This window comes from Gobio gobio (genome assembly GCF_949357685.1).
Source record: "Gobio gobio genome assembly, chromosome: 21".
Classification (NCBI taxonomy): Eukaryota; Metazoa; Chordata; class Actinopteri; order Cypriniformes; family Gobionidae; genus Gobio; species Gobio gobio.
Window position 1 is genome coordinate 475978 of NC_137117.1, and position 72089 is coordinate 548066.

A 72089-nucleotide genomic window follows, 5' to 3' on the forward strand; every position below is an offset into this window, starting at 1 on the left:
AAGAAATGGGACACCACTACTATACCATTACACGTCATCATACCACGTTTCTTTTATTAGTGTCCTGTGACATTTAAAACATCAATGAAGTGCATAGGCTATATCTAACAGAAATCAGGTGCGAGCACGTTTAACAAATTACTCAATCCCAACGTAGTTTTGTGCTGTATTTGGACTTTTCAGTTCAAAAACGTGAGCCTTCGAGTTTCCTAAGACGATACAGAATGATACAGAACATACAATACTGGTGGAGCCGCTTTTCCATCGGGCCAAACTGTTCTTTGTTTATTAACCGGCCCATTCCGTGCTGATCCGAGCCGGCCGGTACGGATATGGTTTCGTTTTCTACTGTGGTGCTGCGATAACGGATATCTTTGCTACGTAATAGTTGCCTTGGTAACATAAGAGTTTACAAACGAAACGTGATGTAAATATCGACTGCATTATGAAGGACGACCAGATAGCCTATATATTTTTAACTATTATTCACCAGTGCCGCCGCTCCCACCACGCGCATGACGATCTGCGCATAGGGCACCAACTACTCAGGGGGGCACCACAACAAAATGCTCTCTCTACTCCCCGCAGCAGCGGGACTGCACATCACTCAAATAGTGTGCTTAGCAACAGTACCACCGCTGGCCGTTTTGATGCCCTAAGCGCGATCACTTTATGATGCCCGTGGTTGCGGGCTTTCGTGAATTAAAGGTCCCGTTTTTCCCGTTTTTTTTAAGCTTTGATTGTGTTTACAGTGTGCAAAATAACATGTGTTCATGTTTCGCGTGTAAAAAAACACAGTATTTTTCACACAATTTACTGATCTGTATACCGCTGTTTTCACTGTCCTAAAAACGGCTTGAGGATTTCCTTGTTCTATTAAGTCCCTCCTTCAGAAATACGTAACGAGTTCTGATTGTGCTAGCAGTTCCCGTGTTGTGATTCGACAGCAGCTTAGCGCACGTTGCCCGGAAAGGTCACGCCTCTTACCATAACGGGGAGAAGCATGTGCTCAAAGTACAGCGTCCCTGATGGCCAAACAAAGGTGATTTGACTCCGGGATGAAAATAACAGCGTCTCGAAGACATGGCGACAAACACACTCTACAAACGCAACACTTCCTCTTCTCCACGTGGGAGAGCAACAAGACCACGCCCCTTTTTTATAAAATAAAAATATCTCGCTTGGCATTGAACTTTGAGCTTCATAATTTTACAGGTATTATTTATGCTCTAACAGCAACATTACACACTAACTAAAGTTTGAAAAATGGGATCACGAACAACAGGACTTTTAAGGCCCGTGTATACTTCAGCCGTCCGCATTCGTGCACTGTCCGCATGACGTAAATTTTCGTCATGCGGAGGGCTCGCGGCCGGCTGCACACCCCGTCCGCGCGCAGCCCAAATTTCGAGACCGCGTGGACGGTTCGCGTGCAACAGCGCATGCGCCAGCAGTACAGAAGAGTCCACTAGGTGGCAATATACACACCGTATTGAGGACAGTGTTCAGCCGTCGAAGAAGAGTGTGCAAAGACCGGATAAAAACAACACGCTTGAAAAAAAGAGAGAATTTTTGATTCTTCAGTGTTTCTTCCAAACTAGGTTGCAATGGTGGATGCACTACAGTTCTTCTCCGATCATGCCCAGCGAATGTCCCGTTGATGACAGGACTCAGTGCTGCCCTCCGATGTCTGGTAGAGCATAGAAAAAAAATCTACTGCGCATGTGTCGAACGCGATCATCCGCGCGCATCCGTGGTGTAGTATACTTTGAAAGACGCGCGGACAGGGCTGAAAAATCTTCGTTTGAAGGGCTATCTGGCCCTTCCCCTTAACCCTAGCCAAAAGAGAATCAAGACACCCCTTCACGTGAACGCGCAACATGAAGGGGTAGGGGAAAGGGAAGGGCTAAGGGGTAGAAATGTGATTGGGCCTTATTTTAATAGTTTTGTCCTATTGTTTCTGTTTATTTTCTAGTTTTATTTATTTTCCATTTGAGATTATCAATATTGTGTGTATATATAGCCCTTTATTTCAGTCTGTTGTTGGTCAATGTTGTATCATGCTTTTGAGTTTATTAATTTTTTTCTCCCTACCTGTTATGTTCTTTTTGTTCCCTTTTTTTTACAAAATCAACATATAGAGCCCTGCCTCACCATTTTCCCCTTCTTTACCGGAATGTTACATGCATAGTATTAAAAATAAAAAGATAATTTATAAATAATATCTTATGAATATCTTTTCTGTCTCCCAGATAGACCAGATAGACATGTACAGATATGAACAAATATTCTGTTACAGTGGATTTTAGTGTTTAATAATTTATTATTTATAGCAAACAAATTTAGATAATAACATTAAGCGATTGATTTCTCATCATCATCATCATCATCATCATCATCATCATCATCGTTACTAATAGCATCATCAAAATCATTTATTTTACTATCATCATTACTATAATAATTACTATCATCATATTCATTTTTAATATTTGTATCATTGTACTGATCATCCTCTTCATCACTATAGTTAGGTCTTTCACTTTCTTGTCCCACTGATGCATTATCTATCAGGACCTCATTTAGACTGTCCTCATCTGCTGAAGGAGGAATCCCGTCACTCATCTCGAAAGAATCACCTGTAGCCTGTTCACCTGTAGCCAGTTCACCTGTAGCCAGTTCACCTGTAGCCTGTTCACCTGTAGCCAGTTCACCTGTAGCCTGTTCACCTGTAGCCTGTCCACCTGTAGCCTGTTCACCTGTAGCCTGTCCACCTGTAGCCAGTTCACCTGTAGCCAGTTCACCTGTAGCCAGTTCACCTGTAGCCAGTTCACCTGTAGCCTGTTCACCTGTAGCCAGTTCACCTGTAGCCTGTTCACCTGTAGCCTGTCCACCTGTAGCCTGTTCACCTGTAGCCTGTCCACCTGTAGCCAGTTCACCTGTAGCCAGTTCACCTGTAGCCAGTTCACCTGTAGCCAGTTCACCTGTAGCCAGTTCACCTGTAGCCAGTTCACCTGCTAGTTGTAAGAAAAGAAGTTGTGCATCATTAGTAATTGTGCCAGTCAACTGACCCTCATTATTTGTGCAGTGCTCTTATGATCAACAATATGGAAATAAATTAAAATTATTAAATTTGTGGGTGTCCGAGAACTATTGTGTGATTGGTCAGAGATTTAAAGAGGGCAGGGTTAACACAGTGTATTTTTATAAACAAATTTTGTATTTTGATGGCTGCAACTCACTCCAAAAAAAGTCACATGTCAAATCCCCTTTCCTTTTAATTACACTTTTTAAATATTTAGGAATTGAGGATATTAATTGTTGCAGTTTTGCAAGTGGATTTTTTCCCTGATCTCGCCTGATATGAGACATCTGCTCAACAGTCTGTGGTCATCGTTGTCTGATTCTCCTTTTCATGATGGGCCATACATTTTCAATAGGAGACAGATCTGAGTCAAGCAAATTCACTCTATGGTGTAGAGCAGGGGGCTCCAAACTCGGTCCTGGAGGGCCGCTGTCCTGCAGAGTTTAGCTCCAACCCCAATTAAACACACCTGAACCAGCTAATCAGGGTCTAACTAGGCCCAAGTAAGACACTGGCCACGTTTACATGCACACTTTTTTGTCATTCCGATTAAAATCATTCTGATTGAAAGATTCGGTGGACTGTTTACATGAGACGTTATCTAAACCGATCTGGTGTTTACATGTGCTGACTTTCAGTAGGAATAATTTTGTGATATGCGCACACAGTTTGTCTGCCGCATCAGATTCGTAACGTTAGTATCGTGGATCAATAGTGTTGGTCATTTTTATATTTATTTATTTTTCTGTGGGCGGACATGCAGTAGTTTAACCTAATTTATGTCCAATACAATGGCTATTTCAACAGCTGTGAATGATGAATGCGGAATCAAAATTAATTCAATTCATTTATTTTGAAAAACACAAAATGTAACTATAAATGCACTCAAATTATTAATAAAAACATAGGATAGCCTATACGGTGAAACAAGAATGAAAGCATTCAAGACGTGCTCCGCATACTAGAGCATAGATATTTCAGATGATTAAGGAAAGATACCATAATCACAATGGTATAAATATTAACAAAAATAATTAAAGTAGTGGGTAATGTTACTTAACCAATTTGAAGCAGTTTAACTTTGTTTTTATATCTAACTTACGAGAAACTAAATATCGACACGTCCACTCCAGCAGCTTGAATGTTCTCCGTTGCAATGGCAGCTCTCAACGGCCACCAGGACTTGTACAGTTTTATAAAAGCTATTCATTATTTGTTGTAAAGTGTAAGAATAACCTCAGAAAAATTAATTATTCTGTCAGGCGCAGTTGAAGCCTCGGACAAACGCTGGAGATGAGATGGTGTAGCCAGGCTATGTCTGTGTCATTATTCAAACATCATGTTCATAACATGTTACGAAATAAAACGTTTAATACCTCAGAAAAATGAACTTTCCTAACTTGTCAGCATTAGCCTGGTGTGAGCGTGGCGCGCGCTCTTCAGTTGTGGAGGCGCGCAAGCGCTTTATATCACGTCACAGAAAGACGTGCACTCAAAGTAATCGGATCAGATCGTTTACATGGTGGAATTTTTCGTTTGATCGGTTCATGAAAAGGTTTATCCCACCCCTCTCAAACCGATTACAATTTCATTTGGTTTGGCCATTTTTATTCCGATTGAGGTGTTTATATGGAGTATTTTCATTCGGATTGGACTTTTAAACCGATTACAGTGATCCATGTAAACGCACCTATTGATTAGCCTGTTCAGATGTGATTATTTGGGATTGGAGCTAAACTATGCAGGACAGTGGCCATCCAGGACAGAGTTTGGAGACCCCTGGTGTAGAGTGCCTATGAAACCACTCTGTTGCAGCATGTGCAGAATATGAGGCCTGATATTGCCCATATTTGAGTGTAAAAGAAGCATCTAAGTCTTTGCAATCAGATCACCTACTTATTGTGGACTGTCTTAAAAGAGTTGAACTTGGATATTCTATAGTTTTAGGTAAAATGTAGTTATGGGTAAAATGTCAAATCCCTAAGAAACTTGGGGCCAGATTTACTAAACAGGCAAATTAGTGCGAGAGCACAATCCCTTAAAAGTGCAGATGGTAGTGTAAAGTTCTGCAAGTGATCTTCTGATGAAGCACATTTAAGAACACATGCACAGCCGGATCATTTCTATAATGGCCAACACAATCTACCAAGAGCAATGCAATTTACCGTCTGGCTTAAGAGACGTGCTATTTTGGGGCGGTAAATGATGGCGCAAACACCAGTAAATTGACGAGTGCAAACCTTAGTAAATCACCTCGCATGATTCATTTAAATACTCCCATAAGTTTTGCGTCTTAAATTTTGCGGTCAGCCGCAAAAATAACCCTGTCCATGCCTTTTCAGCGCTAATTTATAACTGTACATCTTTATTAAATCCTGACAGCAGTTTTTAACGCCAAAAGAGGGTTTGCACTGGCACAAGCTGTTGTTAAATCTGGCCCTAAATGATATTTCTTCATGATACAAAACCCAGGGTTATCTCGTGAACTCACCTCCACTAATGATTCCTCTTAGAGAAACGGTCTCCTCTGAATCAACTGTATCGCCACCAGACTTCTTGTGCTTGTTCTGTATGAAGATAAGAAGATTTCAAGAAGATTTAATCGCAATCACTCAATACCAAATGTAATACCAAAGTAAACAGAATAAGCTTCTTAGACCAGTCAATGTAAATAATGACTTTAAATCAAAATATGAATACAAAAACAAAAGTGTTGCTTAATTTTCCCGTGATAATACTTGCCTTTTTACGTTTGCGTTTAATGAAAAAAATGACCCCTGTGATGACCCCTGCGATGACCCCTGCGATGACCCCTCCGATGACCCCTCTGCGGTCCCCTCCATCATCCCCTCTGCGGTCCCTTCTGCCGCCATCTGTCTCGGGTGACTCTGTGCCTTTGGTGGAATAGGATTCAGCAGACACTAATGGAGGATCTGGGCTGACGGTACTGAGCTGTTGATCTAAATAGGACAAAATTAACAAAAACATCTAGAGATATAAAGTTCTTCAAGAAGCTGCTAGAGAGTTTTAGAAAGATGCTAGACAGTTAAAGGGGGCTGAGCGCAATGACAAGTATACAAGTAATTTTTTATGAGTTATATTTTATGTCCAGCATCAAAAAGTAAAGATCAAAGATTAGATGGTGGTTTTAAGATTTGTGAGGTAAAAAAAAACATTGGTTTGTTATAATAATGATTTATAATTACAAATGAGCAAAAGGGTATGTCTGTGCCGAACGGCTCTGAGAGGTGTGTGTACCCGTATTCTCCAGAGCAGGTAATGTTCAGAGCGTACTATAGCTACTTACATACCCTAAAAGTAGGACTGGAACGATTTGACCTAAAATCAAAATCTCGATTCATTGAACATTTTACCTTGATTACGATTAATGAACGATTATTTTGTTCTCTATTTATTTTTCACTGATTCACTGATAAGGTTTGTGATGTAAATATGCTCAACTATTAAAAGGTGGGATCTTTTTTTTCTAACGAAAGTGCATTTCTTTGTGATTTTAAAATACTTGGAAGAAAACAGCTCACTTTCAGCAGTTATTGTCTATGGGTTATAACATTTCTTACAGATTTCTGTTTGTTGTACATCAGATACAGACAAATAACATTTATTTGAATGCATTAATGAGAGTGATTGTGTGTGAATTAGTCATACCGTCTCTATTCATTATGAAGCTGTGGTTTGTAGTTACTTCAAAGCTAGACAAACCTATGCTATAACGGTTGAGTTTCTGAGCTACTTTAGGGATAAATCACAGGACGGCGTTGACAATGAGTTTCTGCGCTGCTCTCTGCGCGCGATCTTCACGTGATGTGCGAGGTATTGTCTATATGAGTGTTTGTGTGTCACAATGCATTAGCGCAGCAGCTCAATATAATGATACACATCCGATGGTCTAAAATCACTTCACTGTTCAAACGGGCAGGCCTTAAAACACATACAAAATGACATTAAAGCTTTGTGAGGACGCAGTGAAAGTGATCAGGTTTCAGGGCATGCACGTTGTCAGAGATGCGACACAACTCGGCTTTCTGTCACAGAAAAAAGCTCATGAGCACTGAAAGATGTTTACCACTGGAGATTGCCAATCTTCCGGGTTTCTGTTATCACGGTTATACGCTAGGGGGCGCTATTACACATCTTCTGAATGAGGACAGAATCTCCTGATCAAAAGCCATGTAAGCCAATGCATATATAAAATAATGCGATCATCAACATTAAACATCATACAAATCTAAACCATCTAATGCCCCAGGACGAGCTCTAGGACTGTGAAGCTTTGGGGTGTTGATGGTTGATCTACTCTAGGGGTCTCCAACCTTTTTTCATTTGAGAGCTACTTTTTAAAAATGTCAATGTAAAAAGTCACCGAGAGCTACTCATGTTATATAATACTTAAAACTCTTAAATAATGCATCATAATTCTCATATTAACAACTATCCAAACTGTTTTACACCTGAAAGAGTATAGCAGTAGTTTCAGTAGTCGGTACCATAAAAATATTACGGTACTCTGTACCAATTTTGGTACCACAGCAAAATGTTTTTTATTTTTATTTTATTTAACTATTTTTTTAAAATCAATGTTTATTATTTATGATGATAATCATAAGTAAATAATACATAAATATGTAAAGGCTGTATGCTGGTTAAAAGTAAACATTGTTTATAAATGAAAGATCAAGTGAAAAATAAGCTAACATTAATAATTATTTATTATATTATTATTCATAATTATTATTAGTAGTAGAGATGTATTTTTATTACATAGAGACATAGCTAAATTTACTGTACGCTACAATCTGTAGTCAATTTCTTCACGTTAAACCGAACTTTTATTTTGACGGGTTGCCGTGATTAGCTTTGAGTGTCTGTGTTCATGATATGACAGTGGGTGTGCGTCTCAATCAGCTCTAGTTCAGTCAGGGCACTGATCAGGGATCAGCCCATTGACTCGTGTCCTGATCAGTGCCCTGACTTCTGAACCAGGAGCTGATTGAGACGCACCCAGTTTTCTCAAATGAAATGGTAAATTCTCAGGAAGTGACGGTTTATGCGTTTGTGTCGATAAGTAGTACAGGAGCTCATTTGTGCGTGATTTCGTATTAGCGGTTCGTATTGTTGCCATGGCGGCGGAGTCTCGAGAACACGAGCTGTGCCGTATGCTGTAAACTTGCGCGTTTTCTTATAAACATGTATTTCTGTGTCTCAGACTAACTGACTTAAAGCAGCAGTGCTGACAGACCGGTCTATGTGACAGACACATCCCTGCTTATAAAGGTAACGTTAGGCCTATGGTCTAGTTTTTTTTTAAATGGATAATATATTAATATAATATTCCATACATTATCAGAGCTTGGCAGACAGAATTATCATTTTTTAGACAGGTTAATTAATAGATTATAGTCTAATAAATGTTATTATTAATATAATTTAGCTAGGCTTAATCATACATAATAAATAATACTGTCATATCAAGTTTGACATTTAATACAAATATTTAGATAAAAATGGGACAAATAATTACATGATAATATAGTCATAATTTAAGTAAATGAATAAAAATTATAAACATTTTTGAAATTCAAAAAAGTGATTACTGGTTCAGAATGGCTGCTTAAAGGGACAGTTCACCCAAAAATGAAAAATCTATCATCATTTTTTCACCCTCAAGTTGTTCCAAACATGTTTACATTTCTTTGTTATGTTGATGACATTGGAAGATTATCATTCCTACTATGGAAGTCAATGGTGCCCCTAAAGCAGCCTGGGTACAAACTTTCTTCAAAAATATCTTCTTTTGTGTTCAGCAGAACAAAGAAACTCATACAGGTTTGGAACAACATTAGGGAGAGTAAATGATGACAGAATGTTTTAGTTTTGGGTGAACTATCCCTTTAAAGTGCACCAAATAGGCTACTAAAGAGTTCTTTAGAAATAAATTAAATAATCAAATGTAAATTAATATAAAATGTGTTCTGTTGCAAGTTCACATACTTGATCTCATGTTTTCTTATGGTTTATTATTGAGCTGTCAAGTTGTCAATGTTGAAATAATCATTTCATGACGTATTCTTTATTTCTATCCTTTATGCAATAATTTTTTGTGGTTGGTGTGGGTCGTGAATGGGTGTCCCTTATTTTGCCACCCTGAAGGTGGCAACCCTAGCGAGTGCGCGCGCGCCCGTCATCCACACAGACGCAGAACATGCAGGAGTAATATTTAAATAGTATTTTGCAGTTTAATATTTACAGACACTAGTATATATTCGGCTTCAGTCTGGAGCCCTGCGCTTCGATAAACACGGAAGCGACTGAACGCAGCTGCTTTGGTGAAACATTTTTAGAACAGACCCGCGGGCAACTCATGTGGTCTTTGTGGGCGACCTGGCACCAGGTTGGTGACCCTGATCTACTCCATCTGTGTTCGATCATCGCTCTGAATCTGATCTGGATGTAGTCTTTGACAAACATTTATTTTTCTCAGCTTTTTGCTCAAAATGTTGCCTTTTTTAATGAAAGTTACCCACATTTAAGTTTTGATAAAAGTTTTTTTTTGTTGTTTTTTTTAAGCAGAGGATCTACTCTTTCTTTTGATAACTTGCATGCTCAGATATTCATACAACATTTTTACATTTTTGTGAAAATGATCAAAAACCCTGGCAGTGGCTGGCAACTTTATTTTAAAAACGCTGGCGGGGAAAGAGTTAAATATCCCTAAGGCAAGGCGAGTTAATTTGTATAGCACATTTCATACACAATGGCAATTCAAAGTGCTTTACATAAGAAATAAGAATACCATGTGTAAGAACTAAAAATAAAAACAAGGATAATTACAACAGTTGTCAAGAGAATTTAAAAAGATAAAAATAAAATGGTGACAGATGCATAAGAAATAGAAATATAGAGAACTAAAAAAATAATAAAATAATGAACAAAGGAAACTAAAACAGTTATAATATAAATAATAAAAAGATGATACATAGATAAGATCCAAATCCAAGTTTTTAACAGTGTAAAAAAAAAACTCAGAATGCATGAAACAGCATTTCGCCCCACGACATAAAACTCCAGAAGAAGAAGAAGAATACTAACCGGTGACTACAAGCGTAAACTTTTCTTTTTTCACTGTGTTCGCGATGACTTCGACCATATACTCTCCGGCGTCTGTGGCGTTGACATGAGGAAGGGTTACCGAGACCTGTCCGAGCTGGACGGAGATTCTCTCGGGCTGGACGGCGCCGCACATTCTCTTCTCCTCTTCGGGGGAACAGTAGCGGAAGAGAAGCTGTGTTTCCCCGTTTTCGTAATGTCTCCAAAGTGTAACTCGCTTTACATCCCTGATTTCAGGTGTTTTGAAGACTAGGTAGCCGATTTCTCCCACGTTTACCTCCACTCTCTGGCTGTCACTCGCAGCACCTGATAAAATGAATATTTGTACGGTAAATTAACAGTCACGCTAAAATAGGCCTACATATTATGTGTGACTATCAGATCGACATGACTCAAACGTTTGAATGCTTTACTTACCTGTTAGGACAAGATGTGTTATGAAAGCGAAGAGGACATACATTTTTTAATTTTAGTTCTGTAGTACGGTTTTAGCGGCTCCACCCCCATGACGTACGTACAGGTATGGCCATAGATGTGTATACATAGATTCCAGCTCATTGTAAACCTCACCCATTAGGAGACTCATTTCAAGGATGTTTTTGTTCACTTTTGAGAAGCAATAAGAAAATGTATATTTCCTTTGTCATTTAAATATTTCGCTTGCAAAATATTTTATCCACAAATATAAGACTACAAAAGTTATCCCCCATTTGCTCACGTTTAAAAAGATATTAAGATTTATATTAAATCTTTATCGTCTAACAAAAAAAGCTATCAAAACTATGAATGTATGCTCACATCTTGGTGTTTTTGTGTAATTTATTTATTTATTTATTTTGAGGAGGAGGAGGATTGTTATATGTGAGTGTTCTATATAATCTTTATTTCATTTATTATTATTATTATTATTATTATTATTATTATTATTATTATTATTAATATCCCTTTTTTCTGTATTCAAACACTCTAAAAAAAAAAAAGTTCTATATGGCACCGAAAATGGTTCTTGGCTCGTAATCATAGGGGAACCTTTTTTAGTGCTTTATAGCACCAATTTTGGTGCTTAAGTGGTTCTTCAGCGGTTCTTCAGCGGTTCTATATAGCACCTTAGTCAAAGAACCAGTGAAGAACCGCTGAAGAACTGCTGAAGCATCAAAATTTGTGCTATATAGCACTATAAAAGGTTCCACGAGCCAAGAATCATTTTTGGTGCCATATAGAACTTTTTTTTTTTTTTTTTTTGAGTGAATGCTATGTAATGTTTAGCCATTTCTGAACCCCTGGCTTTATATATGTCAGCTTTCTTTCGAATGTTCGAATGGTGTAGGCCTATTGACAGACTCTCTTTAGCGCCTCATTACAATTCCAACAAAATCATGTGATAAATGCTGTTTCAATTAAGTTATAATGGCCATTTATGCCTGTATTAGTTAGCTTATATACTAGCATAGCAAACACATAAGCTATTAGCCTGATAGCTTAGTTTATACACATATTTGCACTACCCTACATATATTCTCAATCATCTTTTATGTAATTATGTGTTAAATTCAGTGGTGGTAAGTAACGAAGAAAAAATACTTTGTTACTTTACTTAAGTATTTTTTTCGGGGATCTGTACTTTACTTGAGTATTTTTTATTTGCATTTACTTTCACTCTTACTCCACTACAATATTAAAGACAAAGTTTACTTTTTACTCTGATACATTTCCCCATGCCCGCTCCAAGTATTTATTACATTTACTTCCCAAACCAATGAAAAACGTGGTTTTCTTTTGAATAAATATGTGCGAGGCTCCGCGACTTCCACAAACTCTTTACCAGAATACGCTCACATAGCAGTCAGTTCGCCATTGCGCAGTGGAAGATGTCCGCAGAAACAGGTGAAGGGGCAGCAATGATCCCGAGATTCCCGACAGAGATCACCCATGGCCATATCTCAACGATATGTTCAAATTCACTTAAGTCAAGGGAGATTCTTATCGGCTGAAATGTCTTCTTTGCCTGCCACGGGTGAATGAAATTTCAGCATTCAAAACTTTACCCTCAAATCTAAGAAAACATATTGAGGAGAGTTGACGTTAATGTTACTATTGTTAGCCAAGTGATTTCATATTGAAACGTCAAACCTGGCTTGTAAACAGCTAGCTAACGTTGATAGCTAACGGTGGCGATAATACACTAATATGCATTCATGCTTAACTAATGCACAGATAATCATGTGTTAATGTATGACCATGGGCGTCGGAACCATTGTATGTGGGTGGGACAAGACCCACCCACTTTTTACGATCAATGATATTGGACCCACTCACTTTTATCGATTCAGAGTGCATGTGTCTACCTAGCCATAACCAATAAACACTTATTGTTTGTTCAACCCCTATACTGTGTTAAGGTGCTTCATTATCTCTTTAAAAATTAACAAATTCTTAATTGCAGTATGTAATCTTATCATTTGTTCAATTAAAGCATTGCATATCACTCCCAAAACAATTGATCTGCTTAATTAAGTCAATTTGAATATTTACTTTTTACTTTCAGTACTTGAGTATGTTTTAAATCGGATACTTTTGTACTTTTACTCAAGTGAATTTTGAATGGAGGACTTTCTACTTTTACTGGAGTCATTTTTTATTTAGGTATATATACTTTTACTTGAGTATAACTTTTGAGTACTTTTACCACCCCTTAATTGTCGAAATATTTCAGTTGCATATGCACTAATGTGTTTTCGTACGCTTACTAGCCTATGCGTATTTTAAATTATACTTAGGGATAATCATGAACTGACAGTTTAGGGAGAGCCGATTTCGAGGGGGGGCTTGGTTTGTCATGACACCGGCTTTGACCGTTCCAATATAGCGGACGGCCCATTGAAACAGCCGCTAATAAGGCATCTATGTATATATATCTATGTGCATGGCTCCTTCACTCCGTCTCCGCTCATTTAGATTTTTGGGGGTTAGAAAGTTCGAGAAAGTTTTATGACAGGTTTAAAACGCTTTTTGTCTGTAGGCTATACAGTTTTTCATCTCAGTGATGCTACCTCGTTATCTATCTGTTATTCTAACTTGTCTTTATGTGTTCATGGACAGCATAGCGCTAGTCTAATTTTGTCTAATGGTGTAGGCCTACTCACAATGAACATATCTTAGTTTATTTATAGTGTATTATTTTATAAATGTTTAATCTTTTCATTCATTTATAGGCTACTCCATTTGTATTATAATAAAACGACCAAAGGAGGACTGCTTTAACAGGCCAGTGGCAAAAACACCTGTTACGTGCATTCACTCTAAATAATGCTGGGTTGTTTCAACCCAAATTTGGGTCAAATATGGACAAACCCAACCGTTGGGTAAAAAATTTAATTAAAAAATGTAACCCAACGGCTGGGTTTGTCCGTACTTGACCCAAATTTGGGTTGAAACAACCCAGCATTATTTAGAGTGTATAAAGTGAGCATCATTATGATATTTATTGTTTTGTAATTATAAAATATTAGATTATATATAATTAATTTGGCACTACTATTTATTAAATAATATTTAAATGCAAACACACATATATTTGACTGTCTAGGCCAGGGGTCTCCAAACTCGGTCCTGGAGGGCCACTGTCCTGCAGAGTTTAGTTCCAACCCCAAATAATCACACCTTAACCAGCTAATCAGTGTCTAACTAGTGCTGCGTTCCAGTTCGTTTTTATTTATTATGTGCGTCATCGTTTATGTTGCATGAGTGCCACTACTGGAGGAACATTTGCAATGGGCTGAACTGGAGCCCTTGATCACTTGGAATCCACTATGGAGTTGATTTATTATTTATTTTTTTCCTTTACGAAATTGTTTAATGCAGCATTCTATATGTATATAGGTGTGTTTGGGTTGTTTTAAATGTTTTTAAAAAGAGTTGTTTGTGGTGGGGTAAATTAAACGCGATATGCGGTGACGTCACATTCGTGTTGCATTGTGGTACATGAAGCTGCCTGAAGTGTACATATAGTCAAAATCGAGTGAGCGAGGGTCTGTCCATATAAACTTCCCTCGTCCACTTCACTAAGAGCTATGGCTAACTTAGCTTAAAATGTTCCACCCAGTTAGATTCCACCCTGTTAGGTCTATAAACCTAAATGAGAAAACTCATCCACTGTTATGGTCTTCCACCCTGTTAGGAGAGTCATTTTTAAATAATAATTTGACAGCAACGTTAAATGTTTTGCATACTTATGTCTTATTTTGGGAGGTGAGGATTATTAACAGCATATACAGTATATGTTTTTGAACACATCTTTTTATTATTTACCATCCTGTTGGCAAAAATGGGTACAAAAAGTACCTGTTCTTAATAATCAAGACATTCTATTCATCAATAATAGTTTTGTTATTGTTTCAAGAATAGAAAACAATACCATGAAGGCATAAGGGACATATACTATCCAAGAAAAGCTCATTATTGTTTAACATTTACATTATTAACATTTTGTGATAACTATCTGTATGTCCCTAACAGGGCGGAACACCTTCACGGCCAGTGTCTGAACAATGAATCTACCCATAATTATTATTTTTTGAAGTCCCTGAGCTTGACCAATGTGTATTCCTGATAGTTAAATGTGTCACTATTTTGGTACAATGCTAAAAACATGAAAATTATGTACTTTTTTTCTCCAACATTTATGAAGCCAAAATGTTACCGCATACCAGGAATCGAATGACCCATTTGACAAATAAATACAAACCATCCAAATTGCATGTAACCTTTGAACAAATACCAAATCTAGTCCATACAAATACCTGTCTATTACAATCTCTCAGCTTAAGTTTATCACAAATGCAGTTGAGTAACTTCCTCTTGCAAAACAGCAGATGGCGCTTTGGGTCAATTTACGCTAGCCCAAGAAGCCCAGAAACACTGAAACATGAGCGGTGTACAGCTGAGTTTCTGTCTTACTGTATCTATTATTCATCGTTTTGAGATTTTCACTATGCATTCACTATGCAGTGCAAAATAAGTTACATAGTAAATTAGCTAGGGCTATATTTTTCTCATTAAAAATGCATCCATCCTCCATACCATTTATCCACTGTAGTGTAACGGGATATAAAAAATAATTTACTTTTATGTAATTTGTACATATGATATAACATTTTTTGTCGCAGAGAACATTCAAAATAATGTAAGGGTCTATCGCGTCACAATATATTGCAATACAAAAATGCAACAATGTATTGTGGATTAAAGTTTAGACAGATTAGTTTTGTATGAGATATTTTAATGTCACATCAAATATGATAAATCCTGACGGGCACACATTTGAGCTTTCATTTTTTATTAAATATTTTTAATAAATTAAAAATAAAATATATTTTAAGTAGGGCTGTCAAAAGATTAACCACGATTAATCTCATCCAAAATAAAAGATATATTTGTGTGTACTGTGTATAATTATTATTTATATATAAAAACACACACAAGCATGTATATATTTAAGAAAATTTTATTATATTTATATATAAAATATTTATATATAATATAAATTATATAAATGTATATACATGCAAATATTTCTTACATATATACATGTATGTGTTTGTATTTATATATACATAATAATTATACACAGTACACACAAATATATTATGTAAACATAAACTTTTATTTTGGATGTGATTAATCGCGATTCATCTTTTGACAGCCCTAGTTTTAAGCAGAGTAGGCTATATTATAAGCAGAATTATGAATATTTATTTTCTGTTGTCACCATTTCCCCGGGGAGAAGGACCAAGCCCAGTGTTAAAAGTAATAATTAAAAACTATAGCCTACCATTTGAACTATTTTGGATTTGTTCAAAGTATTGAGGGTGTATTGTACTGTATTGCAAGATCACTATTGTGTATCAAACTCAATTTTGAGATGAATTAATTATTACATGCCTGAAATCTGCTGTTTTGGAAGAGGACGTTGCTCAACTGCATTTGTGAGAAAATCTGCACGAACTGCATTTGTGAGAAAATCTGCGAAAACTGCATTTGTGAGAAAATCTGTGCGAACTGCATTTGTGAGAAAATCTGTGCGAAAACTGCATTTGTGAGAAAATCTGCGCAAACTGCATTTGTGAGAAAATCTGCGCGAACTGCATTTGTGAGAAAATCTGCGCAAACTGCATTTGTGAGAAAATCTGCGCAAACTGCATTTGTGAGAAAATCTGCGCAAACTGCATTTGTAAGAAAATCTGCGTGAACTGCATTTCAGTCAGGACCACTTTGAGAATGAAATTTATTGACAATCTTTGATTTGGCGAAAGGCTTAGGCTCAAAGATGCTCGAGCTGCCCTACTAGACAGCTTGAGATACATCCTTGAAACAATCCCCCAGCCTTCATAATAAACAAAAGTTTCTTAGCACATATTACAGAAAGAGATACAATGATAACAATAGAGATCTACACAGAATCCGATACTCGATAATGAAGATACTAGGAGGTGAAGGGGTGGAGGTGGGTGTAAATGTCTGTGCGACAGACTGAGGAACATGAGTTTGAATGAGCTTAAAGGTGAACTATGTAGGATTTTTGCAGTAAAATATCCAGAAACCACTAGGCCAGTGTTATATATTTTGTTCAGTTGAGTACTTAGAATATCCCAAATGTTTTCAACTATTTGTAAATCGTGAGAAATTGCTATTTTAACCAAGGAACCGGGATGTGTGAGCTATGCGTTTGATGGAGTCGCCTGTCGATTGCGTCATATCTGCGTCACCCTCGGTTTCCGGTTAAGTGTCATAGCAGCCGCCGAGCGAACGTCATAACTTCCTTTTCAACACACTCAGATGTATCTAATACGATAAACAGAGTTGCGTTACCTCATACTCATGACTGGAAAAGAGGAAGTGGCGCCGGCAACCGTGTCATAATAAAAGTCCCGCCGGTGACTATGCCATAATAACAGTCCCGCTCTTCAATCGCTCCTGCGGCCTTGCTCAGCTCCACAACACTCGGCCCTGCTCTGCTTCAGACTACAGTAATGTTAATAATCGCATACATGAACATGATTTCTGCCCGAGTCCTATCCCGATTCTTTCCCACCGGCTGAGGTGAAGACCACATGTCCCAAGATTCTGCGCTCAAACGTGCCGTCATCAAACTACGCCTTTGTTTTGAACAGGCGACCTCTAGTGGACGGAAAATTTACATAGTGTAGCTTTAAATACTATAGTTGATTAGAGTAGGAGTAACATATCAGCTGAGCGTCAGCTGACATCATTTAGTGATCTGTGGTCTGCCTGAACTACGCTTGAATTCCATTCAATCACTCAAGCTCCATTTGTGAGATGTGCTTTCACTTTGATCACTGCTAATTTCTTTGGAAGTTTCATGGCAAACATTAGATATTTTACTAATCCAGCATGCTTTATGGGGGATCCAGCAGAAGTTAGAAACTGTCTACTTTGCCAAATGACACCAAAATCATGTATTACCCCAAAAGCATACCTGGAATCAGTGTAGATATTTGCAACCGATCCTGACGCTAGCGTGCATGCTCTAGTTAAGGCTACTAGTTCTGCAGCTTGAGCTGAAAAATGATCTGGAAGACGACCTGAAGCCACATAACCTGCTCGTCTGTTACCTTCAATTACTTTAGCTGAACCATCAACAAACAATTCTGCATTCTCAATGGGAGTTTCTGCTATTTCACTCGTAGCTGCGTATGTAAGCGTAACACAATCATTTCATCCTCTAACAAAACTTCAGTCATTGCTGACATCATACATGAGGATGGGTTTGTGACTGGTGCACGCTGTAGAACAATGTTCGGGGCTGTGAGGGTCGTTAACCAATTTCCCCAACGAGAGGAAGTGACACAAGTGACTTTTGCTTGATTCATTAGTGCGGACACTTCGTGCGGGCATCTTACATTTATCGTCTGTCCTAACACCATTCCTGATGAAGCCTGAAGGGCTAGATGAACTGCCTGCACTGCTCTAAGACAAGGGCCCATCCCTTGAGCGACTATGTCAAGTTTACCAGAATAGTAATGAATTGTGTGTAAACTGCCTCCATGATCTTGCATTAGACATGCAGTCATGAAGCCTAAGTGTTCATGTACATAAAGCACAAAGGGCCTATCAGATTGAGCCATTCCTAATGCTGGTGCTTGACATAGTGCTCTCTTCAAATCATTGAAAGCTTTGAGTTGAATTTCTTCCATACAAACAGTATCAGAATCTTTAACTTGGCCTTTCAACAAGTCATAGAGAGGCTGTGCAATTGAGGCATATTCTTCAATCCAAGGTCTACAGTAACCTGCTGTTCCTAAAAATGATCGGAGAGTTTTAATTGTATTAGGCGGAGGTATAGCTTTGACAGAAGCTGCTCGATCTTGTGTAATGGATCTATTTCCTGCACCAATTGTCTGACCCAGAAATGTGACTTGGTTTTTAGCAATTTGAGCTTTGTGAAAGCTGCATTTGTGTCCTTTTTCCTGCAAATAGTCCAACAATGCTTTCAATTCAGTTTGATGTACCTTGTGATCTGTAGAGGCAATCAAAATATCATCAACATATTGAATCATTGTGGACTGTTTGACTGGACATTTTGGGTCACACAAATCACGTCTGACAGCCTGATGGTATATTGTTGGGGAATTTTGAAATCCCTGTGGCAACCGTGTCCACTTGTACTGCTCATAGTCAACTGTGAAAGCTAACCACGCCTGGCTGTCAGAGTGCAAGGGTACAGAAAAGAATCCATTAAACATATCGATTACTGAAAAAAACCTTATAATCTTATGTTAAACCATTACAAATTGTAGATGGATCTGCTACTAGAGGGGTGATTTTATCAATATGTTTATTGGCTACTCTGTAATCTATGGTGAGTCTCCATGTCCCATTGGATTTCTTGATGGGCCATGTGGGTGAGTTACAGGGACTGTTGGTTTTAACTAGCACTCCTTGCTCCAGCAATTTTTCTACAATAGGTTTGATTCCCTGTATAGCTTCCTTATTGATTTGATATTGTTTGGTTAAGAGAGGTGGAGTTTCTGTCAATTTGACTGGTTCCACGCCTGTCAAAAACCCACAATCACCCTTGTCTTCAGCCCAAATTGGATGATTCTGTAAGAAAGTATACTCAGGAGTGGCTTCATTATTGGTAGAAACTTGTGCTGAGGAGACCTTTATGCTAGTAGATTCTGAGGACACGTCTAAAGTTAGATGTACTTCTCTGAGTAGATCCATGCCTAGAATTGCACCTGTGTTTAATGGAGCACAAAGCAATTTTGTAGTCAGAGTCTTTGGGCCTAACTGTACCTCTATGAACGGAGTTTCATACAAAACGGAATCTTCACCAATTACACCAGTTAAACAAAGTTGAGTTTTCTTGTACAGAATGTTTAAATCTTCAGCCAATTTTGTAGGAATTACGATAATTTCTGCACCTGTATCAAGCAAAAAGTCAATCTCGTTCTCTTGTATGCTACCTTTCACTAAAATTCTTTGGTCATTGTGATGGATTACTGGGGAAAGGTAGCTACTCACAGCCCCAACAATCAGTTTTTTGCCTGTTCTTTTTGTGCTCTTAGAAGAGCCTGAGTAAGCTGTCCTAAAATTTCAGTGTATCCTGGCTGAACTACTTCAGGGTTGTAGGCGGGCTTAGAAGGAACAGAATTATGCAATGTATTTATTTTACTATCTCGCAACTTCTTCCTACACTCTTTCGTGCCCTGATTTTTCACAGTAGTTACATTTGCCTTCTCTCTTAGGCCATCTGTTTTCTGGATTCCTTGTGCTAAACGTAGCTGCTGCTACTCTCACTTTTGCCCAACAAAAAGCTCCCTGGTCATCTAGCACATATTCAGAATCATCAACTATCCCACTATAAGTTACAGCTGACTGACAAAATCTTTCAGTGAATTCACTCACAGTTTCTTCTTTCCTTTGCACACAGTTAGTGAATCTGGACCAGTCTATTTTGGGTCCCATGATATTCTTTAGAATTTTCAAAACACCTTCTCTCAAATCGCCTTTACTGGCATGTTGTAGTTCAGAAGTAACAGCAGACTCAAAACTTTTGAATTCAGATTTAGTTAGAATCTGTGACATTAGCTGTGTGACTTTCAGAATTTCAGAAAATTCAGAAAAATGTGTACGTGCTGAGGGCAAGCTCTGGGATAATCTTTCTATATCTCTTGGTCCTAGCAATTTGGCAGTTTGAACTTGGACAACAGAATTAGCAGGAATACTTTCAATTACCTCAATTCCTGACCTTCTCCTAGCGCCATATACTTTGACTGAATCAACAGGCACATCAGCAGGGCCGTTTGAAGGTATTTGGGGGCCCCAAGCAAAATGGACATGGAGGCCCCCCCAATACCACCCGCACGCACGCAAAGCCTACAGGAACCACAGCATAGCCATACAGTTTAAGTTCACCCACACTTTATATAAATACAAAAGGTTTACAGTGCAAATCAATCAATCAATCAATCAATTTTTATTTATATAGCGCCTTACAGCAGCCAAAAGGTGCACAAAGCGCTTTCCAAAACATGCATCAAACGACAACATAAAAACAAGTCCAACCAAGCAAGTCCAGCGCTAAGAGTCAAAAGCTTGGTTAAAAAAGTGTGTTTTCAAATGAGTTTTGAAAACACTCAGCACCGTGATGTTTCGGAGGTGCGCAGGGAGTGCATTCCACAACTTAGGTCCTTGAACACTAAATGACCGGCCTCCAAACTTTTTATACCTGTATGTTGGGGTAACCAGAGAAATTTGATCAGAGGAACGGAGTGTTCTGGCTGGCTTATATGTTTTTACTAGATCAGTGAGGTATACTGGGGCCAAACCATGGATGGCCTTAAACACAAACAACAGAATTTTATACTCCACCCTAAACTGCACTGGAAGCCAGTGAAGCGAGCGGAGGACAGGGGTGATGTGTGACCATTTCGAACTATTAGAGAGAAGACGAGCGGCTGCGTTTTGTACCAGTTGAAGGCGACTGATGAGTGATGTATTTAGACCAGTATAGAGGGCATTACAGTAGTCGATCCTCGAGCTGATGAAGGCGTGAATTGCTTTTTCAAGGTCGGCTCTGGACAAAAAATATTTGACCTTACTAAGAAGTCGTAGCTGGTAAAAACTCGCCTTCACTACTGCACCAATCTGTTTATCATACTGCATGTTTTTGTCCAAAATAACACCCAGGTTACGTACAAACGGAGCAAACTGAGGTGTCATAGGACCAAAGTTACAAGCACTATTAGATGAATCCGGGCTGAACAGGATGTACTCAGTCTTTTCTTCGTTTAAATGAAGGAAATTCTGGGAAAGCCACTGTTTGATGTCCTGAAGACAATTATAGAGAGGATCCTGGGACGAACGATTACTCAGAATCACAGGGAGGTAAATCTGGAGGTCGTCGGCATAGAAATGAAAATGAACGTTGTGTCTGGAGATGAGTTGCCCAAGTGGCAATATGTAGAGTGAAAACAGAATAGGACCGAGAATGGAACCCTGCGGTACTCCAGATGACATAGGGGCAACTGAGGAGGCAAAGTCATTGAGCATTACTGAAAAGGTTCTATTAGTGAGGTATGAGAAGAACCAATTCAGCACCACTTTCTGCAGACCAGCAACATGTTGTAGACGAGAAATGAGAATTGCATGATCCACAGTGTCAAATGCAGCGGTAAGGTCCAGTAAAACTAGAACCATAGAGTTTTTTCTGTCAAGTGCTTCAAGAATATCATTATGTACCCTCAGTAACGCAGATTCAGTACTATGCCTGGTCCTGAAACCAGATTGGAATGTATCCCCAATGCTGTGTAACTGCAGATGAGCCTGTAGCTGGGAGTACACAAGCTTCTCCATCAACTTTGACAGAAAGGATAGGTGAGAAATAGGGCGGAAGTTTGATAGAATGGAGGGGTCAAGGTTGGGTTTCTTAAGCAACGGTCTAATGATGGCATGTTTGAGAACTGTAGGAACAGTACCCAAAGTAAGACAGCTGTTCATGAAGGAGACAAGGCAGGGACCAGTGATGTCAACAGCCTCCTTCAGAATCCTTGCAGGAACAATGTCTAAAGGGCAGGTGGTAGGTTTCAACTCAAGGACAGCTTTTTTGAGCTCCCCAAGAGTAACTGCCTCAAAGTTCTCCAGCACACATTGCGCAGCACGAGATGGCATGACAACAGTAGAGTCTTGAATAATGGATTGCCTAACAGCCACGACCTTGTCCACAAAATACTGCTTGAATGCATTACATGTTCTTTCAGATACATCAATCAAGGCTACAGACACCGGATTAATAACAGAATTAATAGTATTGAATAATATTCCAGGGCGGTGGCTATTGCTGTTGATGAGATGTGAGAGGTATTATCCTTTAGCTTCTTTCAGTGCTCTCTGATATGTGGCCAGACTGGCTCTAAACATCTCCAATGACACCTGCAACCTATCCTTCTTCCATTTTCGCTCGAACTGTCTGCATTGGCGCCTAAGGGACCTAGTTGCATCATTGAGCCACGGGTCCAGAGGACCATTAGTCGACTTCACCTTAAAGGGTGCAACAGAGTCCATAATCTGGGAGCAGACGGTGTTGAAGGAAGAAATGAAATGGTCCGGGCAAAAAGGTGATGCTAACTCAACAGAAGCAAAGTCAGAAGCGGAAAATGAAGCAATAAAATCTTCAACAGTAGATGAGGTGATAATGCGACGACGATGAGGGGCAGTAGTTGTAGGTTCTGGTGTAACAGCACAGATGTCAAATTGAATGAGGGAATGGTCGGAGATGGCAAAATCCACAACCTCACAAGCTGTCACAATCACCCCACGAGATATGATAAGGTCAAGAGTGTGACCTAACCTATGAGTAGGACCAGATATGGACTGAACCAGATCTAATGAAGCTAAAAGTGCCTTAAAATCATTAGCTGGTTTATCAGAGGGGCAGCAAACATGAATGTTAAAATCACCACAAATTAAAATGTTATCAAACTTTGCCAGGAACTCAGTTAGGAACTCTGCGAACTCAGTTAAGAAAACTTTATTTAATTTGGGCGGCCGGTAAATTACTGCACAAAGAATAGGACTGGGTAGTATTAATACAAATACTTGCAGCTCAAAACTGGAATACCCTCTAGTGGACAATTGGCGACACTTCAGGGACTGTCTATGTGCGGTGGCTATCCCCCCGCCCCTACCCGCCTGCCGCGGGGAGTTTAGGTAAAGGTAGCCAGATGGGAGGAGCTCAGAGAAAGCACTGACGTGACCTGGGGGAAGCCAGGTTTCGGTGAGGAAAAACAAATCCAGATTATGAGAAGAGATGATGTCATTGAGGACAAATGTTTTGTTATTGAGTGATCTGGTGTTGCAAAGTGCCATGTGGAGCGTAGTCAAGCTGTTGACAGGCGGCGATGTAACGCACGGAATCGGACGGAGGTTTCCATGGATGCAACCCCGGGTGGATGTTCCAACACGGCGGGAGCACGGAGAAGGGACGCCAGTGAAGGGGCTTACCGGCCGAAGCCACCGGTAGCATTCCCGCGATCTTCTAGCATCGCCAAATCCAAGCTGATTTCCACACCTCTGCGACGATGAATCCAGGTAAATCCTCAGCCTGACATGTTGTCCGCCTCTCCGACCGCGCCTTCTGTGGCGCTTACTGCCTGGTAGCAGACAGACAGGGCGTCTCAGAAAAGGGGGAATTAATGACAACAATGGTGGTGGAAGATTAAAGGACTGTGAGTTCAGGAGACGGTAAGTTGTGAAACGCAATTCCAGTAGCGTGGTACGGTCGTAAACAGTTAGCGACGAAACTGTAGCGAAAACAAACAGGGAAAAACAGACGAGCAAGTGGCCGGCCAAACATAGCGGCGCCATCTTGGACAAGTGGCTCAGAGTATTGCAAAGGCTCAGAGTATTGCAAGAAAACAGACATATAAGACATATAAGACAAATACTGCTGTTGCATATAATGTGCATAAAATTTGAACAATTTCAACAATTGAACATTTGCAAAAAACACCACTGTACCATTAAAAAATATTTGTAAACCTTTAAGAAACCATTTTTAAAACATCTATAAACATTAAATAGATAGACGGACCAGTTATTCCTAACAATCAGTTAAGGGTTACTAGTTGGTTTGGAAACTGTCTATAAATATTATCTGGATGGTTATTATAAAGTTGCAACAGATGACTATAATACCTTGTTAAATAGTTAATAAACAGTACCAGTAAAACATGAGTTGTCAAGATACTGTCCTTCAAAATGTAACAGTGTAAAAATTGCCACACAGAATAAAGTAACTTTTCAAGATCCATTGGTAACTTATAAAAAAATGTAATATTTGAATAAACTGTCACTACCGTATATCCCGACACTAGCACATTAAGAAATGTGCACTATGAAAAAATCATGTTCCTCTGCCTCTTTCTGGTTAAATAATGTTTATAATAATAGTTAATATAGAATGATATATTAACTATTCCAGGTTATTTATGCATAGCATATGCTATGCCACTTTCATCAAAACCTATTACAAAATCAAGTCAAGTCAACTTTATGTATATAGCGCTTTTAACAATGCAGATTGTTTCAAAGCAGCTTCATCAGTTCATACAAAGCTATAGCAATGTCATTAAATACGATAAACAGTGATTATGGAACAGATCTGCGTCTTCCTTAACCCGTTAAAAAACATATTACAGTATGTAACCATATTCTGTCCGTTCGAAAAAAAGAGTTGCACTAACTGTTCGTTACAAGCAGCATTTGCCGTAGGGCAGGTAGCTAACATAAACATATTTTTGCTAGCCTATCTGCTGCAAAATTACACAATTTTTGTACAAGACAAGTAGAGCTATTTTATCCACTGTAATTTATCACTTACCACTATCTTGCTTTTTCTTATCCTCCTCTTCCCTTCTCTTTTCTGGCGTCCTGAACCATAATTCCGCTTCATGATGACTGCCGAGGAGGTTTTGTATTTTGCCGGCAGCAGAGATCCATGCGATCGTTGGCTGGCTGCTGTCAGCGACTACTGAGAGGGGATCCCGATAACAGTGCCATTGCACTTTACTGCATTGACTATCAAAGGGGCGCTCACACAGTTTGTCCTAGCATTTTATTCTTAACCTGTCGTTGTCTTGGGGCCCCGGCCAACTCGGGGCCCCAAGAAATTGCTTGCTTTGCCTGCCTTTTCGCGACGGGCCTGCACATCAGATACTGATTGAATGGCTACATCTGTTTCAAAGAAAGCTTGCAAGTCAAGATAAACGTTATCAGGCTGACTAGCTTCATTCACATCAGTTAGCATGTGATGCTAACCTTCTCTATGAAGAGGCAAACAACTTCCCTGCTTGAAAACAGGGTAACTCATCTCTAAAACAAACTTTTTAGAGGATAACTTAGTTAACCACACCCTACAGCTGTCCGTTAACTCTTCTCTCGCGATGCAGAGGAAAAATAAATTTGTACTGGTCTTTAAGGTTCTTTTGGATAGAGCAGCACTCACCCTAACCCTTGGTTGAGAGAAAGATTCAGTCTGGAAATCTTTGTTCAGCTGGAAGTTTCGCTCTGGATTCTACAAGATGCAGTCTGGAAAGCAGATCTTTGTGCTTAAAGATAAAGATCTGCCTACGTTCCAGACTGAATCCAGATTGAAACTTCGAGCTTGAAGTTTCAATCTGGATTTCAGGTGAGGAAGCTGGAACTCTATCCGGGTCATGGGCACCAAAACTGTTGTGAATTTCCTTTTCCTCGTTTGAAGAAGAGACCAGGAGACTTGGATAGTTTCTTCAGCAGGATTCTTTATTGAGAAAAACGTGCTGTCTTTCCGCTGAGGTCATCAAGTCTGACTAAAGAGTAAAAAACAATGCAATTTATCTTCATTTCAGGGGGAGGGATTATACAGCAGGGGAGGAGACAAATGTTGTGTAGGTAAAGGACATACCTCAGACATAACGGTGTGACCCGTCCTAATTCAATCAGCATAACAGTGTTATTCAAATGCATAGATGCTAATCCAATCACTCAGGCAGTATTGCTCTAAACTTGTCATGGTAAATAGTCAGGAAGTGCATAAAGACAAAAGACTTAATCTATCAAACACTTACACGGCCTGACGTAATCTCCTTAGAATTTCCTCAAGTTTACTTCAAAATGTAAAACAAATATAGATAATGTTTTCAGTTATATTATTACATTGGAACCTATATATAACAATGTATAAATTTGTAATCTTACAAACCTAAGTGAATAATGTGGAAAAAAAGTGAACTGTGTAACCTAAGTAAATAATGTGATTAAAGTGAGTAAAGTTTTTTGGGTCAACAGCTTATAAAAACTTAGTTCTGTGTTTTTTAGCTTGTTTGCTGCACACCTTGTCACAAAGAAGCTTTTAGACATGGTTCTGTTTTTTTGTTACAGGTCCGAAATGACAAGGAGGCGCTTCATGCAATGCAAAGTAAATGGAGAGCTTTGGATTGGATTGGAATAGCAAAAGTCCTGCATATTGACAGCTTGTAGAAAATAAAACTTATGTCTGCTATTCAACATGTGGTCATATTAAAAACACGGGAAAAATAGGAATCAGGAAAAAGCAAAAGTTTATTGAATAATCTTCGCTGTGTCATCGGTCAGACTTCATCTGACCAGCACACATTCAACAGGTGTTATACAAAAGCAATAAAAGGCAGGAACACATTTCTGCTTTAAAACACTGAGACAGAAGATTAAACAAAAGAAGAAAGAACAGAAGAGCAATACATCTAAATTTAGCGTCTCCAATCGACCTGCCTTGCATGTATTTGGTAAACTGGAGGACCTGGAGAACACCCCTCAGCAGAGACACAGAGAACAGGTGAACTCCACACAGAGAAAGGCCTCGGACAGGAGACGCTGCTGTGAGCTGGCAGGGCTCCCACTGAACCACTGAGCCGCTCGAACAATCAATATAGTGATCATTCAAAACAAACCAGCAAAAGTAGCAGCTTTGAGCAGATACAGATCCTGATCTGCCCTGATACTTAATCATTTAATGCAACAACATTTTACATTTCTTTCTTTCCTTAAAGGAAAATATTTTTGACAATAAAAATCTCATTTTACAAAATGTGCAAAAGTTTACAAAAATACAATGTATTTTCCATTCATTTACAACACATGCGCGCACACGCACGCACGTCACTTACACACAGTAACAAAACAGCAATGAACTGGCAAGATAAAAACCCTAACCCTAACCAAAATACACAAAATAAACTGTTTGACTACAGACTGAATCCCACTAAAGGGATCAAGTCAACCTTTCTGAAATGAAAAGGATGAGCCAATTTTAAATACCAAAAAAAAAAAAAAAAAAAACACAGACTCAACGAGATTAAACTCTCAGAACAAATAAATCATTGAGAATAAAGTATTTATGTTTGCGGGGTAATTAATATATGAAATGGCCTGCTGTTAAAGCTTGGATAATAATCACTACAAGCATGACAGAACTAGACCGTGGCACAAATTTAAAATGGTGTTTAAATGCAAAAAGAGGCAAGAAAATATTTCTATATCTTATAGCAGAGGAGAAAATATTTATACATCTCGCAGCAGTTCAAAATAATCTGTTTTATTTGTTTAGATTATAATCAAAGGTGGAAAGTAACAAAATGAAGAAAGTGTTTAGTTTTTTTTTGTTTTTTTGTTTTGTTTTTTTGTGTTCCCGTGGGAAATGGGATTGGGATGTGGAACCACACAGAGGTCTGCTTTCTTGACTATATTTGAATTGCTGAGGGAGGGAAGATACGGATGTGTGCTCAGGAGAGAGAAGTAAAATAAAATATATTTTAATGTTCCAAGTTATAGAATGTATTAATCTATTGCGCAACAAAAATAAATGGCAGGGTTGGATATTCCCAATATTTTTCGGTTGTCTGTGATTTGAGATTACGTGGATGCCATTGATCAGAATGCATCGGAGACAGAATCATACTGGTATGGGACTGAAACGTTTGTGTACATCTGTACTTGTGGGAATTTGCGAATGGGACTGAAAAAAAAAAAAAAATCCTGATCTCATGCAGACCTCTAGTGCAGCAAAGTGAAAACCAAGGCTCAAAGGCCCCGTTCACACCGCAAGTCTTAATGCTCAATTCTGATTTGTTGCTCAGATCCGATTTTTTTGTTTGACTGTTCACATTACCTTTTAAAATGTGGCCTATATCTGATTCCAGTGTGAACTGTTTGAGGTTTCAAACTAACCCGCATGCGCAAAAGAACAATAACAATGACATCAGACGCAGCACGCTGTTGCACTAAAGTTCGGGAGGTTATGGAGGAAGCAAGCATTTTCGCTTTTATTTCAAAATGTTTGTGTAATGGAAGCCGTAACATTAATGAGCAGGTCCTAAAGAGGACAAGAACGAAGAGAAAGAGAGCAAAATTGGTTATTTTGGCCTTTTGCAGGTTTAACGGCTGACAGCTGGGTTTATCGCCCATAACACGGCTAATCTCGTTATAAAATGGGCAGGTGATGCGACCACGACCGCTTCGGTTGTTAGAATCATTTGCTTCTTTAAATTAACCTTTAAGACTCTTTACCTTCCTTTGGCACTGAAGCCACGTTCTTCTGTGTCCCCGTTCTTTCATTTCGTGTGCTATTTTTTTCAAAAACGGAGCGATTACGGTAGGATCCTTCTAGTTTAGCTTGAATTGAAGTATCTCCCCATATACTAATTAGGTTTAACACCTCACTCTCCCTCCATTGACTCGCTCCATCGCTGTTCTCCATATCTAGTCAAGTTTTTAATGTTACTGTCTGTGTCTGTTGTGTCTAGGGCTAACTCGCCGGCGCATAATTGTGACAAATGTCGACGTAGATTGACTTAAAAGTCGCATCAAATCCGCCTTGGTTGTTCACACTGCGGCCGCATTGAAAAAAATCAGATCTGGGTCTGATTCAGGACCACATATGTATGTGGTCTAAATCTGATTTGAAAAAATCAGATCTGGGCAAGATTTGAGTGTTCACACTACCTCTGAAGAAGTCTGACCTGGTCACTTGACCCCAAAAAAATCAGATTTGGGCCACTTTTGCCTGCAGTGTGAACGGGGCCATATACCTGGAGCACATGTGGGAACTAACTCCTGGAAACCCACTGTCCTGCAGACTTCAGCTCCAGCCCTAATCAAACACGCCTGGAGCAGCCGATCAAGATCTTCAGGACCGCAGAGGCAGGTTTGCTGAAGCAGGATGGAAATAAACTTTGCAGGACAGTGGGTCTCCAGGAGCAGCGTTGATCTCTGCTATATTAAACACAGCTAAATGTGATTAATATCATCACCATAGCAGGAGCTACAGTTGGGTTAGTATCATCACTATAGCAGTATTGATGACAAAAAAAAATATTCAGCCTGGACGAAGCTAAAGCGCATGCGCAGTCCTAAACGCAGTCTCTGAACACTGCCTGTTCCTATAGCAACAGGAGCTTTTAAGTAAATTTAACTATTAGTTCACTAATTAGTGAACTAACCATTTAAAATGTTAATTTTTTAATAACTTGACAGCCTAATTTTCCATGTTTTTAAGTTCTACCGCATGTTTCAACAAGGTACATATGGCTACATGCACTCTCCAGCGGTCCGTTCTTCGTACTTCGACACAGCCACTTGATGGAGCGATTTATTTGTGATGGAATAATTACTTTATAATTTTTTGGAGTCTTGAGGCCTGTTCACACCGGAACGATTTTCGTGCGTGTTTATCGCCGATGTTTAACGCCTTGTGACTAAACAAAGGGCGCCAATGTGAGTGTGCACACCGACGCGCAAAACGGCAGGCGTAAAAGCGTCATTTTTAAAATAAACGCCTCGGGTTCGTTTTTTTATTTTGACACGGCACGTTAAAAATTGGCCGACCAATGAGATTGGCGCTTTTGTTCATGTGCCTGGAGCTGCTGAAAACACGATTTGGTGGTGCTCAAGCACAAAACGGTCTTGCCGAGCACACATTGATATGACGAAGAAATAGTAAGTAGACAAAGAAGATGGGCTGCTAATGCTGCTTGCCAGTTAGCAATAAGTGTGTGAATGGTTTTGGCCATAGATATAATATGTCTATGGTTTTGGCAAGCATGTAAATACTGTCTCTCTTCTTTCTCTGTGTGACAAGCGAGTGTCAGAAGCGTAAAGTGCCGCAGTAACACCTTGTGTATCGGGAGCGCCATCATCTACTGAATTTGCACGTTCACTCGGCGCATAGACAGTGAAAATCACTTGGGTGTGAACACTCAAGATGCAGCGAAAAACGGCACGAAAAATGCTGGCGATAAGCGCGCGCGATATTCGTCCCAGTGTGTACAGGCCTTTACACACATTGTAACGTCAATCTGAGCCGTGCATTAATTTAAGTGATCACGGATATTATGGGATGGCTTGATGCAGCGCAAGAGATGCAGATAATTTGACCCTTAAGAAACTTTAATACCGTCATGTTACAAATCTGCTTCAAATTGAATAAAAAATGTAATTACAACATTAAAATAAAAATGTAAAGGGTGTACAAATACTTATAAAATCGCGAATATAAATAACTGATAATAAAGTTTAAAAAAAAACTTATGTTGGTTTGGTCGTTTAGCGGTTTCCTTATAAAGGTCCAGAAATTTGAGGGTTTTTTGTGTAATTTGTCAATTTTTTGGCCAGGTGGCTGTTTTAATTTTATGATGTCATTACATTGTCTTGCCGGCAGCCAATCGCTGCATTGCTGATCGTGGTTTCGAGTCTCGATGCATCTGCCCTCTTCAGTGAACACAAGAACGCGCAGTAATCTTAGATCATTTAATCCAGATATTTTAATCCAATCCGCAAATTCATTTGAAGAACCAAATTAGCCAGAGATCAGTTATCACGATTAAAAGATCTGGAATCTGTCAAATCATCTCAGATGTAATACGCGAGGTACGAAGAACAGACCCCAGGTCTATCACTTTATTAAAATTATGGCAATGCATTAAATGATCAAATATCAGTAGACTTGCAGTAAGCGTTTGAAAAAAAAGCAGGATTGTTATAGTTTCCACCTCTGATTATAATGGTGCCATGATAATGGAATTTTAAAAAAATGACTTAGTTCTATTTATTTTATGTTTATTAGCAGACCTGATGTTTTCTGGCCAGCTTATTAGGCAATTTAAGTGATTTCTGTAGATTTTAAACTTTTTTTGTCAATTTATTTTGCCAATTGTTACCATTATTGGTTCGATTGGTTAAAAATCAATATTGCTAGAGGTCTAATTATTTATTTATCTAATGAAATGCAAATTACAAAATAAAGAGCAAGTTCAAAACACTGCTTTGGCTCACACTCTAAAATAAAATACATTCATCGAAAACTTTTTGTTACTCTGGCCCCAATTTACTCAAAGCTTGCGGTTATAAAAACTAGTGTGGATTGTGCATTTCATGTGCACAAAATAATAATATAATAATAATAATAATAATAAAGTATAAATATATGTTTGTCCAAGTATTCTTTGACAAACACCCACTATATTCGCACAGCATGTGCAAGCAATAAAACTGATTAGTTCAATTGTGTGAGCCAATGAGTTTTAGGGATCTTAGTAAATCAGGGCCTCAGAGTAATAACTTCAACAAATACCAGCTCCAAAATTGAGGACGGAGCTTTTTTCACATAGAACAGTAACTTGCATCCTTCATTAGAAACAATACGAGAAGACAAAAAGCAACTCATTTTTAAAGACAATAATAAATAGAATTAAATATTTCAGGTTAAAATACATTAATCATGTCACCTTTGACATTGTAAACTATTGCACAATACTGGTCGTGTTGATCTTCACTTCATGTTTTTACTTCACACTTGATCTGTAACGAGAAAATGACAAATTATCCAACAAAATGTGTAACTACTGAATTCGGCAATTTGTGAGGATCATGAATGTTAAGCTGTGGACTATTAGTGTTGCCCTAAGGGAGTAAAACATCCTTAACCCTTGTGTGGTGTTCATATTTTTGTTATTCAGCCAGTGTTCGTGGGTCTGGTGGACCCGCTGCATTTTTGGGTTTTTAATTCAACACAATCAAAAATGTTATGTTAAAATACTCAACGGATGTTTACTTCATCCCAATTACAAGCAATATAAACAGCATATATGGTTAATATTTTCTCTTTACCTTTGTTAGATCACATTTAAGAATTGCAACCTCGTGTGGGAACGGCAGGGGTAGAAACAAAACTCACTGTTGCACTCTCTCACACAATCTCTCTCTCACACGCACACGCACGCACGCACGAACGCACGAACGCACGCACGAACGCACGCACGCACGCACGCACGGGTCACTTGTATGGGTCACCATACAAGGGTTAATGGGTAACTAAACCCCTGATCAGAGCCTAACTCCACCCACTGGCAATATTTGAAAAATGCTGGAAAAGTGGGCAGAGCCCAGCGGAGACAGAGCGGACGAACCGAGGGCGGGGGGGCGTGCACCTGAGACCCGCAGTGACGGATTGATTGACAGCTGTCTTAACTCCCGACAATGCTAGTGAAGCAGTAGCCTGGTCTTACCAGACTCTTGCACATTTCATTTGTACAGAGAGTCTGGCCACTCTTCATTGACAAGCGTTTACTTCCTTGAGCCGCCTTGAAGCCGCTCAAGTGTACTCTGTTGAAGTTTAAAACTATTGGATCTGCCAAAACCAATCGCTAACGTTTGGTCGTGACGCATGTCGTGCGCTGTTCGCCTCTGTTTCTCACATGGAAGTCCGTAAAAATAACTGTGCAGATTGTGCAGCCACCTCAGTGATAAAACCTAAAACTCGAGCATTCGGATTGTGATTTATTCACAGTGGAGAGTTGTGAGATCAGGAACGGCTGCTCACGGTCCGTAACATGATTGCTGTAAATAAAATATCATATGCTTGGTATGATAAGAATAAATGATGCTGTAAATAACGGCCAAATTCAAATGTTTACGTGCTTTTCTTCTTTTTATTTTTTGAGCTGTGATTAAATATATTGCTCTAGAAAATAATTGCCAGCATTTATGGAAATACAAGTCTAGAAATGCATCCAAATGACAGCGAAGTGCAACCACACGGTGCTCTGCAAGGGTCAAAAAGGATCTAAACAGTGAATTTTCAAGTGATATATTCTTGAAAACTCAGAGATGTGGATTCGGACGGCTATTAAATCACCTCACGACCTTGTGTTTGTCTAAAACAGTAGGTAATTCGGCCGGGGATTTTTACACGGGTGGTGGGAGACGGATCGCACGTTCATCTCTGCTTGGAGTGCAGATTTCAGTGAGAGCGCGCTCTGAACATAACTCCGCTAATCTGAACGCCTCTGATTATGAGATATTGCATTCATAAACTCAATAGAAACCTGTGTGGTTGTTTATAATGCGCAACGCGATTATAACAGATGGCTTTTGAGAAGACTTGTAGAATTAAAACACTTTATACCCAAATGTCAAAACATTTACTCGAATCAATGAAGAGCACTAAGAAAGCCCCAGTCTTGCAGATCATTAACTAAAAATAGTTGTTTTAGGGTTTAGTTACCCTTTAATGTCATGCCATATATACAATGACCTGGATCAGCCGGATGTACAGCTGGTTGTAAAACTAGACCGGACGTAAAATGTAGCGCTGCAACCGAGATTAATCTTATGCCTAGTGAAGGCAGATGTAAAGTTTAGACAGGATTACAATTTGGATATATGCATGTCAATTAATTGTTACTTCTGACATTATCTGTAATACTTATGGTCAATTTGTGCAAGACGAACATTATATATAAAAAATCATTAAGGTGTGTGTGTGTAGGAACTTTAATAAGTTCATCATCAGGGCATCGCTGCATCTAGTCACAGTTTTAGATGGTGCAACAGGTGTAAATACTGATCACAAGGCTCGGTGTAGGCTATTGGATTATGGCTATTGGATTACAGCCAACATTTTATGTTTTTATGCCCCTGATATGCAATCCACAACTGCTTAATGAAACATACCTGGCTTTGGTATGAAAACCATTTCCGTCTCGTCGGGATTTTGCTCCTGCTGGTTTGGCTCCGTGTCACACAATTTCTGCAAATCAATCAATATTAAAATGCAGTTCATTTTGGTGGCAAATATAAATGCTTCAAAAAGAACAGCACATGTAACAGTATGAATTATATTTTCTTTACAAAGTGTCTATATTCAACAATAAAACATGCAACCACCAGTGAACTCTGAAAACCGCTCATTAAGTCGTGTGAAGTCACATGATATATAGCATACAGATGACCTCAGAGCTAAACACATGGACTAAAAGCCACAGAACACGTCAAGCTAGTTCAAATAAACTAAATGGAAGCAGTAACAGAAGCAAAGTTGCACAAACAATGGATAAAATGGTTTGTAAACAATGATTTATTCATCACATGACTCTAGGACACTTATAAATGATCCAGGTATTGTATTCGTGCATCCCTAATAATAAAGTCTTTATGAACAAAGCTTTAAATGAGCAGTGCAAACGTGTGGTAAAACTTACCCTCTTGAGACATGTGATGGCGCTAGCTATTACTGGAACTCGTTCAGGTCTTACTAGAGCTACAATAACTAGACCTGCACCAATTAGAACTGCAAGAGCTACTATAGTTCCAAATACAATAGCTACTATAGCTACTATAGCTCCAGTTGATAGGACTTCTCCAGTGTGTGCTTTAGTCGTTTTGTTAGTTTGGGGTGGCTCTGTAAGGTACAACAGAAACAAAAAACATTAAAGGAATTCAAGTGTTTACACTAGACGTGAGCAGCATGGAACGACACATCAAATCCAAACAGACAGTAATGCTGAAACACTTGATGTGGTGCGCTGACATGCCTGAGCCACTGACAGTAATATTTCTATTAATATTATGAAATGACCAGGATCAGCGATATCAGTGATCTAAGATGAGCAGCTGAGTTGAAGCAAACAGTACCTGTCGTTTTGATGGTTGGGGCGTGTGCTTCATCTGGAACAGCAGGTGTTGTAGAGGGAACATCTGAACCAAGAACACAGGAAAGACAGAGACATTGATTCATTAAAACACTATTTATATTATTTGCACAGATGTCAAAAATACCAGAACATTGAGGTCCAAACAAGTGTGTAGTTTTGGTGTGAATATCAGGGGGTTTGAGGTGTGAACAGTTTAGCAGGTCCCGGGGCATGACCACTCTTATTTATTAATTTATTTTTGTAAAAAGTGTCTTTTAAGGTATCCACACATGCACAATTGCTTGATAACAACTGCAATAAAGTGCTAGCCTAGTTAAACATGACATCTTTACATAGGATATATGATGTACAGTATTTTATATTTCGCCATCTAAAACCTTCAGTTTGACTGATTTTCCTAAATCAAAGTGCACGTGGATATGGTGTAAAAATGTGAAATGACCAGGATCAGCGATATCAGTGATCTAAGATGAGCTGCTGAGTTGAAGCAAACAGTACCTGTCGTGTTGATGGTTGGGGCGTGTGCTTCATCTGGAACAGCAGGTGTTGTAGAGGGAACATCTGAACCAAGAACACAGGAAAGAGAGAGACTTCCAGTTGTGAATATGAGGATACACGTCAAAACTTAACTAAAAGACATTCACATGTCCCATACAATGACCTCAACAAATACTTCTGGAAGTACAACATTTGGAGATGAAAATCATGGGGAAATATATATACCTAAATATCTAAAAGAGGGGTAGGCCTATCTATGAATCTCTATGAATTTTATTTTTCAACACAAAAATTTAACTGTTGTAGCTTCAACTCATTAACTCCAAATATATACATAACTTTATATAGTTTTAGCCTTAGTGTATATAGGTACTGGTTTTTCGGTACCCAAATGCAATTGTTTAATAAGTGGAGTCAACAGAAAAAGAATATTTAATCCACTCACCATTTATACAGCTGACATTACATTTCTGCTCTTGAACATCGTCATCAATGTGGGCTTGTGCGACGCAGGACCAAAGTATAGAACAAAGTATTTACTTAGGATAAAGAGGAAAAAAGTCAAACGGTTGCGCATCTTTATTTTAGTCCGGCGTCGAATGTTAGCCTTCACGTGAACCGGTGCCGCGCTTGTGAGGAAGTTGTTTACAAATCGTCTCCTGCAATCTGATTGGCCCATAACGCCTACCTTTGGCCAGGTGACCGGATATGTCGAAGGTTCATTGACTGGAGCGGAATCTCATTGAGCTCTTTGTTAAAATGCCCAACTATAAAGCAGAAAAACACATGTTTACAGTTTGGGACAAATTGTGTTTTTGGTCTATACGGCTAATCTCGCCCTTCATGACGACTGTGAGGGGGGTGAACTCATTCTTTTACATTATATAAAGTCTTAAAGTTCTGCATAATTATGGCCGCCTCTTTGCCCATTTTCAGTTATCCTGGAGTGACGCATGGCGATCATTTACACGTCCCTCTGATAATACAGTAATCCATTCAAATCAAATCTCAAGGATTCACTCACATCAAAAAAAAAAAAAAACTTTTGGGAATGTGCTCGGTCATATTTAATGATGCAAAATAGCTCCAAGTAAAGAATAACATACTCCCAGAGGAATTAACTGTTACTAGAAAAAAGAAGAAAAAAAGAAAGAAAAGGCAAAACATGTTCCCTGTGCATCTGCCTGTTTAGTGAGAGTTTCCTTGAATTTTAATATCAGGTTTAAAAAAAAATTTTTTATAAAGTTATAAAGCTGAGTGGAAAGGTTTTTGAGAATTAGTTTTCCGTTTATCTTTTGGTGGGACTAATGCAACTGATTTCATTGCATATTTCATATGCTTTCATATTATGCTTTAAAAAAGTTCTTGGTAGTTTGAAAGTTTAAAATCCTTAGCATTAGATCTCAGTGAGCCTCTCTGATTGTTATGTCTTTGTAAAAATGCAAGCAACACAGAGATAACTTATGAACATGCTTTTTGCTCAGAGTGCGTTCCATTCGACAGGGTCCCTACGCAGTGTCCACTGCTCCCTACTCCCTGAGCACGGTATATCAGTTGAACTTCGCTGACAATAATCGCTCATTTGGAACGCCCTGCAACGACGGGGTCATGCAGATTATGATATAACAAATTAATATTGTAATTTACTTTACTTTCAAATTTAAAACCATATAATAAGCATATACATTTACAAAACACACAGTATGTATCTAAAAATATAATCAACACATTGTCCATTAGTTTTATTTGTTTACTTATAAGTTACCTGTATTGACTATGAACAGATTTGAAGCTGCACCTGTCATTCAATATGAAAATGTATAATGTATAAATGTATTTTTAATCAATTTGTAGCGATCTCATCTCGTGCGCTTTCTTTCCCATGCGCAGCTGCATAGTAAACATTCCTGAGGTAAATTGAAAGTAAAATATAAAATAATGACAGCCCTCAGCTGCTTCTCAACACTTTTCATTTGTTTACATATTTTATTTGTTTACATATTTTTGTTTACATAGTTTTCATACTTCCCTCTCCCTAGACACTTCCTCTAGCTCTTCCGGGGGGACACCGAGGCGTTCCAAGGCCAGCCGGGAGACATAGTCCCTCCAGCGTGTCCTTGGTCTTCCCCGGGGCCTCCTCCCGGTTGGACATGCCCGAAACACCTTCCCGGGAAGGCGTTCAGGAGGCATCCGGAACAGATGCCCGAGCCACCTCAGCTGTCCCCTCTCGATGTGGAGGAGCAGCGGCTCTACTCCGAGTTCCTCCCGAGTGACTGAGCTCCTCACCCTATCTCTAAGGGAGCGCCCAGCCACCCTGCGGAGAAAGCTCATTTCGGCCGCCTGTATCCGGGATCTTGTCCTTTCGGTCATGACCCAAAGCTCATGACCATAGGTGAGAGTAGGAACGTAGATTGACCGGTAAATCGAGAGCTTCGCCTTACGGCTTAGCTCTTTCTTCACCACGACAGACCGGTACATCGACCGCATTACTGAAGAAGCTGCACTGATCCGTCTGTCAATCTCCCGTTCCATCCTCCCCTCACTCGTGAACAAGACCCCTAGATACTTAAACTCCTCCACTTGGGGCAGGAACCATGGACCATGGCCTCGGATTTGGAGGTGCTGATCCCCATCCCAGCCGCTTCACACTCGGCTGCAAACCGTCCCAATGCATGCTGAAGGTCCTGGTTAGAAGGGGCCAACACGACAACGTCATCCGCAAAGAGCAGAGACGAAACCGCGTGGTCCCCAAACCTGACACCCTCCGGCCCTTGGCTGCGCCTAGAAATTCTGTCCATAAAAATTATGAACAGAACCGGCGACAAAGGGCAGCCCTGCCGGAGTCCAACATGCACCGGGAACAAGTCTGACTTACTGCCGGCAATGCGGACCAAACTCCTGCTTCGGTCATACAGGGACCGGACAGCCCTCAGCAAAGGACCCCGGACCCCATATTCCCCCAGCACCCTCCACAGGACGCCGCGAGGGACACAGTCGAATGCCTTCTCCAAATCCACAAAACAAATGTGGACTGGTTGGGCAAACTCCCATGAACCCTCCAGCACCCTGTAGAGGGTATAGAGCTGGTCCAGTGTTCCGCGACCAGGACGAAAACCACACTGTTCCTCCTGAATCCGAGGTTCCACTATCGGCCGGATTCTCCTCTCCAGTACCCTGGCATAGACTTTCCCGGGGAGGCTGAGAAGTGTGATCCCCCTATAGTTGGAACACACCCTCCGGTCCCCCTTCTTAAAAAGAGGGACCACCACCCCGGTCTGCCAGTCCAGAGGCACTGTCCCCGACCGCCACGCGATGCTGCAGAGGCGTGTCAGCCAAGACAGCCCCACAACATCCAGAGACTTGAGGTACTCAGGGCGGATCTCATCCACCCCCGGTGCCTTGCCACCGAGGAGTTTCTTGACCACCTCGGTGACTTCAGCTTGGGTGATGGACGAGTCCTCCTCTGAGCCCCCAGCCTCTGCTTCCTCAATGGAAGACGTGACGGCGGGATTGAGGAGATCCTCGAAGTATTCCTTCCACCGTCCGACAACATCCCCAGTCGAGGTCAACAGCCGCCCATCGCCACTGTAAACAGCGTTGGTAGGGCACTGCTTCCCCCTCCTGAGGCGCCGAACGGTTTGCCAGAATCTCTTCGAGGCCAGCCGATAGTCTTTTTCCATGGCCTCACCGAACTCCTCCCAGGCCCGAGTTTTTGCCTCCACGACCACCCGGGCTGCAGTCCGTTTAGCCTGTCGGTACCTGTCAGCTGCCTCAGGAGTCCCACAAGCCAGCCAGGCCTGATAGGACTCCTTCTTCAGCTTGACGGCATCCCTTACTTCCGGTGTCCACCACCGGGTTCGGGGATTGCCGCCTCGACAGGCACCGGAGACCTTGCGTCCACAGCTCCGAGCAGCCGCTTTGACAATGGAGGTGGAGAACATGGTCCACTCGGACTCAATATCTCCAGCCTCCCTCGGGATCCGGTCGAAGCTCTGCCGGAGGCAGGAGTTGAAGATCTCTCTGACAGGAGACTCGGCCAAACGTTCCCAGCAGACCCTCACAGTACGTTTGGGTCTACCGAGTCTATCCAGCTTCCTCCCCCGCCATCGGATCCAACTCACCACCAGGTGGTGATCAGTTGACAGCTCCGCCCCTCTCTTCACCCGAGTGTCCAAGACATACGGCCGCAGATCAGATGAAACGACCACAAAGTCGATCATTGACCTACGACCTAGGGTGTCCTGGTGCCATGTGCACTGATGGACACCCTTATGCTTGAACATGGTGTTTGTTATGGACAAACTGTAACTAGCACAGAAGTCCAATAACTGAACACCACTCGGGTTCAGATCAGGGGGGCCGTTCCTCCCAATCACGCCCCTCCAGGTTTCACTGTCATTGCCCACGTGGGCGTTGAAGTCCCCCAGTAGAACGACGGAGTCCCCAGTCGGAGCACTCTCCAGCACCCCTCCCAGAGACCCCAAGAAGCCCACGGGAAGGTGTCCCCACGTCGCTCCTTCGGGCTGAGCCCGGCCGGACCCCGTGGGGGAAGGCCCGGCCACCAGGCGCTCGCATACGAGCCCCAACCCCAGGCCTGGCTCCAGGGTGGGGCCCCGGCTGCGCCATACCGGGCGACGTCACGGTCCTCCTTCTTTTTGTCATCATAAGGGTTTTTGAACCTCCATGGACTGCCACCTTAACGTGGTGGAGGGGTTTGAGTACCCGAATGACCCTAGGAGCTATGTTGTCCGGGGCTATATGCCCCTGGTAGGGTCTCCCAAGGCAAACAGGTCCTAGGTGACGGGTCAGACTAAGAGCAGTTCAAAAACCCAAAAACCCTCTTCCTCTTGGTTTCTCTTTTCTTTCTTATTATAGTTGCCAATTGGAAGGTTGCAGACCCTTATTATTCCTAACACCTGAGGCCTTTACCTATTTAAAAGCTGCTGGTGGCACTTCATTTTTGGGCCTACCTCAGGAGACCTGTTGGTGGAGGTTTTGGAGTTTGTTTTTCCCTTTTCTCTTGTATAGGATGATGAGTTTTGTTTATATATAGAAATAGAGGGAAAGCATAGGTAAATAAGCTGACTCTGAAGATTATTTTGTGCTTCTCGGAAGTTAGGAAAGTGTGAACAGGGCCGTTTTTAGGCATAGGAAAACTTGGCGGTTGCTTAGGACCCCATCAGTGGGAGGGGCACCAATAAGCACATATCTGGCACTAGATTTTTGTGTTTAAAACGGTGTTAATTTCGTTGAAGAATAATTTTCATCAACTATCTTTTTTCACTGACGAAAACGAGATGATAACTAAATAAAAACTAGCGTTGGATGACAAAAACTATGACGAAACTGATAGGGAGGATCGATTAGGGAAGAGATCCGGTCAGAACTGATGTCCTGTGTAACAGATGCGCACATTTGATGTGAACGTGCTGATCTAACGGTGGGAAAACACAGCTCACGCATCCCCAATCCAGCGCTCCAGAGAGGCTCACAATCAATGAATAACACACATTTATGCCAGACAATTGTTTATGAACTAATGCTGATGAATAATGACAATGTTTACTTCTTGATGTTTATATAGTAATATGTTTTAGACGGTTGTAATAATGCATATTTTATCTTCGGAACTTGAATGAGCTCCTGCAACTGCAATAGAGGCGCAGACATTTCAAAATAAGAGTCAATGTGTATTTCGAGCTTGTTTATAATTAAAAGTCACGCATTATATATTCGTTTTTGGCCTACTGACTAAAACAGAAATACAAAGTTATAAAAACTATATAGATGTTTTAAAAAAACAGACAAAAAAGTGAATTGAGCTCTTTCGTGTATTTTTAATGTCAAAAACAAAATGATGTCAAAATGTCAGTTCAAGTGACCGTCGGTTATGTAATGCTTAAATGCTCAATTTATTACAATTGAACTAAACTCATTAGATTTTAGGAGACTAAATCTACAGTAGATTTAGTCGACTAAAATCTTATGATATTTAGTTGACTAAAACTAAATGGCATTTTAGTCAAAAGACTATGACTAAAACAAAAAAAAATTTGCTGTCAAAATTAACACTGGTTTAAAAGGTGTCATGGCCACACTAAAATGTTATTGCCCTCTCCACCAGGGGTCCGTATCAATAAGGAGGTTCAACCAAGTCTGAGTTTAAACCTGAACTCTGAGTTGACTTACTCTGAGTTAAGCTCATGCACCCCAACTATGAAAAGCCACGATCAATGGAGCTCCGAAATTACGATTCTCCATGGCAACAGCACCCAACAAAAAGACGTTTGCATACTACCGAGTCAATATGTAAAGTTTAATTCTTAATTATTTTAATTAAGTTTAATTTTCATGGCATCCAAAAGGCAAAAAAAGAATGTGGCAGAGGCTAAAAATGAAAAATAAAAACATAATTCAATCAGGTAAAGCTTTAAGCATAAAATGTTCATGGGTGTAGGTTTAATGACTTTACAAACATTTGACATATTAAATAAATATCATTCAGTGTCCAATGTGCAGCAGCTTTTCCCACAGAGACCCATTTCACAGAGATGACGTGTTTTAATGGTCATCAATATCGTAAATCCTGCAACGTTTTTTGTATTATTTTTTTTTTTAAATGTATGTACATTTATAACCCTAATAATATAAATGGCTATCCACCTGTCACTCGAAGTGGCCACGCCCTTAATTATGTAGAACTTTAATGCTTTATATAATGTAAACGAATGAGTTTACAGACAATTACAGATAAGTGGCAGATCATTTAATTTGTTTTAAGTAAACTTTGCTTACTTTAGATTTAGATTAAATGTAAAAAAAAAAGATATATTTGTACTTGAAATATGACCAAAATACTTGTTATAGTGCATTTCATACACGCCATATATTTTTTGTTTCGCTTTCTCTCGCAGCGCATAATCAAACAAAGGCTAAAGTTCTTGACCCAGCGGAAGATAATTTTTACTACAATTATTAGTTTTGGTACATCAGGAGAAAACATGAAGATATTAGAAAAGCGATGCTCTCTTTCCTGCTCATGAGCGCCTCTGTGGGGAAATATAAAACATATTTAACTAATAATTTACTTTCTTATATCTATCTTATACTTATTTATATTACCATTATTTACTGATATTTATTTAAATGTTTTACAGGCTTTAGTATTGTTTCACTGACAGAATGCATGCTTAAATAGATGTTTGAGCCTCGTTTATATTTTTTTATTTTCAAAATGTAGGCTATGGTGCTCCATATATATATAGCAAGATAACACTTTTTTAACCATACAATAAAGCTACATTCAAACTAAAGGCCAATAGACCCTTTCCACAGAATGTGATGACGCGTCATCAATCCTATCAAATTTGAACGGTCATCAATATCATAAATCCTGCAAGGTTTTTGGTATTTTAATTTTTTTGTATGTATATGTACATTTATAACACTAATCCTCTGTATTTTAATACTTTTGCATCAAATTACAAAAAAAGCTGTGAGGGTGTTTCTAATATAGCGTCTATGGGAGTGATGGTGAAATGAACATCTTTCTCTCTTTTCACTGCAGTTATCAACCTCACTCTATTTTTTCCCCTCTTTTTGAAAGTTGTGAAATCGCTATTATGGCGGTTTTCTTTTGCTATTTTAGCAAATGGGGACGCAAAAAATATATTTAATGAATTCTCTCATTTAGAGCCTCAGAATGGCTAGAAACGGCCCTGAGTGTGAATTCTGAGGTGTAAGGGGCACAACCTAACACTTTTTGACTGTCTCAATTTGTGTAAATCCACTTGGGGTTCAGAGTATTAATTTTTTTACTCGTCACATTAATTTCACACATGTCTAGTACAATTATGTGGTTTTGTTTAATTAATAAAGTGTATACTTTTTTCTTGCTTTACCCCGAAAGAATGGAAGTGCATTGTGACAACATAACCCATAGGTGGGGTACATTGTAACATGTGGGGGGCACAATGTAACATGACCAAATAACAGCTTAAAATGTTACCTAATATAATCACACAAAAAATATCTAAGACAAACTAAAATATTTTGTCAATAAAATACAATTATTAACTTTTTCAAATAAAATATTGGCATTTTTTAATAATTAAAAATAAACACATTTTTGAGTTTGATTAATAATTTCTGAACATTGACTCTCAGTCATTATTCTTTTTTCTCATGGTTTCTCAAAAGAATTCATAAAAGTATCGAATATAATAGCGTAGTTCTAATAGGGGCTCACTGTGAAAACATGCCCCGCATGCACAACTGGGATTTAAACCGCGCCTCGTGTCTTCTGCTGTTAGATCAGCATTAAAGAACCATCTCAACTGTTAAATAACAGTTATAAGATTATAATAATACCAGATTTGTCTTATTTTAAATAAACACAAAAAAACAGAGATGAAAAATGAACTTCAGTAGGAAATCTACTTTTGCTATGGTTAAATAAATGTTCAATGATTTCTTCCAAAGATTTTTTAATTTTGGCTTAATTTTTTCTCTATATAATGTTGATATGGCTACTAGTAAATAAGTTTCGTCATCCTGGCATGTGTGGAAAAGTGTTAAACCATGTGTGTACAAGGCTGTGCCCCGCGCTCCCCTAGTTTAGATTAGTTAGCTCACCAGTCCTTTAAGTTATGTATATGTTTATATCTTTATTTTTTGTTTTTTGCAAATAAATGTTATCTTTTTATTTCCCTGGCCTTTGCGATTTGTTTTGCTACTTTCCTGAATGGCTCTTTATGGTCCCTCGTAATACTCAAATCAAAGAAGTATTTAGTTTTTACAGTGCGTCAGATGTAGTTTAAGTGAAACTTTTTACAGGGATATTACTCGGTCTGCGTAAAATGGAAGAAATTGAACATTTCTTACGGTTGCTAAAGTCGATGGTAAAGTTGTCCTTGTTCTCCTGTCCATCATCAGTGTAACTCTGTGCTTCGCAGTTCCACGAATCATAACTGTCGTTGGTGATCTTTAGACATATTCCATCCTTCTCCTTTTCCAGTGCCACTCCGGTTTTATTCATTTGTCGACAGCTCTTAATCTGACCATCACAATACTGTGCAATCTGTGATGCGCTCGCGACATTTTCTTTCTCACAGCTGACTTTCACTTGACTGGCGTTCATCAATTCAGGAAAGCATAGACGAAATCCTGTTGTTGTTGCTTGTGACATCTCAGTTGCACCTGTTAAAATAGATTTGCTGTTTAAGTCATGGTTAAACACGTATGTAATAACGATCCGAAACTGTGTCAAATATAAAAACCACTTACTTAGGACGAGAAGGAGGACTGGAACTGGGTGAAAGTCGAGCATTTTTTTTTTATCTGCGTACCTCTTACTGTACACAGGTGTATCACTGTCAACTCATTTGCATAGACATGTGATTTTCGTCTGATTGGCTGAAATCCACTGACGTCTACCTTTGGAGGTGACTGCGTTCGAAACCGCATACTTCCCTACTATATAGTATGTAGAAAGCAGTAGGCGAGCGAAGAGTATGCTCGAATCCTTTGTATTCATAAAAGAGTAGGCGAGAACTACCAGGGTTTTGGAGTATTTCTCGCGAGATTCGGACGTGCGTATACTGATGTTGCGTTCGAATATGCCTACTTACCTACTATATAGTAGGCGAAAACAGTACGTGAAAGGAGAAGTATGTTCGAAACCTCAGTAATCATAAAAGAGTAGGCGAGAAGTTCCCGGATGGCTTACTGATTCCGCCCAGATTGTGAAGTACCCATCGTCGGATACTTTTCTATCCCTGCCTTCCCATCAGGCCACAGGAAAGGATACGTCAGGCGGAGAAAAGCCAATCAAATGTGAGTATTACAAACCAAAATCACCGTTCCTTGTGTTAAAATCGCATTTGTTGGACTACTGTAGAGTAACGTTAAACTGTTGAATTGTTAAAAGTGTAAAGACGACAGACAGTATAGTGTAGTTGTGATTGGGCTGTAAAAACACGTTTTATTATGTATGAGCTCCAGTAACACACACACGTCTCCAAAGTGGATTTACATAAACGATATACTTAAAGATAAAGATGCTTACTAAATGTTTATTTAACATCTGACAGGAACATTTTCGATAAGTATTGCAGATGACATCACAGCATGAAATAGACATCTGATCAGTGATGTGTATGTGCTATAATGTAGAGTTCACTTGTCAACACTGCTTACTTTACATGAACGTCAGTAATGTTAATAGATCTACATAAAGTAACTAAACATAAGTTATCTTTTTTTATTTGTCCATTAGTACTGTTGATGAATTGAGGAACATTAACACATCAGCAACTACCTCAACATTTAAGGCTATTGAGCACATAAACTTTTATGCTTTTATCAAGGTGTTGTTTAAGATACAGGTAACATGAAAGTTGTCTGATGTTACAGGGGCAGAAGAGCACGTGTGTGTGTGTGTGTGTGTGTGTGTGTGTGTGTGTGTGTGTGTGTGTGTGTGTGTGTGTGTGTGTGTGTGTGTTTATCTGGTGGAGACTGGAGAGAGGGTGATGAAAGGCTGTCATCAAAGGCTTTGAGTATACTACAGAAATGAATAAAACATACATTTAAATCTTAAGTTGTATTTTATTTTAATTTCAAACAGAGTTATTTCAGCACTTTTCTGATTCTTGATGTCTGTGCATTTGCTGCAGAGCTTCTGTGGTTGAGCCTTGATCAAGGACACACTGGTGGTGACGGCTGCGGAGATCCAAGCAGAAACCTTCTGCTTATCAGTTCAGTGTTTAGCCCACTACACCACAAAAGTCATAAAGCTACAATACAAATAGCATTTAATTGTAAAAAATATTAAATCAAATATGGCAAGAAATGGGATGCTGACAACATGAATTGTAAAACGTTTTAAGTAGTCATGCTGATGGAGAGCAGGCACACAGATGTTTGGAGTAGACACATCAGCAGTCAGATTGTCCCACACATGTTCTTCACTCTTGCTTCAAGGTTGTGAGGTTCAGAAGGGACAGGAGGGACATGATGGAGGGACATGATGGACATGATGGACATGATGGACATGATGGAGGGACATGATGGACATGATGGAGGGACATGATGGACATGATGGAGGGACATGATGGACATGATGGAGGGACATGATGGACATGATGGAGGGACATGATGGACGGCTGGGACAGGCGAAGGTGTTCACGGTGGTCAACTGCTTCATCAAGCTGTGTTGAGATGGCAGCAGATGTGGCTTCACCGTCTGTAAATGTGTGAAGGTTTGTTAGAACAATACGTTTGAATAAAGCTTTGTTTCATGGTGACTTATTCATTTGTGATGTTTACTTTTATTCATTCTTTTACTCATTAATTCATGTTTCCTATTGTTGTCAGTAAATAAAATATTTTATTAACTCATGCATTTATTCATTGCTTGACTGAAAATTGGTATTCACATCGGCTGCATTTGTTCTAGTGTATTTTCATGCATCGCTATGTCATATGACAACAAGTTGCATTTTGCTTGTTTTACTAAAACAATATAATTTTCAGTAAAAAAAAAAAGTAATATAATTAAGTATTGGTCAGCATTTGTTATTATTATTATTGTAAGTGTTTTAGTGGGCTAGCAATGCAATTCATTCTGGGGTAATCTTAATTTTGAATAGTAATAACTTACATTTTAAGAGTATAAAATCAACAGTGTTCTCCCAAGGTGAGATCTTCGAGCAGCTGAAAGACGTCTCTGAGCAGACACTGAGGGAAACTGCACAGGTCGGGCTGTGGAGTTATTGATGCTTTGAGCTGTTACTGCACCTGTCACTCATAGGCCTATCTTTTATTTTATAATTACATGGTTGTATCTTTAACAATCCTAATAATAAAACAAATATCATGGGTTTGCATACATTATATACAAAGAAAAAACAATAACAAGGTTAGATATCTTTGAATAAGGGATTGAGGGATAAAACAGGAGTTAAATTTAAAAAGGAAAATATAAAGGAGATTTAGGCCAATTTTGCTTGTGGATGACATGTTTTGCATATAAAATAAAGAAATTAACAACTGGGTCAGATTAGTAGGGTTAATATCACAAAATAAATGGGCAGCTGTTTCTTCAACAAGCCCACACAATTAGCAAGTTTAATCAATATTAAGATATTTATAGATCGATGAATTAAACCTGTCACTCGTCTTTCAAGTCGTTGCGCTTGAGATAACGTTGTAGGTCACATGATAACGTCAACATGGCGCATAAAGTGCGGATCGCATTCATACTTAACGAGATCAGGCAATATAGTACCTACTCTTTTAGAGCTCGTTAAGTAAGTACTTATTGAAAATGAGTACCTACTCAAAGAGTATGCGGTTTCGAACGCAGCCTGGATGTTGTGTAGCACTGTGACTAGGGGCACGTTCAAAGCTCAAAACCGGGTTTGCTACGGTTTCTGGTTGAACGTCATGTTTCCTGGAAACGGTTTCGAGATGCGTTTTCTCTCGTTTGGTGGGTGTGTCAAAAATGTCAGCCCAATCAGCAGCAGCATGTATATAAACCACGCGGTATTAAAGAGGCAATGGGTCCAAGTAATTGTTTACAAATGTGTCCGCTGCACCTCAGTACACGCAACAATTAAAGATATTAGAAGACATGATTGTCTTTATAGTAAAAATATAGCATATCAATATGATGATGTAGTTGTTTATATTTTTAGCTTCATTGCAAAGCAAGTTTATTTCTATACCAAATTTCATACACAATGGTAATTAAGTGCTTTACATAAAAATGAGAAAGAAAATACAAGGTATTAAAAAAGTAAGAACTAGAAATAAAATGATTTAAATTATTATGTATATGTGTTAGAGGTAAAATATTGCGCTGTGTTTTTAGAAAGTTCTGTAAAAAGTCACCGGCTTAACCCTCTATGGTATGTATTATGTTCTAACCATTAAATATATATATATATATATATATATATATATATATATATATATATATATATATATATATATATATATATATATATATATATATATATATATATATTTAAAGTTTTTATTACGTGAAATAGCTTCAATCAACAAACAGATTCTTGAAAAAAAGATTTTTGGGGCGGTACTTAGGGAAACATTCCTATGTGGCAACGCTGTACCACAATGGAAAATCAAAAAAGTAGTTTTTTTTTTTCTTTAAAATTATGATTGTCTTTTCTATTTAAATGCACATTACTTTTAGATATTAATAGATTTAAATAACTGGAACTCATGCAAACCAAACATAAGTAAATCCCTATCATTTAACCTTCAAAATGGCAAAACTAAATCCTCACTCTTGTCACATGGAAGAGCTAACTCTGCATTGATATTTTCTCAATTTACAGTAAAACTGTGTTAGACAAAGTTAATTTGTGAATAAAAATATCTAATTTACATTCCCAAGATGCTGCAAACAAATCCGCCTTGAGAAGAGATGTTTAGAAATGAGGTTATTAGAGAGATCTCTGGGGCTCTTCAACCGGTGTCTTCCGTGTGAGGGTGACAGCGGGAAATAGAGTTTTGGAGGGACATTCAAATGTCATTTAAAGGTCCTGTTCTTCGTGATCCCATTTTTCAAACTTTAGTTTAGTTAGTGTGTAATGTTGCTGTTAGAGCATAAATAATATCTGTAAAATTATAAAGCTCAAAGTTCAATGCCAAGGGAGATATTTTATTTGACAGAAGTTCCCTTTCAAAGCCTACAGCGAACGGCCGGTTTGGACTACATCCCTGTACATCCTGCTTTAATGACATCAGTAGAACAGTTTGTTGACTGACCTCCGCCCACAAGAATACGCGAAAAAAGGGGGCGTGGTCTTGTTGCTCCCGCGTGGAGAAGAGGAAGTGTTGCGTTTGTATAGTTTGTTTGTCGACATGTCGTCGAGACGCTGTTATTTTCATCCCGGAGTCAAATCACCGTTGTTTGGCTTTCCCAGGGACGCTGTACTTAGAGATCATTGAGCGCATGCATCTCCGTTATGGTAAGAGGCGTGACCTTTCCGGGCAACGTGAGCAAGTGCTGTAACAAGTCTCAGTTAATCTAGCACAGGACAGAATTTTTTTTTTTTTTTTTTTTTTTTATAAATAAATTAGACAGACAGAAAATGAATAGAATGATAAGTGCTATTCTTGATGGGTCAGGTGCTGCTGGAAGAGATGTGTCTTTAGGTGTTTTTTGAAAATGGTTACAGACTCGACCGCACGAATTGAGATCGGCAGGTCATTCCACCAGGTGGGGGCGATCCAGGAAAAGCTCCGTGACAGTGATTTCATGCCTCTCTGGTATGGCACCACAAGGCGTCGTTCACTGGCAGAACGCAAGTTCCTGGAGGGTGTGTAAGTCTGAACGAGCGAGTTTAGGTAAATTGGTGCAGAGCCAGTGGATGTTTTGAAGGCGAGTACCAGTGCCTTGAATTTGATGCGAGCGGCTATTGGTAGCCAGTGGAGTCTGATGAAGAGAGGCGTGACGTGCGCTCTCTTCGGCTCACCAAAGACCAACCTCGCCGCTGCATTCTGGATCAGTTGCAAGGGTTTGATAGTGCATGCCGGAAGGCCTGCTAGAAGAGCATTACAGTAGTCCAGTCTGGAGAGAACAAGAGCTTGGACCAGTAGTTGTGTGGCATGATCTGATAGGAAGAGTCTAATCTTCCTAATGTTGTATAATGCAAATCTACAGGATCGGGTTGTTGCAGTGATGTGGTCAGTGAATTTTAGCTGATCATCAATCACAACTCCAAGGTTCCTGGCTGTCCTGGACGGAGTTATGGTTGATGAACCTAGCTGAATGGAGAGATTGTGGTGAAGTGCTGGGTTGGCAGAAACCACAAGCAGTTCTGTCTGTTGAAGATGATGTTCCTTCATCCAGGCAGAAATGTTTGTTAGGCAGGCAGCGATACGCATGAGATGTAGAGTTGAGTGTCGTCGGCATAGCAGTGATAGGAAAAGCCATGTTTCTGACTGACAGATCCCAGTGATGATATGTAGATTGAGAAGAGAAGTGGTCCAAGCACTGAGCCCTGGGGAACTCCAGTAGCTAGATGATGTGACTTAGACACTTCACCTCTCCATGACACCCTGAAGGACCTACCTGAGAGGTAAGACTTGAGCCACTGGAGAGCAGTTCCTGAGATGCCCATCTTCATGAGAGTTGACAGGAGGATCTGGTGATTAACTGTGTCAAAAGCAGCAGACAAATCCAGTAAGATAAGCAGTGGCGGTTCTAGGGGGGTGGCCAGGGGGGCCGGTGCCCCCGTGTCAACAAGCCTGGCCCCCCCTCTGGCCCCCGTAAATTTGGAATCACATCGCACCAAACAATGTTCTGAAACTGGTTGCAATGTGCGTTTTTTGCTGTGGCGGTGTGTGATGAAAAGAGCACTTTATTGTGTCATAACCAATAACCAATGCAGAGAAGCAATGAGGAGGCTGCGCGCTGTGGCGCGCAAGTGATGTCTGTTTATGAATGATTCGTCACTCAGTCTGCATTCGCTCAAATAGTTGTAAAACGCGGGCTATAGCGGTTGCTACGCACTTGATTATAGATAAAATAAGCTCTCTTTATACAAGTTGTGTTGAATGTAACTGCACCCTTACGCAGCAGTGATAGCTGCCTACTGGAGATTAATTTTACTGACTTGACGACTTTGAATTCCATTCAGTCATTTCGTTCATTTACTGGTAGTTAAAATATATTTTTTCAATGGCTAATTTCTCCGAACACGTCCACATATGTAATCTTTGATCATATTCCGAATTAGGAAGATGCAGCCAAAGATAAATTATGACCAACGCAATGAAAGAACCGTTCATGTGCGAATATGACAGATATAGACATACCCGAGAAAAGATACAGAATAATGTAATTTCAGTCTTGTTCACATATAGCGAGAAATAATATTATTTTATCCAATTGTCCAGTGTTGCTTATAGAGTATTAGATGTTTGTTTTGATGTCTATGCTAACTTTGCGAAGAGTCTGCTAACAGAGAGCAGGTAGGCTACAAAACATGTCAAATAAATGGTTTAGTTTTACTTTTATAAATTGAGCATGCATGATCATATTACAGATACATTACTTTTCAAATAAATAAATGAACTTGAAATGATTTTACTTCACGTGTAGAGACTGCAGATCGAGTGATACAGTACATGGCCAAATAAAAGACTTTCAATAATCTGGGAATAAAATAAAGGGTTAGTTCCCCCTAAAAGAAAATAAAAACACCTAATGTAACTCACCCTCGTGTTGTTCCAAAACCTGTATTGTTAGAATGTCGTTAACCAAACCATTTCAGTGCCAGAATGTCCATAAAATTCAAGATATGCGGCAGAAATGCCCCTGTTTGAGTTTTAGACTCAGAGCGTTTTTACACTGGGCACGTTTGTTGTGGTCCGCGTCAGAGCGCGTTCTACACCGCGAATACACCGCAGGCTCCCTCTCGCTCGTATCCAAGGTAAATCATCAACACTATCATCCCTTACACATGTGTTGTTTTGAACTAAATACACCGTCATCTGATAAAATGCATGCGCAGGTTACTTTTCTTGCGCACCCGAGTCTTAATCTTATAATATATAATACAGTCTTATGTATCCTGTTTATATATATATTAACAAAAGTACATATTTTGAATAGGCTATCATAATGTTTATAGTTATTTTATGTTTATTTCCATTTGTTTAGCTACGCATTTGTGTTGCCTCTATCCAAAAAAATACATATACAATGGTTATTAGCAGTTGTGTACTTTGTTTTTGATTCATTATTGCATTAAATATTATTATATTGGATCTAACTATAATTACCCAGTTGTGAATCATATGACCAGTGGATCGTCCGTGGGTGGCCAGAAAACATTTATTATAAACCAGCGGCTCGGTAGCGGACCACTGTCGGAAAAGTGGTGGCTGCCGCCGGTGGTCCGCTAGGAAAACGATGAGCAAAATGCCAGCGGGCCGCCGGTGGGCCGCCAACTTTGCCTCCAGTGGTCCGCCACTGGCCCGCTAGTCGTATTAGCTTGTTGCTTTCAAATTCCCATGAATCGCAGCACAGCTCGAGCGCAATTTGCGCAACCGAGCTCAGACTACCTCCTTCAGGCAGTCTCGAATTCAGTTCCCCTGAGCTCAGCTCACCCGGGTCCGCATGACAACTTTCACATTACCATTATTCAAACTAAACTGCCAGTGTGAAAACGCCCTCACATTTACATCATGATATAGACTAAGCAATATAACATGAGTAACGAGTGCAATATCACACAAGTTCTGTTTTTCTACCCAGAATAGCATGAGTGCAAATGCGATAGGCCTACTGATCTTATACAACAGTTTAATAAAATAAATAAGTTAATATTGTGTTCAACATAAGAAAGTCCTATTTGGAACGACATGGGGGTGAGTAAATGGTGATAGAATTTTCAGGTGAACTACCTAATTATCTACTGGTTAAGATAAATGTTAACGTGTGCCCCCTAAAAGCACAAGTGGCCCCTGCCTGGCCCCCATAGTTACCGTGGTCTAGAACCGCCACTGAAGATAAGTACTGTGGATTTGGAGGCTGCTCTTGCCTGCCTCAGTGCCTCCGTAACCGAGAGCAGGGCAGTCTCAGTTGAGTGGCCGCTTTTGAAGCCGGATTTGTTGATGTCCAGGAGGTTGTTCTGTTCAAGAAACGTAGAGAGCTGGTTAAACACCACTCAATCAAGTGTCTTTGCAATGAAAGGCATAAGGGATACCGGTCTGTAGTTTTCTAAAAGTGCTGGGTTCAGAGAGGGTTTCTTAAGCAGTGGGGTTACCCGAGCCTGCTTAAATGCTGTGGGGAAGGTCCCGGTGTGAAGAGAGGTGTTGACAATGTGAGTGAGTGCAGGAGTAACAGAAGAAGAAATGGCCTGAAGGAGGTGAGTGGGGATAGGGTCAAGCGGACAGGTAGTGGGATGATTGGAAAGGATGAGTTTGGAGACTTAAGCTTCAGAGAGCAGAGAGATGGAGGGGAGTGTGTGTGTGATGGTCGTTGAAATGTGTGTGTCGGTTTGTGGTGTGGAGAATTGGCTGCTGATGGAGGAGGTTTTATTTGTGAAAAATGATGCAAAGTCATCAGCTGTATGAGTTGATGAAGGAGGGGGTGGAGGAGGACAGAGGAGCGAAGAGAATGTTCTGAAGAGTGCACGAGAGTCAGAGCAGTTGTTGATTTTGTTGTGGTAGTATGTAGTTTTAGCAGTGGAGACGTTAGTAGAGAAAGAAGCGAGAAGAGACTGATACAGGGTCAGGTCAGTAGTGTTTTTAGTTTTGCGCCACTTCCTCTCTGCCGCCCGGAGCCCAGAACGATGTTCGCGGAGAACATCAGACAGCCAGGGGGCAGAGGGGGTGGTGCGGGCTGGCCTGGATGAAACGGGACAGAAGTTGTCTAAGCAAGATGTTAGAGTGGAGCAAAGAGTGTCAGTAGCACTGTTAGTGTCCAGTGCTGAGAACTGAGCAGGTGGAGGGAGTGAGGAGGAAACCATAGTGGATAGACCAGAGGGAGAGAGTGAGATTACGCCGAAAGGTGATCTGTGGGGGAGTGTGTGTTGTGTCAGGAGTCAGTATGAGGTTAAGAGGGATGAGAAAGTGATCTGAGGTGTGCAGTGGAGTAACTAAAGTGTTGTCTGTGGAGCAGCAGCGTGTGTAGATCAGGTCCAGATGGTTACCTGACTTGTGAGTAGCTGTAGTAGATACTTGCTTAAGGTCAAATGAGGTCAGAAGAGTGGTGAAGTCAGCAGCCTGGGGTTTATCAAGGTGGATGTTGAAGTCACCAAGCAGTACCAGAGGAGTGCCATCCTCAGGGAAGTGAGAGAGGAAAATATCCAATTCCTCTAAGAAGTTACCCAATTGACCTGGAGGGCGATAAATAACTACAACATGGATTTTAGCAGGATGAGTGATAGTGATTGAGTGTGATTCAAATGAGCAGTTGCCAGATAGAGATGGAATGGGCTCAAATTTCCAATCGTTTCCAAACTTCCAAAACTTAAAAACAGCACATCATTGGCTACCTTAAAGGGTAAGTTCCATAGACTGTAAAGGTTAGTTCACCCAAAAAAATGTATTGATCCCATGATTTACTCTCCCTCAAGTCATCCTAGGTGTGTATGACATTCTTCTTTCAGACGAACACAATCAGAGTTATATTAAAAAAGTAATTCACTGCTTTATAATGGCAGTGAATTGTTGGGTCATTTTTGAAGTCCATAAAAGTGCATCTATCCATCATATAACTGCTCCACACGGCTCTGGGGGTTCATAAATGCATTCTGAAGCGAATTGATGTGTTTGTGTAAGGTTTGTGTAAGATATGCCCCATAATTTTCCTATAAGGAGAAATTGGTCCGGGTTCTTATGGGTTAAGTTGTCACTGTAAATAAACTTTTTTTTAAATGTCATAGGATATACGACAAACTAGGATAGCTCTGATAAACCTTATATTAACATATTATCCAAATTAAAAATGAATATCATACCATATGGGCTTCAGAGGAGTGGGGTAACAGTAATTGATCAATGTTATACTGGGTCTTTTGCTCTTCAGCTTCACAAGCTTGGCTATCAACGACATGCAACGGTCCACAGTTCACTATATTCATCATTAGTTGCTGGACCGACCGTCTGATAACTTTTTCACCGTTCAGCTCTATATGTAGAGAGCCTCTTCATTGGTACTGCTTTTCTGTGTTGATGCCATCTAGTGGATGCAAATGATTTCATAGGCAGTGTGTCACTTCCTGATGAAAGTCATAAAATCATAGAGACTGAATGAGCATCAGATCAGTTAGATCTTCAGCTGATTCATCAAGGGAAACTGCACAAAGCAGAACCTGATATTTGTTCAAAGTTACCATCAACATGTGGGTTTTCATTGTGTTCTTCATCAGTATGGAAGGTAAGAAATATGTTCTTTTAACCAGCAGAATATTGTTTTAGTGGTTGTGTTCACTGGTTAAGTGACTTACTGGAGCATTTTCAGTTTCAATTCATCACTTGACAAGACAAGACAAGACAAGACAAGACAAGAGTTGAGTACCAACAACAACGACATATCGACATTTATGCAACATTAAATAAAAGTGAGCAAACTTGACAAAAGTGACAGTAATGTTTGGCATGGCAAGACAAATGTGTATAGCACATAAAAATACAATAAAAAGAGGTAAAAAAAAAGGGAATAAATGAGTTAAAATAAGATAATATTATACATTAAAATGAATATGAGGGACATAAAAGTAAGAGAGGATTTAAAAAATAAAAGAACAGTGCAGTGTGACCGTATATAAAGCGCAGAAACGCTGCTCAGTCAGGAAATGCACAGTCAGATGTGTTTTTAATCTGGACTTAAAGGGCACATCTGACATCCTCTTGAATTTACTAGTTAAGGCTTGATCCATGGGATTGAGAGCTCTATTTGGGTTGCATTCTACAAACAAATCTGTCATGTATTTTGGTCAGAGGCCATTATCAAGGTATGCATTCACTTTTGATAATTTCATCTTTATTGCAAAAACAATTCGGTCATAATGCAATGTTAGGCAATGATGTACCTGCCTGTCAACTTACAGTGCATCCAGAAAGTATTCCCAGCGCTTCAATTTTTCCACATTTTGTTAAGTTACAGCCTCATATTTCAAAATTGATTAAATTCACAATTTTTTCTAGACTGGGTAAACCCAGCCCGATCTGCCGGCGATTTGATTTCGCCCTGCAGCTCAGGCTGGAAACCTGTACATATTTCTATCCTGCTTCTGTTACAATTTTGCAGGGACCAATCACAAACCGGCCTATACACCTGGCGCGCTATTGGCGGGTTTAACACAATGATGGCGATGGATCATTGGTCTGATTGGTTGAAGGACTATCCAATCCAATTCGAGTAATTTGAACTATGCCCGTTGATCACGCCTCTTGTGCAGTAGAAAATACAGAGCAGACTCCCCAGACTAATGTTCAATCTTAAAAGATTGAGCTTGGTCTGGTGATAAATTTGTCTGGCTTTTTCCCCAATTCTACAAAAAATACCCCATAATGACAATGTAAAAGAAATTCGTTTAAAATGTTTGCAAATTTATTAAAAATAAAAAATGGGGAAAAAAACACGTATTTAAGTATTCAAAGCCTTTGCTCAATGCTTTGTTGAAGCACCTTTGGCACCAATTACAGCCTCAAGTCTTGTTGAGTTTGATGCTACAAGCTTGGCACACCTATTTTGGGGCAGTTTCTCCCGTTCTTCTTTGCAGGACCTCTCAAGCTCCATCAGGTTGGATGGGGAGCCATACAACCTCAGTCGGAGGTCCAGAGCGCTCTGGAGAAGGTTTTCATCAAGGATGTCTCTGTACATTGCTGCATTCATCATTCCCTTGATCCTGACTAGTCTCCCAGTTCCTGCCACTGAAAAACATCCCCACAGCATGATGCTGCCACCACCGCTTCACTGTAGGGATGGTATTGGCCAGGTGATGAGCGGTGCTGGGTTTCCTCCAGACATGACGCTTGCCCTTCAGGCCAAAGAGTTCAATCTTTGTTTCATCAGACCAGAGAACTTTGTTTCTCATGGTCTGAGAGTCCTTCAAGTGCCTTTTGGCAAACTCCAGACAGGCTGTCATGTGCCGTCTGACCACTCACATTGATGGAGAGCTGCAGAGATGGTTGTTCTTCTGAAAGGTTCTTCTCTCTCCACAGAGAAATGCTGGAGCTCTGTCAGGGTGACCATCGGGTTCTTGGTCACCTCCCTGACTAAGGCCCTTCTCCCCCAATCGCTCGGTTTGGCCGGACGGCCAGCTCTAGGAAGAGTCCTGGTGGTTCCAAACTTCTTCCATTTATGGATGATGGAGGCCACTGTGCTCATTGGGACCTTCAATCTGTGCCTCGATACAAACCTGTCTTGGAGGTCTACAGACAATCCCTTGGACTTCATGGTTTGGTTCGTGCTCTGACATGCACTGTTAACTGTGGGACCTTATATAGACAGGTGTGTGCCTCTCCAAATCATGTCCAATCAACTGAATTTACCACAGGTGGAGTCCAATCAAGTTGTAGAAACATCTCAAGAATGATCAGTGGAAACAGGAGCACCTGAGCTCAATTTTGAGTGCCATGGCAAAGGCTGTGAATACTTATGTACATGTGTTTTTATTAGATTTCAAACTAACTTCTAACTTCTTTCACGTTGTCATTATGGGGTATTGTTTGTAGAATTGAGGGAAAAAATTATAATTTTTATCAATTTTGGAATAAGGCTGTAACATAACAAAATGTGGGGAAAGTGTTTGGATGCACTGTATGTATTTCCAGGACTCCCTGGAAGAAGAGATTTCTTTTAATCTCAATGGGACCTTCCTGGAAAAATAAAGGATAAATAAAATAAAATAAAAAATGTCCATACTTCCACACACCTGCTCGTTTTTTAGACATATTTTACCATTCTTTCTGAACCAAAACAACAAGCTTATGCTGCGTTCATGGCATGTTGTAACCAGGGGCGTAAATTTCCTCTAACAGTTGGGGGGGACAATAAACATGAAATTTCTCAAGAGCAAATTTTGAAGGGGACACAAATAATACAGCCAAAATCGTTTCTTATAAGGATATGTGTACCACAAAAAACAAAAAACATTTCGTACTTAGGCTACTTGGCGTTTTGGTGCACTGAAAAATGACGTAATGTCCATTTTTCTTTTCTCTTTCATTTTATCTGACCAACAACACAAAGTGATAGTTGTTTAAATACGATTAAGGTTCACCACGCAGTCATATTATAAATATTAAATTATCTTGCGTCCTCCACAAAGTATTTTATACTATGATATTCAGATCTTTAGCTATTCAACTGCAGCAAGCTCTCTGATCTGCCACTTCATATTGAGCAAAACCTTTAGGTTTAGAATGAGCGCCAATTCGGGGGCGGGTTGCTTGTATTTTGGGTTCATTAGCCAATTATTCGTAATGAAAAACACAACTACAAAACAGTACAATGACACACTCCCTTAAATAGGCGCTTTTACATTTCGCTTTGAAACCAAATCTTCCGCGATCATCTTGTCTGTCAGCTGTTTGCCCGTTCGGCTCGTGCTGTATTGAGCAGACACGTTCAGTTTGTAATAGTTGTGTCAAATGATTTTATTACTATAAAAATTAAAACGACGGTGGCCCGGGGCAGTGCCGCAGTGGGCAAGTGATGTTAACAGTGTTTTGCCTAATCTGTATTAAAGAGAAAATAATCACTTCATCTGATGTTTAAAGTGAATAAAACAGCTTACTGGAGTTTCACAACTGCTGTCTGAAGAGCTTTGTTATCTCCCCAAACTTGTGTGGTACTTTATCTACGTTCTATGGGTAACGTTAGTTGAGGTGCGCGGTGGATCAAACCACTGTGGGGCAAGGGGGGAGGGGGGACTCAAAATGTTTCTAAACTTAAAACGCATTTTTTTTGTCCCGTTTGCATTTGTATTGTTTTACTACTTACACATTTATTTTAAGTATATATCATTATATTATTTACAATACTCAGCATGGTTTTCAGGGGGGGACAGCCCTCAGATTGGGGGGTCCTGTCCCCCCCGTCCCCCCCGCGATTTACGCCCCTCATAATTTAGAGACGGCAACCTGTGACGTACCCGGAGCTGTTCACATCCTCAGACTCATCCTCCCTGTTGAAAAAAACAACATATGCAGGTTAGGTATGTTTTGAAGCATGGTAGCTGGTTTGAGCTGGTTTAATCTGGTCCTTAGTTGGTCATGAGCTGGTTTAAGCTGGTCAAGTGCTGGTCCTAATAAACTAGCTCCAGCTCAGGACCAGAACTTGACCAGCTTAAACCAGCTCAAACCAGCTACCATGCTTCAAAACATACCTAACCAGCAAATGCCGTTTTTTTCAAGGGGGTTATTATTGTAATGTTATGTTCTTTGAGGCATGAGGTAGTTTAACGCTGTCTCTCGTCTCGTGTCTTGTGGCGCTTTGAAGACTCTGCTGCATGCGTTCATGTGTATGAGAAATGGATGAGAAATAAAATACTTTTTTTTTTTTACTTTATTGCCTAATGTAGAAATACTGCTACTATGTTAGTGGAGAAACCGAACAGGTCAGTCTGTTGGTGTTCATCAGAGCAGCAGAATGAAGATACCCAATAAAAATATAATAAATGCTTTATGTGTATGGAAAATGTGATAATTTGACCATTCAAACTGTCTGTTTCCTGTCTTTCCTTTGTACTTGTATTCTGTGTCTGTTTCAATGGCTGCAAGCACAGAAGTAACACACCTTGTTCCAGGTTTTGTTGAAGAAAGTTTTCATATAGTTTCAGGTCTCGTGACTGGTGCGTGGGATGAGGTAAAGGCAGTGATGGAGGGAGACGTGCTGACTTTGCAAACAGGAGTTCCTGAACTAAAAGGCGAGGATGAAACAATGTGGCTGTTTACAAATGGCAGTCAAACCACCCGCATAGCACAGATGTATAAGAGTAAAGTATCGCTTCATAAGAAACTCGCTGACAGAGCGCAGCTCGACAAACAGACAGGATCATTGACCATCTGGAACATCAGCGCCAGTGAATCTGGACTTTATAAGCTTGAACTCACCATCAATGATTTCATCTCCAGGAGAACATTCAGAGTTGATGTATATGGTAAGTTTTAAATACAGTCAATACAAGATTAAATACTAATGTCACATTCTAGGCCAGTATATATATGTATGTATGTATGTGTATATATATATATATATATATATATATATATATATATATATATATATATATATATATATATATATATATATATATATATATATATATATATATATATATATATATAGTCATATTTATTTATTTAATCTATTTAATAGATTAATTTAAAACCAACTGTGCTAATCTGAAATAGCATGACCAAGGTAGCCTATAAAACATGGAATGAAATCTAAAATTGCAACTGTATCCTTGTTACATATGTTACATGTACTTACCATAGTAATAACAGTAACGTATACATAATTACATGCAACTGAACTAACCCTCAACCAAACCATAATCCTACCCTAACCCTAATCCTACCCTAACCCTAATCAGCTCCGGTTACTAATGTAACCTCGGTTCTCCGTTGATGTTTTGACGCATATGGGGGAAACAATTCGCTTTACTGATGTCAGAGCCAGCAGGAGAGTGTCTTTAGCGAGAGAGGCCGAGGGTTGGCTGTCATGAGCTGCTCAAACGGAGGGCCCCTGAGGGCCCTCAGCACAATGGACAGGTCCCAGTAAGCGAACATGTTGGGGCGAGGCGGGTTTAACCTCCTGGCCCGCCGAGAAATCTGACATGGGAAACATGACATGTTTCCCAATCGACTGGCCAGCTATAGGAGCGTGGTCTATACGCCGGGCTTGGCACCAGCAGCAAAAGATAGCCCACTTCTGCATATAAAGGCACCTGGAAGGAGGTGCCCTAACTTCACAGATCGTGTTCATGACCTTCCGGGGAGGCGTAAAGGCTCCCGTCGAGAGGCCATAGGTGAAGGTTCCGTAACTGGATCCGCTGTAGACAGCAGCTGAACCATTTCTGGGAACCACGGCTGGTCCTGCTAGAGTGGTGCCACGAGTAAGACTGAGCATCTGTCCTCCCTGATTCAGCTGATGACCTAATGGAGCAGTGCAACCAAGGGAAGGTATAAAAGGTGCACAGGGGACCACCTGTGGGCTAATGCGTCCTTTTCCCTTTAAAAGAATATCGGCAGTTCTCTTTCAATGCAAAGAGATCCACTTCCTGCCTGGTCAAAAATGCTCCAAATCATGCAGACTGTCTGGGGGTGTAGTCTCCTTTCCCCTGGAGGCGGTTTGCTCTGAGACAGAATATCTGTTCCCGTGTTCATGAAGACTGTGGAGACTGTCCTGTGCCTACAGGAGGTGGCCGCTAGTCTGTTCAGCAGGTGGAACCTGAGACCCCCTGGTGATTTATATAGGCTACCACTGTCATGTTGACTGACCGGACATGGTGCCGTCCCAGTTTCCGTCTGGAATTCCCTGAAGGCCAGGAGCACTGCCATCATTTCCAGAGAGTTGATGTGCCAGCCCAACAAGCTCCTTCCAAAGGCCAGCCTGCCGTCGCACAGTGCACCCCAACCAGTCTTGGAAGCGTCTATCATGACTACCTTCCTTCTGGAAACTGAGCCCAGTTCCACACCCATCTGATACAGACGGGACGATTTCCAGGGGACCAGGGCTCTGGTGCAGCCATACCCCTTTTCCACCAAAGCAGAGCCAGAGCTAGATCGGAGCCAGAGCCTAGTTTCAAATCGGTTCTTTGTGTTTCCACACCCAAAGCCCTAGCTCCGAGCCAGGAAAAGTGGTTCTTAAGTAGCACCAAAACATTGCTGGGCTAGAACAGGGCTAGAAGTAAGAACCGATTACGTCAGGCGCTGGGGGCGGAGTCAACAAGACCAACACACACTTGAGATCCGCCATTGTGAAATAGCAGCTAATGGAGCTAACAGCTGCTGCTCGTTTGTAATCTCCGTCTATACAAATTACGGCGAACTACATGAATGCGTTGGATTCGCTGTGTTTGCGTTGTGTTTTGATGCCGATGTAGGATCGTAAAGCCATGTGAATGAATAGTAACGCAACGTTTGCATTGTTGATGGAAGGCTTGTTCGCAGCGGTGCAGAGACCGATCACCGTGTGATAACGAGTCCTGCGAGAGCACATGACTCCTTATGCTTTTGATTCACTCATGCGTTTTTATATCATATGTGGATCGGTCTGGCAAGCGCTGATGCGCCTCGAACAAGCCTGGTGTGTGTGTTTGTGTTTCCCGCTGCCCAGGGTTGCCAGGTTTTCACAACAAACCCGCCCAATTGCTACTCAAAACAAGCCCAATCGCGTTCCAGGGGGGATTCCCCAATAAAAATCACATTTGGGGGTAAAATATGTGTTTTTTGGCATGGTTGCCTACTAAAATTCGCAATATGGGGCTAAATATCACATAATTGGGGTCGCTTCATCCCGTGGACATGAAAAAACAGCCCACGGCAAAACCACGGACTTGGCAACATTGCCGCTGCCTCGCTAGCTTTGCTGAGAGAGATGATACGTAAACAGTGACGTAAGACCTGGCTCTGTTGTGGCTCTCAGCCCGTGGAAAAGCAAACGGTTCTTAGAAAGCTCCACAGTCGAACCAACTATGAACTGGGACTAGCTCTGGCTCTGAATTAGCTCTAGCACTGCCTTGGTGGAAAAGGGGTACCAGACTCACCACACTCAAGGTGGGACATGGGCCTTCAACCAGTGTTGTAGTGGCCACATGTGTAACATGCCCAAGGGAACTACTGAGGAGGCTGCTGCAATGAGGCCCCGTAGCTTCTGAAATGTCTTTAAGGGGAGGTTGCTCCACGTTTTGAATGCCGACTTGAATCCAGGCCCGCGTTTGGGACGAATCCAAAACTGCCCCCAGGAACGTGATGCGTTTGTTGGGGGACAGCAAGCTCTTGCTTAAGTTGATCCTGAAGCCCAGACTTTCTAGATGGCTGAAGAGCAGAGGTTTGTGCACGCAAAGTTCCTCCTTCAATTGGGCTAAAAGCAACCAATTGTCGAGGTAAGTCAGGACTTGTTTTTCTGGCTCCAGGCAGCGAGGGCTATGAAAGCCGCAGATGGCAGCTCGCCGTCCGTGGCCAGGAGCTGATGCTTGCAGCAGGATTTGTGTAGGTGTTTGTTTATTTGACTCAGTGAAAGGAGGTCAGGGCACGCATACCACTAGTGGGGTGGACCCAGTACCGAGTCGATGATGACCTACTTCAGTAGTAAGTGGCACATAGCCTGCAGCACCTTCCAAGCCGCTGTGAAATGCTCAGCAATGCCGTGCAGAACCAAACTGGGGAGTCAAGGAGGGATGTTGTGTCAGCATCCTTGATCTCCAAGTTTAACCCATAGGTGGTGCTTTGAGCACCATTAAACAGGGCTTCATATGGCTGATCGTCTGGGCCGAACTCATCCATAGCTTGGAGAAGTTCAGCTTGAAACACAAGAAGGACCGCTATCGTATGGAGAGCGGATCCAGCTTGACAGGCCGCAGAGGAGGTTTGCGACAGCTCCCTCCTGGGGAAAGCTTTCGGATATGCTGTCAACAATGGTAAGGGCGGGCGACACAGAAGAGTGAGCGCGGGCCAAATTGCGGGCCAAAATAAGCTCTTGAATTTTTTCAGAATTTTTGTGATTTTTGTGAATTTGGCCCCAGATGTTGTAGATATCAGGCCAGATCTCATTATGTCGTGAAACTGCCATCTCCAGTGTGATTTCAATGTTTTCTCTTTTCCTGAAGCACCAGTTTCTGTGCCTGTCATCAGTGGTGCCTCATCCATCAGTTCAATCCATGGTGAGTCCCCCCTTTTCCATATTTTCATTGATTTACATGTTTTACATATGACCTCTGAAACATCAGTTTGACTCAAAGTAGTGCGAATACCAATACTTGAGGTACAACAAAGGTTGAGCTGAGTGGAATTATGCATCTTTATCCTATAAAGCATACTGTAGATAACCTAGATAAACAGGAGCTAATTTTGAAAAGAATTATACTCAAACTCATGAAGACTTTTTTACCAATGTCTGCCAGACACATCACAAGCACCAGAAGACCCAAACAAAGATTTCTGCTATGTCTTCTGCTCTGTGAGAAATGATCGAGACGTGTCCATCTCATGGTATAAAGGGGGTGAAATGGTGAACAAGACCAGCAATCCTGATCTCAGCATCAACCTCAGTTTACCATTAGAGCTTCATTATAATGACCCAGAGATCTACAGCTGCACGGCTGCAAATCCAGTGAGCAATAAGAGCGTCCGTCTCCACAGGAAAGAGATCTGCCAGGTCCAAGGTAAGAGAACTAAATTTAACACAGAGGTCTCTTCCTGCCACAAACATAGTCATATGATGATACAGAAGATGTTTATGAATAAGTGAAAAAGCTCTTCTCTTTCAGATTGTGCAGAGCGTTGTGGCGACACTGAGGCTCTGATCCGACTGGTTTTGTCTGGTCTGGTGGGAATTGCCACTGTTTTCTTTCTGGTTGAGCATGTGAGGCTCTATTAATTTCATAAGAGCTGCTTCTGTGTGATATTTTTGTGAAACCAACCAAAATGCTTTCTAGTATATAGGGCTTTAGTTACCAGTTCGTCAAAATATCTTGCGTGACCAAACTTTTAATTTTCACATTGGCATTCAGTTTTCAATGCTAATGGTGTGAAATGACTTCCTCTTCACAGGCAATATAAGAAATTGACTAAGTGATTTGATTTTTATACACTGCTCCCACCATCTAACTTTACCATATATCAGTTATCCTAAACGCATGTTAAAGTTATTCTCTTCTCTATAACAGTAAGGCTGTTCAATGAAATTAAACCTCTTTAAAATGAAAGCACTGCCAGTGGAGCAGGAAGTGGTCTTGTGGTTTGTGTTCTGCAGTGAAAAACTGCTAAGTTGAGGGAAATAATACACCTAAGAGGAGTGGCAAAACTGAACAATACTAACAATCAAATGTGTAGATTTAAGCCTTTTACCGGTCAATTATTTTTGATACTTTTGCAGAATCTTTTAACAGTTGTACTTTTTGTACCACAATTGTACCCCAGTAAAACAAAAGTTTAATAGTACTACAAAACACTGCAATTTTGTAGCAAAATGCTGACAAAAGAGAATTTAAATATCTAGAACTGTTATCTTCATATATTCACAAAGTCAACCATCCAATAAAAAATAAATAAAGCCCACAAGACATTTGATAGAATTTAATTCTTTTTTATTAAATAAAATGTGCAAGCGTTAAGTCATAAAAATAATTTAAAAAATAAATTACAGAATATAAATAGGTATATAAATACAAATATAAATATTTTAGGAGGCACTTCTTATAATACATACTGGTGTATTTGTGTCCCCAAGTAAACAAGCCAGAAGTGGCAAGTAAAAAAAAACCAAGAAATCTTGTAACCTCTTTCCCCGCCACTGACGTAATTTTCTGGAAATCCATGTTTTCACTGTTATAAGTTAGAGGGCGCTATTACACATTGTCTAGTGAGGTAGAGAATCTCCTGATCACTGGCGAAGAGGAAATGGAAACAGGTGATCTCACATGTAAGCAGACTAATATGTAAAATAACGCCTTCATCAAACAGCATATAAATCCAAAAGGCCTAATGTTACCAAATTATATGTCGACCCAGGAAGGGTCAACGACGGTGTTGATGGACTCGATCTACTCCATCTGTGTTTTGATCATCGTTCTAAATCCAATCAGGATGTGATTTTCTCTGCTTTTTGCTAAAAATGTTGATTTATGAAACTTTATGAAAAGCAGAAGCGCTGTTCTTTCTTTTTATATATTGCATGTTCAGATATTCAATTCAATATTGAAATATTTTGTTAGCCTGACAAGCCAGACCCACATCAAGATGTTGGGTCTGGAAACTCACCATTGGCAGGGCTCAATCCGAGGGGCGGGATAAACGGTTGTCTTTAAAATTCCCTCTGCACGCAATTGGATCGCGCCATGAGCGCCACAACCAACCAGAGCAAAGAAGAAGGTGAAGCCGAGCTAACGTTAGTTGATAGACGTTCGCCGTATCCGGTAGGCAAAACTTTGAACACACCTTAAGAATGACTTCAGTGCTGTTCTTTGTTGTTTTCTCAAAGAAAAGCTTAACTCCAAGTCTTCCAGAGTCGCGGCCAAAGCCGATTCAAAAGACAGCTGTTTGTCAGCTTTGTTTACGAGTAGCACGCAGAACCTCCGCAATTCTGCCGGGACGTGCCATCATTATGTTAAGCCCGCCCACCGACTCTACACACGCTGTGATTGGCCTAACCAGAGTTTGGTTTCTCCAGCTCTCGGGTCTACCGAGAGTTGCTAGACTACACTTGCGGCAAAATACATTTTCTGCCGCTAGGGTGCGTCTAGATTTCTAGGCTAATATTTTGTGGAAATTATCAAAAATGCTGGCAGTGGCTGGCCACGTTTTTTAAAAACACTGGCAGGGAAAGAGTTAAAGAGGTTGAAATCTTGGGAGAGTTTCAGCTCGGGCTGGCACAAGATGACAATACTGTCCATATGCTGATCACAAAACCAGCCATGTAACATTCACAGTGACAATATACAGTATATATAAACTGAAGCATTTACCATACAGTAGTAAAACTGCACTCAGCTTATTCTGGGGGGACCCTGAGACTTCTGGTAGAGGACGGCCATGGGATCCGTTGTAACAAAGTGTGGCACGGGACAGCTTTTGATTGTTGAGTACAGGTGGGAAGAGAATGCCTGCTGTGTCCTCAGAAGAAAGAAAGGACCTTTGACACTGATCCCATGCAGACCTCTATAACAAGGCAATGGTGGTCAAGGTGGATGGCTTGAGGTCAGTGTGGACTGGATGTTGGTCCAGAGATTGCCTTGTATGCCAGGAAAGGCTCAGGTATACATTAACTTAACTATTGCACATCATAGTAGGGTTGAGGTGTGAAGGTAAGGTGACTCCTTTTGGCCTGTTAAGATGTTAATAGCATTAAACTTGACTTAGTATGCCACAAAGAAGAAGAAAAAACATCCTTTATGACATAAAAATATCACAATACATGTAAATGTCTGACATACTTACACCATTCATCCTGATTACAGGACACCCTCTTCCCTCTCAATGGCCACCTCCGGGGTAGGAATCCTCTGCAATACAAACACAATATTTTAAAGGTCCCATGGCATGAAATTTTCATTTTATGAGGTTTTTCAACATTATTATGAGTTCCCCTAGCCTGAATATTGTCCCCAAGTGGCTAGAAATTTAGATCAGTGTAAACCGAGTTCTGGCTGTCTTTCTCTGCCTTTGAGAAAATGACAGCCCAGACGAGTTGATCTTGATTTCTCCTGTTATGACGTCAAAACAAATATGGTTACGTCCCTTTCCTCCTCCCAGAGAATTTGGCACGCCCATGCGAGCGCCATATTTGTTTGTCCTCGAGAGATCATGGCTTGTGAACGAGTGAATGCTGGCAGTTTCTCAGTGTTTGGATGTACAAATGAAAACAGAAGTCTTTTCTCAGTTCCTCTGATCTGTGATCAATGATTTCTGATGTGTAGCTAATAGACATGTGCTGGTAAACGGTAATACAATATACCGCAATAATGAACATGCTCAATATTGTTATCGTGGGCACTTCAAAATACCGTGAATAATTATTTATTACGAATTATTCAGATGTTTTGAATGAATTTTAAGAATACTTTACCCATCAACCGTTTAAAATGAACGTCATGTCAAAGAGGAATGTGCAATTATGTAAAAATAGACCAAGAGGAACGCGCAATGATGTAAATAGACCAAGAGGAACGCGCAATGATGTAAATAGACCAAGAGGAACGCGCAATGATGTAAATAGACCAAGAGGAACGCGCAATGATGTAAATAGACCAAGAGGAACGCGCAATGATGTAAATAGACCAAGAGGAACGCGCAATGATGTAAATAGACCAAGAGGAACGCGCAATGATGTAAATAGACCAAGAGGAACGCGCAATGATGTAAATAGACCGTGCGTGAGCTGAGCACATGGCGGAAAGAAGGTGCTGAAGTGCACATTCACTCTTTGACAGCAGAGGGCGCTGACGGAACAGCAGAAACGCAGCCGTTTCCCCGCTCATCACATAACCTAATACATAATCCTTAAAGACTTAAGGCTATTCATTTTCAAACTTGAGCATTTTATATTTTAATCTGGACTAAATTACATGCCCTAGATATTGTTTGAATATGTTCTGACTGTTGTTCAGTCACACACTTTACAATATGGCTCCATTATTTAACATTAGTTCCTTCATTAACAAACTGACAATGAAAAATACTTCTAAAGCTTGTATTAATCTTAGGTAAATGTACATTTCAGCATACCTATTGTTCTTTATAATTATTTTGCACTTTAATCTGTTTTAAATATTTGTTTACTTTATACATTTTTGTGCATTGCTTTATTGTATTTAAATGTTTGGATCTTTTGTTACAAGAAAGTTATTAAACCTGTTTATAGTATGACAACACGTTTTTTTTGCAACTTATTTCAATATCGTGATAATACCGTATACCGTGATAAAAGCTTCAGCAATTAATCGCAACATGAAAATTTGCACATGCCTAGTCCCCAGAATGTGTCTGAAGTTTTAGCTTAAAGGAACACTCTTTGAAAATAGGCTCATTTTCCGACTCCCCTAGAGTTAAACAGTTGAGTTTTACCGTTTTTGGATCCATTCAGCCGATCTCCGGGTCTGGCGCTAGCACTTTTAGCATAGCTTAGCATAGATCATTGAATCTGATTAGACCGTTAGCATCTCGCTCAAAAATGACCAAAGACTTTCGATATTTCTCCTATTTAAAACTTGACTCTTCTGTAGTTACAAATGAAAAGTTGTGATTTTCTAGGCCGATATGACTAGGAACTATTTTCTCATTCCTACTAGGGCTGGGCGATATATCGAATATTAGCCATAATATCGCAATAATTTTGATGACGATGTAAAATGTGAAAATATTGTGAATATCGAATATTTCAAATTCAAGCATACTTTCCCAAAGAAGGTTACCAGATAACGCAGATAGTGCAGAGGTCTGCTCCCACTGTTCACTAAACCTCGGAAGCAGAAGAGTTAAATATATATGTGCAGCGCATGACAAAGAAACAGAAACAGCACGGATGAGAGAATAAAGCGCAGCGCGGGACGTGTGAGTCCTCCATCACCCTGGCATCAGGCGCCCTGCCACTGAACCGGTATTGGGCTGGGGTTATGAGTGACCCTGCAGGGATCCCATATATTTCTCCACGGTCACTCCTAAGGGAAGCCCATGTTTTTCCCTTGGGAGAGCATTCCCTGTCAGCGGGACTGAGCGTTGCGTCTGCGTTGCGGGCTACGGCTCAGCATTGTCACGCCACGTCCCGTCGCCATGTCCTCTGTACCCTGGGCTGCCAGTCTACCTACTCAACTCCTCAGCAAAAGCCTGATTTGATGCAAACACCTGTGTCTCATTTATACCCGCGCCGCGTGGCATGAGCATCTGGTGCAATCATTGCATGCAAATGTGCATTGGCTCGTTTAGTTACACTCAAAGTAGATTGGCTCTCGTGTGCGAGATTCCCGTTTTTATTTCACTCTCTGAAAACATTATTTTGCAACAAGAGTTTCATCTGTAAAACAGTGTTTTCAAGGACTTATCCAACCTGGTTCATAAATAAGGCTATACTCCCACCTTCTGGTTATTCTATAGATCTCATTGGCTCTATTTTTTTTGTCCATAATCTGTTTATTTTGAAGTTACACACAATTCATTGTTTGAAAAAGAAACTCAAATGTGTTTTTTCTAATGTTAGTATTTTATAGAAATATATTATGTATAATTCAGAGAATATTTTTTAGTGTCAAGAATTAAACTTCAAATACAAAATGTTAAATAAAACCAATATATTGATCTAAAAATAAAGTACATTGATTTTAAACATTCAGGGTCAATAACCAAACATCCATCATATTTTAATTTAAATCAAACAATGATTTTAGGCGAAATGAGACCCTTCCGGTTCCGCTTTTAGTCATTACTTGAATCGCTCGCCATGGCAACACCATTTGAGATATCCAATATCCGTTCGCAATTTAGCATCTTCCGTATCTTTGTTTCATGTTGACCGAGTTGACTTTATTATTTATATAAAGGTCTTTTTTATATTTTTATTAACAAATTTATTAAACTAATTATATAAAACAATATTGTCAATGCCCAACAAATGAACTGGTTCTATACATTAGTTTTTTTTTTTTATTCAAACCCAGAATAAGTTATTTATTATCCTTTAATGCGCGCGCACACAAACACGCACACACACACGTTGGGTTTTCATGTTTTATGGGGACTTTCCATAGACATAATGGTTTTTACTTTATAAACTGTATATTTTATCCCCTTACACTGCCCCTAAACCTACCCATCACAGGAAAAATTCAGCATTTTTACATTTTCAAAACACATCACATAGTCAGATTTATAAGATGTTTTCCTCATGGGGACCAAAAAATGTCCCACAAGGACAAGGATATTGGATATTGCCATCTTTGTGGCAATATTTGTCCCCAAAATGTAGGGTTTACCCCAGGTAACACACACACACACACACACACACACACACACACACACACACACACACACACACACACACACACACACACACACACACACACACACACACACACACACCACACACACCACACACACCACACACACCACACACACCACACACCACACACACACACACACACACACACACACACACACACACACACACACACACACACACACACACACACACACACACACACACGCAGAGAGAAAGAGAGAGTTTCAAAAATAAACAGCACTGCCACCTTTTGGTGATTAGAGGGAAGGGCAGACAGAGAGACTTTATTTTAATATTTTAAAGAAATAAATATATTGATCTGAAAGATAGTACATTAATTTTAAATTCATCCAGGTTAAATTACCGATCAAACAATTTAAATCAAACAATGATTTTACAAGATATGAGACCATTTCTGTTTCCTTTTTTGTCCTTATTTAATCCCTCGCCATAGCAGCACCATTTGCGATATCCTATAATTGTTCACAATATAGCATCTTCAGTGTCTTTGTTTCATGTTGACCGAGTTTGGTGGAGATTAAATCCCTCGATGTGCAACAAAAAACTCCCATTTGAGGCTGTGATTGGATCACTGGACTAACCAGCGGACCAATCGCATCGCAGCATCTCAAATGTTGGTTTAGTTGTTCTGAAACACCTGAGTCAGAGTCATCATCAGAATGATTTGGTTTAATTCCCTCCAGAAGCGTCACACACACAATTGCGTTCCCAAACACCAGCAACCCAACACGAGAACACGACAGTGTTTACTGCACTTCGTCTGAAGAGTCGAGACGCAACTCATTTATGATGGAGGGAGAAAGAGTCACAGTTTCTTCTCTCATTGCAGCATGTTTTCTCTCTCGAACACACATTGGTTATGTTGATGGAGGTTAGCCTATTATCAGGCGCTGTGTAATATCATTGCGCCGCTGCACTCATGGTACGGCTCAAAGCTCTTGATTATTATGCAGGAATGAGAGTTTAGTTCCTAGCCATATCGGCCTAGAAAATCACAACTTTTCATTTTCCGTCGCTCTTAGTACACGATGCAACTACAGAAGAGTCAAGTTTTAAATAGGAAAAATATCTCTTTGGTCATTTTTGAGTGAGATGCTAACGGTCTAATCAATTTAATTATCTA

At 40.1% G+C, this 72089-nt stretch overlaps 4 protein-coding genes across 5 annotated transcripts in view; 1 reads left to right on the forward strand and 3 right to left on the reverse strand.

The window, feature by feature from the left end:
• Positions 1–2307: 2307 nt before the first annotated feature.
• Positions 2308–10711, reverse strand: LOC307118097 (uncharacterized protein). The gene is made up of 5 exons (XM_079803505.1): positions 10631–10711; positions 10196–10519; positions 5828–6045; positions 5577–5652; positions 2308–3017 (listed from the first exon to the last, which is right to left on the reverse strand). Exons 1-5 carry the CDS (start codon positions 10671–10673, stop codon positions 2356–2358), a joined length of 1323 nt encoding a protein of 440 aa, XP_079659631.1. The 5' UTR covers positions 10674–10711; the 3' UTR covers positions 2308–2355.
• Positions 10712–33243: 22532 nt separating this feature from the next.
• On the reverse strand, positions 33244–45106 carry LOC307117386 (uncharacterized protein). The gene is made up of 5 exons (XM_079802207.1): positions 45022–45106; positions 44620–44934; positions 35737–35799; positions 35219–35281; positions 33244–34985 (listed from the first exon to the last, which is right to left on the reverse strand). Exons 1-5 carry the CDS (start codon positions 45062–45064, stop codon positions 34669–34671), a joined length of 801 nt encoding a protein of 266 aa, XP_079658333.1. The 5' UTR covers positions 45065–45106; the 3' UTR covers positions 33244–34668.
• Positions 45107–55507: 10401 nt separating this feature from the next.
• Positions 55508–65575, forward strand: LOC307117527 (CD48 antigen-like). 2 transcript variants are annotated; one of them, XR_013815447.1, is made up of 6 exons: positions 55508–55657; positions 60063–60389; positions 64065–64118; positions 64359–64619; positions 64725–65079; positions 65124–65492. XR_013815447.1 is itself a non-coding variant. In XM_079802422.1 (5 exons), the coding sequence occupies exons 1-5, from the start codon at positions 55621–55623 to the stop codon at positions 64832–64834; spliced, it is 789 nt and encodes a 262-aa protein (XP_079658548.1). In that variant the 5' UTR covers positions 55508–55620; the 3' UTR covers positions 64835–65575. The 2 variants fall into 2 exon arrangements, 1 of the variants encoding a protein (XP_079658548.1); XM_079802422.1 differs by having other exon boundaries at positions 64725–65575.
• Positions 65576–67406: 1831 nt separating this feature from the next.
• LOC307117996 (uncharacterized protein) overlaps positions 67407–72089 on the reverse strand; it is a gene marked incomplete at its 3' end in the record, with an annotated part of 38087 nt that continues 33404 nt past the window's right edge. Inside the window, exon 5 of the mRNA XM_079803289.1 lies at positions 67407–67457. Coding sequence (XP_079659415.1) covers positions 67407–67457 — 51 coding nt within the window. The remainder of the gene's footprint in view (positions 67458–72089) is intronic.

What these genes read in the sequence shown, in the direction of transcription:
- LOC307118097 (XM_079803505.1), bottom strand. Translation starts at nt 10,673, where the DNA reads ATGTATGTCCTCTTCGCTTTCATAACACATCTTGTCCTAACAG. An exon ending in GTTTACGCTTGTAGTCACCG is followed by an intron (nt 6,046 to 10,195) that starts GTTAGTATTCTT and finishes TGTCCTATTTAG; the next exon opens with ATCAACAGCTCAGTACCGTC. An exon ending in AAGAGGAATCATTAGTGGAG is followed by an intron (nt 3,018 to 5,576) that starts GTGAGTTCACGA and finishes TCTTACAACTAG; the next exon opens with CAGGTGAACTGGCTACAGGT.
- LOC307117386 (XM_079802207.1), bottom strand. Translation starts at nt 45,064, where the DNA reads ATGCTCGACTTTCACCCAGTTCCAGTCCTCCTTCTCGTCCTAA. An exon ending in AGTCCTCCTTCTCGTCCTAA is followed by an intron (nt 44,935 to 45,021) that starts GTAAGTGGTTTT and finishes CTATTTTAACAG; the next exon opens with GTGCAACTGAGATGTCACAA. An exon ending in CCCAACCATCAAAACGACAG is followed by an intron (nt 34,986 to 35,218) that starts GTACTGTTTGCT and finishes TGTACCTTACAG; the next exon opens with AGCCACCCCAAACTAACAAA.
- LOC307117527 (XM_079802422.1), top strand. Translation starts at nt 55,621, where the DNA reads ATGTGGGTTTTCATTGTGTTCTTCATCAGTATGGAAG. An exon ending in ATTCAGAGTTGATGTATATG is followed by an intron (nt 60,390 to 64,064) that starts GTAAGTTTTAAA and finishes CTTTTCCTGAAG; the next exon opens with CACCAGTTTCTGTGCCTGTC. An exon ending in AGAGATCTGCCAGGTCCAAG is followed by an intron (nt 64,620 to 64,724) that starts GTAAGAGAACTA and finishes CTTCTCTTTCAG; the next exon opens with ATTGTGCAGAGCGTTGTGGC.